This window comes from Petaurus breviceps, unplaced genomic scaffold (assembly GCF_028583685.1).
Source record: "Petaurus breviceps papuanus isolate PSGF00001 unplaced genomic scaffold, PetGlider_PUasm1.0 84, whole genome shotgun sequence".
In the NCBI taxonomy this organism is placed as follows: domain Eukaryota; kingdom Metazoa; phylum Chordata; class Mammalia; order Diprotodontia; family Petauridae; genus Petaurus; species Petaurus breviceps.
Genome location: NW_027186645.1, coordinates 3,938,437 through 4,010,525, shown reverse-complemented (window position 1 = coordinate 4,010,525; position 72,089 = coordinate 3,938,437). Strand labels below are relative to the sequence as shown.

Here is a 72,089-nt window from a genome sequence, read left to right as displayed (position 1 = left end):
AAGTTGCAAGCAAAAACAATTTCCTGCTCCTAAATGGAAGATTAAAAGGGAGTGCTTATTAATCAAGGGATAGAGGAACAAATTATGATAGATAGATGAATAGAATATTACTTGTACCATAAAATATGATGAAAGATGTGGTTTCGGAGAATTCTGGGAAGTATGAATTGATGTACAGTATAGTAAGCAGCACTAAAATAATATATATTGTAACAACAAACACTATAAAGAAAAACATATTTTAAAAACTTAAGAACTTATCAAAACAATGACCAGTCACATTTCCAGACCTGTGATGAAGCTTTTTACCTCCTTGCCAGAGATGATGAACTCAAGATGCAGAAAAAAACATACATTTTTGGACATAGCCACTGTATGGGTTTGGTTTGCTGTAGCATCTTTATATGTAACAAAGTTTGGTTTTGGGTTTTTTTTCTGTCATTAATGGGGAGAGGGGGTGTAAGAGAAAGGAAGGAATAAGGAAAAAAAAGCGGATTGGTAGTAGTGATATCATAAAAAGAGAGCCATTGAAATCTTTTTTTTTATAATTCACAGAAGATAAGAGAAGGAAAGATATACAAATAGAAAAGTTTTATTTCATTATATATAGAAATAATATAATATAACTATATTATATATTATAATATAATACATATTATAATATATAATATAACATAAAAATAATATAGTATATATTTATATATAAATTATGCAATCTATTGTATTTTAAAGCAAGCAGTATGAAATGGAGCAGTTTCATATATAATCTGTTTTGTGTGTTCTGCTGTGTATATAGAAATGCTTGGTATTTAAATTCATAATAAAAATCATATTTTAAAAAGACTTTACAGTTATAGTATGACTTTTCTTAAGCTCACCTTAACAACCGTTCACATCTCAAGTGGGTGTTTTCCAGTGTCTATAACACCAACAACTCTTGCACTCTATTAATGCGTAATATTCACAGTCGAAAATATTGGTCATGCCTCTTGTCAGTGTTTTAAGCAAAGCAGCCATAGAGGGTAAGAGGTTGTCAAATTCCATTTTTGACTCTAGTCAAAGTCAGTAGTTGGAGGATGGAAAAAAAGAAGACTTTACTATTATAGGCAAGATTACAGAAAACAACAGCAACTGTTGCAACAAAGGTGATTAAACAATTTAGAAGATAAAAGCCTCTGGGGCCTGAATCTGTCATCTCAATGGAAAAGACATTTGTCCAAAAGGAAATTGGGGAATGTGGGGTGTAGTGTACAAAATGCTGGATTTGGAGTCAGAAAGACCTGGATTCAAATCTCACCTCTGACACTTACTTAGCGGTGCAACCTGGGCTCATAATTTAACTTTTCTGAACCTCCAATTCCTAATCTGCAAAATACAAATCTTCTAGGCCTGTCAGGAGACTCAAAAAAGATAATACAAGCAGAGCATTTTTGCAAATCCTGAAACGCTGCACAAATACAAGCTTTTGTGATTATTATTAGAAACTGAAGTATAAGAAGTGGCTGCATATCATGTTACAGCTGCAAGAAGCATGGTTAGCAATACTATGATGTAACTGTGTGGGGAACAACAGAGGTAGAAAGACTCTGTGTGTGTGTGTGTGTGTATGTGGTAATAGTTCAGCCAGTAAACCAGGAAGCATGTCAACAGAAGAACAAGCACTGGGTTTAGGGACAAAAAATCATGGGTTAGAATTCTAGCTGTTACTTGGCTTTCTTTGTAGCTTTGAACAAATCATTTAATCTGCCCCTTACCTGTAAAAATGAAAGGGTTGGACTATGTGGTTCTAAGGTCCCATCCAACTATATATCAATGTTTCTATAATCTAGGGACATTTTCAACATTCTGTTTAAAAACAGGCCTGCATGAGTCAGAAACAGACCTCTTATTAGCTCGTGATCTTGTGGATGATGATATTTGTTCTTTAAAAATAAATAAATAAAGACTAAGCACATTACCATACTGTAATGGAACTATGACAATTCCTGAATTTTCAGGTTTGGGTTTCCATTCCTGTTAATTTTTTCACGTTAAGTGGAATAATTTTCCAATTCCCTTCAGTGAGATTTGGAGGTAACAGGTGCTTAAAATAATGAGGCAGAGTCTCAAAATAAACAGAAATAGACAAAACTTTCTCTGAATGTTCTGGTCACAGGTTCAAACTTTACAGAAACACTGAACCCTTTACCATATGGGGAATAGCACTTCCAAAAAGACACTAGATACACATACTCTCTCCTGAGAGCTTTCCTATAAGTTTAGTGAACTGTGGAAGAGACACAAAGACATACCCACGTTAGGGTAACTGTTTCCTCAGGAAACCTGAAAAATACTGCCTCACCCTTCCTACGTCACAGAAGCTGAGCCAGTTCTTACTTTTACTCTGTGGTCAGTTCCAGTTGTCTAAAGATGCCAAATTCATTAAACCTATTTATTTATCCTTAAATATTCCTGGTGATGCTAACAACACACATTGTCTTAAAGGTATTAGCAGTGGAAAATGCTGAGTCAACCAACTACTCAACTTTTGTCATAATTGTTGGCTATGATGCTGACCACTTCTATGATAACAGTGTGATAACACTAGGGAGTTAAGACTTTTCATCTGCATTTTGGGAGAGATACCTGGTTGCGGACTTGTTGGTCTTACTGGTCTATGTACATTCAGCACAAGCTAGGAGTATGACCTAGCTTCTTCTGTCCAAACAGGAATCAGCTTGTGATGAGATCTGGCCTCAGGCTATGCTTACTGAGTGAATGCCTTAGCTAGTAGGATCATTTTGAGATTTTCTCCTTACCAGAGAAAATAAGTCATTGATATCTAATCAGAATTGTCTTTTAAGTTTTGACCTTTTTCTACAAAGTTTCTCCATTTTTGGAATGTCATTTTTAATTATTTAAAAATCAGAAAAGAATCGCCTTTTTGTAAAATTACAACAGTACTATATTACATCATAACAGTATAAGACAGCTCTCTGGTATAGTGAAATAAGCACTAATTCTAGCTTAGAGTCAGAGGACCTCCACATCCCACTTCTTTTTTTTTTTAAAGCAATCGGGGTTAAGTAACTTGCTCAAGGTTACACGGCCAGTTATTTCTGGGTGTGGTGCTAAATATCTGAGTCTGGATTTGATCCCGAGGTCATCCTGACACTGGAGCCGGTGCTCACATCCCACTTCTGATGATTACTACCTGTGTGGCATTGGGCAAGTCACTTATCCTCTCTGGGCCTCATTTTATTCAACTATAAAATGAGGTTAGACTAGAATGTTCTCTGATCCCTTCTAGCTCTGCCTCTGTGAAGAAACTAGAGTTCAAGACTTTGACCAATGCTTTGATATATCTTTGGTCTCTTGATGTGGGTTGGAATCAGGAACATCAAATATTGAAACATCTTCTAAACTCTTACACCTCTCCCTTTTTCATATTCTATTCTCACAGGAAGAATCACTACAATAAGGATAGGGTTTTTAATTGGATCCCCAGTCAAGACTTTTATATATGTATTTTGGGGTGTTTGTGAAAGTAAAGTAGAGAAGAATAAAAGATCATGAATGAATGCTCTGAAGGATTCCCATTGACCAACAAATTCACACCTTCACCCAGAATGCAGTTGAGATATAGGAATAGATAGGTAGGCAGGTAGACAGACAGACAGATAGAGAGATAGATGAAACATTTATTAAGTACTTACTATGTGCCAGATACTATGCCAAGCATTGGATATAGGGAACCATTTAACTCTCAAAAGAGATGCACAAATTCTCCTTTCAAATGATGATGAGAAACTAGGTCTCTAACCTACTTGTTAAAGAATCCTACTTATTATTATAGCACCTCACATTTGCATAGTACTTTATCAGTTTACAAAGTGTTTTTTTTTTTCAAAAAACATAACCCTGTGAGGGGCAGCTAGGTGGCACAGTGAATAGAGCACTGGCCCTGGAGTCAGGAGGACCTGAGTTCAAATCCGGACTCAGACACTTAATGCAAAAACTAGCCATGTGACCTTGGGCAAGTCACTTAACTCCAACTACCCTCCAAAAAGCAAAAATAAATAAATAACCCTGTGAGGAAAACAGAAAAAATATAATTATTCTTGACTTGCAATTAATGAAACTGAGGCTTCAAAATATTAAGTGACACTCCCAAGGTCACATAGCTAGTAAGTCATACAGCCACAGCTCAAATACAGGACTTCAGATTCTAAATCCAGTGCTTTCTCTACTACATTATGCTAGTTATCAATGTTGCTTAAATATTAATACAGATAATTAGAGGCTGAGCAGTAGCTAATACAATTAACTTAAAATTAAGGTTATCTCAGATTATATTATGTAAAACATCTTCAAAATGTAATAATTATATATTACTTTTAAATCGTTACCTATGCATATTTAGTTGTAACTAAGTAGATATTATAGAATGTCAGTAGAGAATTTTATTAATGGTTTATATTTAATACAAGCAATGATTCATGAGTATATTAAAGTGATTATTATTAACATGAAGATATGCTGAAAATAAAGAATTAAATGGCAAAATTAAGTAGTTGAAAGTGGTTGCAATACTAATTCAAACTGATAATTTTATTCAGTGAAAATTATATATTGCTAATGGAGCAGCAGTTGAGATTCTCCCTAGTCATTGACAGCTCACTCAGGAATTATGTGTGGCATTCCTTTTTTTGCAACCCATTTTAACATGTCCCTATTAGCACTTCTCCCTCCCTTCTTGCCCAACTTTTCCTTTCTTTATACTCAATGGAAGACAGCAAAGAAAATGAGCCATTTATTTCAGAATAGTTTTTGAGGATTTGAAAGAACCTTAGCTCACTTAATTCCTGCTCAAGTACCACCTTATCCATAGGATTATAGGAACATAAATACAAAGATGAAAAGACTCCAGAGGCCATGTAACCCAACTCTTATCTTTTTACAGATGAAAAAACTAAAGTCCAATGAGGTTAAAGCCTTGTTTAAGATCACACATTTAATAAGCATCAGAGATGAAATTTAAACCTAGGTCCTCTGACTTCAGAGCCCAAGCTTTTGTAGATCCCCTAGATCAGGGGTTCTTAACCTTTTTTGATGACATGAATTCCTTTGACAATTTGGCAAAGCCTATGAACCCTCCTCAGATTGATGTTTTTAAATACACAAAATAAAATACATAGACTTGCAAAGGAAATCAATTATATTTAAATATTATTATCAAAATATTTTTAAAACAAGTTCATAGACCCCAGGTTAAGAACTCCTTTTGTTGCTGTTGTTCAGTTCTGTTTGACTCTTCATGACCCCATTTGGGGTTTTCTTGACAAAATACTAGAGCAGTTTGCCATTTCTTTCTCCAACTCATTTTATAGATAAGGAAACGGAGGCAAACAGGGTTAAGTGACTTGCCCAGGGTGGCATAGATAGTGTCTGAAATACTTCTGCTATCCTATGGTATTTTTTAAACCTACATGACAAGTGTATAATGAAATCTTTTTCACTTGGTAAGATGAGGCAGGAGAAGTATTGTAGAGCAAGGACCCAGTTTAGATCAGAGCCAGCACAGTTTGAGTTAACTGCCTCACTCTTCCCCAGGTGAACTGACCTGGATACCAAGAGCTTTCCTTAGGATGAGCACCACGTAAGGATTATCTGTTCTGTGTATTTTGGCCTTCTTTGGTAGAATTTCTCTCTAGAAAGATTTACCTGGTCATTACCCAACACATCCCAGAAAGAAGTTGGGTTCATTTTTACTTCTGCTTAGTGAATTAATTGTTTACCAAAGGTGCCCATTGTACTAGAAAAGGACAAACAAGGGGCGGCCAGGTAGCACAGCGAGTAAGAGCACCAGCTCCAGTGTTGGGATGACCTGGGGATCAAATCCTGGCTCAGACACTTAGCACCCATCCAGAAACACCTGGCCATGTAACATTGAGCAAGTTACTTAACCCCAATTGCTTAGGGGTGACCAGGTGACTCAGCGAGTAAGAGCACCGGCTCCAGTGTCGGGATGACCTGGGGATCAAATCCAGACTCATATACTTAGCACCACACCCAGAAATAACTGGCCGTGTAACCTTGAGCAAGTTACTTAACCCTGATTGCTTTAAAAAGAAAAAAAAAAGAAAAAGAAAAGGACAAACATTACCAACCCCCCCACATACACACACACCCTAAAACCCTTACTAATTTTTGATGTGTGATCCAATAGTCTCTACCAAAAAAAAAGAAGGGAGGAAAGGTTTCATAACTAAATGGCACTCGAGATCAAAGTTGTCTAAAATAACTAGGATTTTTTCTGACAGTCATGTATAGAATTCAAATAGTAAAAGTATAAAGAAAACATTATTTTCATTTTATATAATAATAATAGCTAGCACTTAAAGCATACCATTGGCAAAGTGTTTTATAAATATCTCATTTGAGGAAAGTAATAAATGAATACACTTATATGTTTCATAATAACTTAATGAATTGGAAGAGTTCATACAGTACTTAAGTGCCTAACTCGATACTAGGAAATGAAGGAAGCAATGGGAGACTAGAGTTTGCGGCATGAATTGAACTAAGAATAAAGATTTTAAACTCTTTATAGTTAGAAACAAATCCGTTTTAGTCAACTAATATAGGAGGTAAGATAGAAGGGAGAACTAAAAAGTAAAGGCAGGGATGGAGAAAGAACAGAAAGAAGGAAGGAGGAAAAAGAGAAACAGATGAATTAATGAATGAATTAGAAAGCATTTGTTAAGTGCTTACTACATGCAAAACACTGGGCTAAGTGCTAGGGATGCAAATTGAAATGCAGGACAGTTCCTGCTCTCAAGGAGCTCATATTCTAATGCAAGAGACAACATAACATAGGAGGTTTCAGCTGAAAGTCAGATGGAAAGGTACCATGATCCTCAGGGTGCTGCAGCTAATGCATCTTCTTTAATGTGATTTTTTAATGTTTAATGATTCAAATAAATAACTGATTTTTTAAATTGTCCATTTCTAATACTGAACCATCTGACAGTGCCAAATACTTTGGTGGCAAAACAAACCAAAAACAAAACCACTCTGGCTCTCCAAGAGCTCTGGTTGCTGAGAAGGGCAGAGAAATCAGGAAGGACAGGTCTTCACAGGAGGGTTTCCTAAGATGATAGCTTTGGAGGCTGGTCTGGGGGCACTGTTATTCCCAAGATTCTAGGGTTCAGGGTTGCTGGCCATTTCCATCCTCTCTGAGGGAAAGTGATGGCTGAGCTGCTGATGCTGGTTTAACTTGCCTGGCACACACCACCTCCTATTTCTCCCTCATAATGCCTTGCTGTTTAAGCTAAGCTGGCTTGCCAACCCTGTAGGAGGCAATAGAAATACAAATAGACAGGAGAGAAATATTGCTCTCTCCTTGGCAGGAGACCCTGCATTCAATGGTTACTAACCCCAACCTCTCCAACTAGTATCCTATCTAGTCAACCATCATATTGCTTATATTTGCATCTATAGTAAGTTTAGTAGTCAGAAAACCCGTGTTTTTATTTCATCCCTGACACTTATTAGACATGTGATGTTGAACAATTCACTTGTCCTCTCTGACCCTCAATCTCCTTGTCTGTAGAATGGTAATAATTATATTTATTCAATCTATGCCTCCACTGCCACCATTGTGTAGTTCTTATCCATATCTTCCCACCAATCTGCCACTGGAGATCTTCCCAATAGACTGGAGGTCTTCCCCCAGAACTGCTGATATCACATTGATACCACTAGAACATGCACACTACCTATTGGTTATTCTGTACTACTGGCCAGTCCACCCTCTTGTGGTCATACATTTTTCTAAGTACATCCTTTGTAAGACTTCAACTTGCCTTGTACAATTCCTAGTTGGTAACGTAATGGAGTCTGCTGAAAGCCATGAGTCAGTCAGTCAATACATATTTATTAAGTGACTACTTTGTGCCTGGCACTATGCCAAGTGCTGAGGCTATAAAGAAAGGCAAAAAATAGACCCTGCTCTCAAGAAGTTTATAGTCTAATAAGGGAGATAATATGCAAACAACTATGTACAAGCAAGATATAGACAGGATAAACTAGAGATAATCAACAGAGATAAGGCACTAGAATGACAGGAATAAGGAAAGGCTGCTTGCAAAAATAGGACTAAAGGAAGCCAGAGAAACCAGAAGGGAGAGATGAAGAGGGAGAGAGTTCCAGGATGGAGACAAAGTCAGTGAAAATGCCCAGAGTGAGATGACTTGTCTTGTTCAGGGAACAGCAAAATCAGTGTCATTGAATTGCAGAATATATGGGAGTAAGTAAAATATAAGGCTAGAAAGGTGGAAGAGAGTGAGCAGGCTTTGAATGCCAAAAAAAACAAAACAAAAAAAAAAAAAAACAAATTTTACATTTAATCATGGGGATAATAGCAAGCCACTAAAGCTTTTTGGGTGGAGTTAGTAACATGGTTAGATCTGAATTTTAGGAAGATCATTTTGAAAACTCAGTGGAAGATAGAGTAGAAAGACTTGTGGTAGGAAGACCACTAGCAATAATTCAGACAGAAGGTAATGAGAGCCAATACAGAGATGCAGCCAATACAGATACAGCCAATGCAAAAATGTTAAAAGAAAAAAGATAAAATGAGAGAAGTTACAAAAATAGATTCAACAGGATTTAGCAACAGATTTGATATGAGGAGAGTGAGGAGTCAAGGATGATACCTAAGTTGTGAACCTTACTGACTACAAGGATGGTGCCACCCTCAACAATAACAGGGAAATTAGGGAGTGGAGGGTTTGAAGAAAAAGATAATAAGATCAATTTGGGACAAGTTGAATTTAAGATGTCTACAGGACATACAGTTTGAGATTTATATAAGCAGCTGGAGATGGGAGACTAAAGGTGAAGAAGAAGGGAAGGCCTCGATAAGTAGATCTGAGAAGAAGGTCATTGACAGTATCAGAGGCTGTAAAGATGGCAAGAAGCATGAGGATTGAGAAAAGACCATTAGATTTTCCAATTAAATGATTGATAATAAACTTGAGGTCAGAAGCCAGACTGTTGAGAGTTAAGAAGAGAGTGTGAAATAGAGACACCTATTATAGATAAGCATTCTCAAGGAGTGTAGCCACACACAAAAAAAAGGCAGAAGTGATACAGAAAGATAAGCTAGCAAGAATGGAGGCATCAAGTGAGGGTTTTTTGAGGTTGAGGGAGACATGGGCATGTCTATAGGTGGCACATAAGCAGCTAGTAAATAGGGAGAAATTGAAGATAAGTGAAAGAGGATGATAGGCAGGGCAATTTGCTGGAGAAGATGAGATGGAATGACATCACTCATGAATGCAGAGGCATTTGCCTCGGCAAGCAGAAAAGGCACCTATTTATGTGAGGTATGGATGGAAGCAAAGAAAGTGGTAGAAGTGGTAGAAGGTTATATCTGTGAAATTTGAGGTGGAAAGAAGAGAGAAGAGGAAACTCTCATTGATTGGCCTCAATTTTTTTCAGGGAAATGTGAGACAAGGTTCTCAGCTGAGAATGGGGAAAGGAAGAGCTATAGGAAATCTGAAGATAAATAAAAAGATTTGGAAAAGTTTCTGGGGTGAACTGCTCTGTTGTCTTTTCAGTTACCCTCAAACTCAATTCCATGAATACTGTGTTCTCCCATTTCTTAAAACCACACTGCAATGCCTAAGTAATACTGTCTTTAAAAATATAGGGTTTTGTTTCAGGACAAGTATAGGGTCATTAAAAGCAAAGCCAATCTAGCTTTCACTCTTATACTCAATTCTGGAACTAGTTCATTGTCCATGTGCAATATATTTATCCCATACTGACATGCTGATGGGAGATAAGTCCTAATAAACCTTAAAATTCTGGGGGGGGGGGGGTTAAGAAGTGTTATTATCATTATCATTTTCCCTTCCCCCCACTCACAACCTGGCTTCAGACAGTTGCTAGCTCTAGTGTGACCCTGTTTGCCTCAGTCTCCACAACAGCAAAATGGGAATGATAATAGCACCTACCTTGCCAGGTTGTTGTGAGGATCAAATTCTCATTTGTAAATTTTAATATGTGTAAAGCACTTAATACAGTGCCTGGCATAGTATGCTATACAAATGAATATTCCCTTTCCTTCCTTTTCCTCTTCATGCTCCCCTGGAATCTTAAGAATCTGCAAAGGTTCTGGATTTAGGAAGCAAAAAATCAGAAGACCAAGCTTCCAATATCTGATATAGCATTTATTATTTGTCTGACCGTGGGAAGGTTGCTTAACTTCTCTGGACTTCATCATCCTCATGTATAAAATCAGGTCCCTTCAGTCAAGGGTATATTGGAGACAGCTAGAAACATCTCTCCAGTCACAAATTTTCAGTGTAAGCATTAACACTTTGAAAACTGGCCAACTCGGGGCAGCTAAGTGGCACAGTGACTAGAGCACCAGCCCTGGAGTCAGGAGGACCTGGGTTTGGATCTGGCCTCAGACATTTAAAACACACACACACACACACACACCTAGCTGCTTGACCTTGGGCTAGTCACTTACACAATTGCCCTCCAAAAAGCAAAAAAAAAAAAAAAAAAAAAAAAACAGAAAATTGGCCAACTCTACAAAAACAGGGCTTGATTTACTGTTTTGTTAATTGTCTAGATTTAAGAAAGTGATGGAGGAAATTTTCATAGTGCAGATTAAACTTAAAAGTGTCTCCAGCATACGTTTTTTCCAGAGAGCAAGTTGTTAAACATTTACTAGCACACCCTTGATTCCAGCTCTAAATATGTGGTCCTAGGATTATTATCCACTCTTTCCCAGGAATCCAGACAGAAGACCTATGAAAGGGCGTAGGTTTGAAGTTGTGCAAAATCAGAGGACCTGCATTTTAATCTCAGCTCATGTGACCCTGGGCAAGGTATTTAAACCCTGTGAACATTAGTTTCCCCACTTATAGCAATGCGAGATGAGCTTTCTCATTAAGTCTGCAGAAATCCCTATGAGCCTCCCACTGTCTATGAGAAAATGACTCTTCTGTCAGGAAAGAGGTGTAAAGCCACTTCAACTCCCTCAGGTGCTATGGACCCCACTCCATCTTGATCCCTCTGCTTTAACCTTCATGTAAACTCTGGTACCTGTTTATTCCTAGTTTGACCTTATTTGTATCTTACCCTAATGATCTGAAATTCTCATTCATATGACACATTTTCTGAAAGGATATATCTGATAATGCTACATTATCCCAAGTGTATGAATATAGCAAAAGGCTGATTGCTTCATGATTAATCCTAATTGCTTCTAAACACAGCAGTGAAGAGTTTAATCATCCTCTGCATGGTGTTTAGTTAACCTTTTTAACATCTCCCTTTTGGCCTCAAACTTTAGGCTCTTTTTTCTATTTAATTTTTGAGTCATTTTTTTAACTTTGCTTCTGCTTTCCTTTAAGGTGTATATTCTTATTTGTTTCCATTATGATTATCTAGGGTAGGATGTCTGTTGCCCAATAACCCCACCCCATATAGAATCTATACATACAGATAATGCTACCTTTAGTGGTCTTTTTTCCTGTAAAAAATATAGAGCAGAAAGAAAAATGTTATTTAAGAACCGTTTTGTATTCTTGTTGTTCTCAGAGAAATGTAAACTCTCTTCAGCAAGTGTGTTTCACCAAGCTTAGTTTGTATTTTCAATAAAGATCACTCCCTTGTGACCTGAAGTCAGGAATCAACTTTTAAAAAAAGATCAAATCAAGCTCAATCTGGTGGCAAATTGGTTCCTGGTAAATTCTTTGGAATGATTTATCCACTCACAGTCCTCCATTTTTTCTTTTCTTTTGTTAAATTAGCTACTGAGAAATTGACTATGATTATAATTTATTACCCACTCTAGTCAACATCCTTATGATCCTTTTGTTTCTCAATTATGTCATGAAGGTAAGGAATCAAAAGCCTGTCTTTCCATTATGCGCTCCTTCCAATTATTCTCACGTTGGCTAAAGATGAGGAGCCACACTGTGTTTTTGCATGCTGTGTCACTAATAACTTCAGCCATGACTCAAAGTCTCCACAGGAGTGATATTCCCATTACAGCAAGCCCCTGCTATTGAGGCAGAGTCCTAGGGTATATGTTAGGACTGCTGAGTAATTTATTCTGAAACTTTATTTCACATTGGTTGATGGGAATGTAACTTATTAACAAAAACTCCTAACTTGGAGAGTGAGGGGGTACCTTTTGTCCAATGATCTCTCACATTTATTTCCTCTCCAGTATTTCTTGGCTGCCAGCATCCCCTAATTGTGCTCTCTGCTTCTGCATTCCTCTACATAAGCTGCTAAATTAATATTCCCAAAGCCTAGGTCTGACCATCTCATTTTCTGGCTCTAGAATTTTCAGTGGTTCTCCATTGTCCTGAGTCAAAAAATAAACTCCTTTTGACATTTAGTTGTCCTTGGTTCTCAGAGAGGACTAAAATGACATCATTATGTTGGGGTCAAAGTGCAGTGTGTCCAACTGTGGCTGATCAGACCAATACTACCTCAGAAAACTCTACCACAGGTCAGGCACAAATAATCCATATGAACATTTGGAGTGGTGAGGCATCTAAATTTGCATACTTTGCATTTCTTCTGCACTATTATTCTGCTTTGTTCATAGAGGACAGAACCTTCTTTGATAAGGATATGCTCATGCCCACAGAACCTGTGCAAACATGCCATCATGGAATTGGCACACAATACTGATGAAGTTCTCTGGGCAACCAAGTTTTGCTATGATTTTCCACAAGTTCTGATGGCTGACAGTATCAAAGGCCTTGATCTATGAACATTGTGTGCAGACCTCTGTTCTTTACAATCTCTCTCTTTTTCAAGTGTCTCCCATGTCTCACAATCAATTCCAAAGTTCTTCAGAAAGACCTTAAGAGTGTCCTTGTGTCACTTCCCATCTCCATGTGAACACCTGCTTTTTCATAAGTTCACCATAAAATAGTCTTTTAGGCAAATATACATTTGAAATTCAATCAATGTGGCTAGCTCATTGGAGGTATACTCTCTACAATACAGTTTGAATGCTTGGCAGTTCTGTTCAAGAAAGGATCTCAGTGTCTAGTACCACATCTTGCCAAGTGAACTTCAAATTTTCCTAAGACAATCTAAATGGAAATGATTCAGTTTCTTGACATAGCACTGTTATAAATGTCTAGTTGCCTAGGTGTACAATATGAGATCAGCACAAAGGCTCTGTAACCTTCAATTTGGTAGGTAGTCTAATACCTCTTTTCTTCCACACTTTCCTTTGGAGTCTCCCAAACACTGAGCTAATTGGCAATGTGTGTGTCAACCTCATCATCTATGTGGACACCTCTGGAAAGTATACTATCAAGGAAAATGAACTTATTCACAGTATTCAAAATTTCTCCATTTGCTGTAACTGACAGTTCCATGTATGGATGATGTGGTGCTGGCTGGTGGAGAACCTCTGTTTTCTTGGTATTAGTTGTTAGGTCAAAATTAGCACAAGCAGCTAAGAATGGATCCATACTTTGTTGCATCTCAGCCTCAGAGGCTACACTGAGTGCACAATCATATGCTAACACAAAGTTACACACCAACTATCCCTCTACTTTAGTCTTGGCTTGTAGCCATTTCAAGTCAAATAACTTACCAACAGTACAGTAGGTGACCTTGATATAGTTTCCATCAACATTGAAGGTATCTGACAACATTGCTAAAAACATCATGCTAATAAGTATGGAAGCAAGCACAGAGCCCTGCTTCACTCCATTGGTGACTGGGAAAGAACAAGAGCATTATCCATTACACAGAACCCGTGCAAACATGCCATCATGGAATTGGCATAAAATACTGATGAACTTCTCTGGGCAACCAAGTTTTGCTATGATTTTCCACCAGCTCTGATGACTGACAGTATCAAAGGCCTTGATCAAATCAATGAACATTGTGTACAGATCTCTGTTCTTTACAATCTCTCTCCAACATATATTTCAAGTGATTTCATATTGTTCCCTATCATGAACTCTCCATTCTAGCCCAATTGGCCTACTTTGTTCCCCGAACACAAAATGTCATTTCTTACCTCTGAGACTTTGCACAGAGACTCTAGCATCTTTGCCTGGAATGCCCTTCCTCCTCACTTCTACTTTTGAAGAAGTCCCTACCTCCCTTTATGTCTCCACTTAAGGGTCACTCTTTGCATGTATTACTTTGTATATGTTTTATGTTTATTTACCAGGATTCATATTATCTCCTCCCCTAGAAGAATATAATATCTTTGAGGGTAAGGAATTTTTGTATCCCTAACTCCAAGCATGGTGTCTGATACAAGTATTGATACAAATGTCAATACAAGTGCTTGCATTCAATTCAATTGATCTCAAGGCACTTTGGAAATCTTAGTTCATTTGAATCACCCCAAACTAACGTGAATTGAACTTTTTTGACATTTCATAAGTGAACCTATTGAAAAACAGCAAAGTTATTTGTTTATAATTTACATTTCTCACAATAGAATCATAGAAAGTGAGATCTCAAAAGATCCATAGAGATCATCTGATCCAACACCTATGGTACAATGGACAGAGTGCTAAATTTAGGCTTGGAAGATCTAAGTTCAAATCCCAGTATCACCTACATAACCTTGGGCAAGGCATTTAACTTCTCTGTGTCTGTTTCTTTATCATTAAGAATGAAGGAATTAGACTAGATTACCTCTAAAATCTCCTATGGATCTAAATCCATGACTGTTATTATTTTTATTTATTTTATAGATGAAAAGTTGAAGTCAAGAGAAGATATAATTATTCTAAGATCTAATTATTTAGCAGCAGTGGTAAATCTTAAAAATGTCTGCCAATAATGTCTAGCATTTGAATTACTACAATATGCTACATCTAAAAGTTATAGAAATTTAGTTTTTAAAAAGTCCAAACATGTACCAAAAACTTTTAGGTGTTTGTATAGTTTTTATCAACAGGATGACTAATTGTTTGGTATCACTACTAAGAACTAAAGCAAGAAGTATCATAAATTTAGAGCTGTAAGGAAACTTTGAAGCCATTGAATCAAATCCCAACATTTTTCAGATTAGGAAACTGAGACACAGGGAGAGGCAAGGTGGCTTGTCTGGGGTCACATAACTAGTAAGTGTCTGGGTCAGGGTTTGAACAAAGCCCAGAGTCATATTCCCTATGCCAAAAGTAAATGTAGCAAATAATATTTTCCTGGTGACGAGTTCAACCTTGAAATCAGGAAGACCTGCCATGACCATAGGCAAACTACTTAACTTTTCAATGTCTCCAGATTCTAAGTTGTAAACTCTCCAGTCTCTAAGACTCTAAATTGTAGAAAAGTTGCTAATCTGCTGTAGTGGAGAGATTTTCTATAGTTCAACTCCCTAGACTGATGAAATCAAAACATATCTTCCAGTGATTCTATATGGTCGAAGGTCATATAATTATGTGAAGAATTAGAGTTGAAGATCATCTAAAGGGTAATGTATGGTAAACATGAGTAAGGTTCAATATATTACTGAGAACTGTATATAAGAATTAGCATACAATATGTTATCAGAGAGATATGTAACTGGAAAAGAAGGTAAGGTTTTCAGGAGAGTGAAAGTTAATCAACAAGAAAGTTGTATATTCCATTCACATCCACAAAATTTCAAGAGAAGTAGAGGAAAGTTATCAGCAATGTTAGGTGGATGAACATGAACAAAAGTTGTCCAGAATAAGAGGTTGCAGAAGAGTTATGATCTGCATGGCTGAAAGAACACCAATTAGATTACAGATGCATTGAAGTATAGAAGCAGAAGCATAGTTATCTGCTCTATACAAGGTCATCAGGGAATTAAGTGTTCCACATTCAGGGATTTTTCAAATAACTGAATTTTCCCCCATTTCAAGATACAAAACTTTAGGTAGTTTTTATCTAGTTCTTTCAAAAATATTATGTACTGGGAAGAGACAGGATTAGGGGCAGTTACCCAACTGAACTCTCCCAACATTCTCCTACAAACAACTTTAAAATAATGCTTCAAATCAAATTTTGGAGGAGAGTATCCAACAAAAGGCCAGATTGAGACATCTTTCCAGTCTAAGAAAACTTTATGAGGTCACCAGAAGGAGTCTGCAGCATGGGAGTGGCAGCCTCCCCAGAGCCCACACATGTAGCCATAGCAAGAGCAGCTGCAGTAGAAGCTGCAGAAGCTCTTAGCCCAGAGATGGTAAGGGGGTCAGACAACTGGTTAGAGAAAGATTACAGGGGATCCTCTGCTGGTACTAGGTACTGTTGGTGCTTATTGGCAACTCTATTACCCATAAGCAGTTCTGGATCACAGTTCTAGCACAGAGGAGAGAGCTTGTAATCAGTCACAAGGGAACAGGTGACATGCCCTAAGTACAGTTTCCTGGTAAATACCAGGAAAGCAATGACCATACCTCTCCAAGAATCACACAAACTTGAAAGCACCAAAAACTTGCAGACCCCCAGAACTAGATCTGAAAGTAGAAGCACAAAATGTCTAAAGTTTAGTACAATGATTCCCCAGTGAGCAAAGCCCAACGTTAACATAAAGTTCAAAATCAATAAATAGACTGAAAAATTAGCAAGCAACAACAAAAGAATTTGACTATAAAAAGTTTCTACTGTGGCAGGGCAGACCAGAATATAATCTCAGAGGAAGACAATAATGTGAAGAAAACTACCAAAGAAAAGCCTCAAATTAAAAAATGCTATACCACTTCTAACCCAAAGAGATCACAAAAATGGAAAAACAATCCACATGTACAAAAATATTTATTTATAGCAGTTCTTTTTGTGGTGGCAAAGAACTGGAAATTAAGGGGATGCCCATCAATTGGGGAATGGCTTAAGTTGTGGTATAAGAATACCACATGAATATGAATACTATTGTGCTATAAGAAATGATGGGCAGGAGAACTTCAGAAAAACTTGGAAACTGAAAGACTTAAATAAACTGATGCTGAGTGAAATGAACAGAACCAGGAGAACATCATACACAGTAACAGCCACATTGTGCAGTGACTGACTTTGATAGGCTTGGCTCTTCTCAGCAATACAAGGATCTAAGACAATTCCAAAAGACTCAGGATGGAAAATACTATCCACATCCAGAGAAAGAACTTTGGCGTCTGAATACAGATGGAAGCATACTATTTGCTCTCCTTTTCTTTTGTAGTTTGTTTTGTTTCTTCTTTCTTGTGGTTCCTCCCATTAGTTCCAACTCTTCTTTACATCATGACTAATGTGAAAATATGTTCAAAATGAATGTACAAGTAGAGCCTATATCAGATTGCACACTATCTTGAGGAGGAGGGAAGAGAAGAAAAGTAGGGGGGGATTTAAAACTAAAAATTTTAAGAAAGTGAATATTAAAAACTAAAAGTAAATAAATTACTTTTTAGAAAAACAGGTTGCAAAACATCCGGAAGACAGTTATGCTAACATGTAATCTTAAATAATTAAGTCCAGAAGTCAGAGAGAAGAGAAGGCAAGTGAAAAAGACTGCTTCTTTCCAACCAATAGCCAAGAAAGTGAACAGCAAAAGCTACAGTGGGAATCTGGTTTTTAATGTAATGTAACTTTTAAAAATTAAAATATGCAAATTCATATTAAGATTTTAAAAAACCAACTCTGAGGTGCCACCTCACACCCATCAGAAATGACAAATGTTGGAGGAGATGAGGGAAAAATAAGTATACTGATGAACTACTGGTGGAATAGCGAACAGGTCCAACCATTCTGGAGACAATTTGGAAGTATACCCAAACAGTTATAAAACTGTGCACATCCTTTGACCTTCCTCCCAGGCAGCTAGGTGGCACATTGGATAAAACGCCAGGCCCAGACTCAAAGAAAACCTAAATTCAAGTCTGGCCTCAGACTAGCTGTGCAACCATGGACAAGTCACTTAACCCTATTTGCCTCAGTTTTCTCATCTGTAAAATGAACTGAAGAAGTAAATGGCAAACCACTCTAGTATCTTTGCCAAGAAAACCCTAACTGGGGTCACAGAGAACCAGATAGGACTGAGACGACTCAACAACAACAACAACAACAAACAACTCTTGGACTCAGCAACAATACCACTGCTAGGTCTGTATCCCAAAGAGATTTTTAAAAAAGGAAAAGGACCTATAGGCACAAAAGTATTTATAGCAGCTCTTTTTTGGTAGCAAAGAATTAGAAATTGAAGGGATGGTCATCAACTAAATGATAGAATAAGTTGTGGCATATGATTGTGATGGAGTACTATTGTACTATAAGAAATTATGAGGGGTGTTGTTTCAGAAAAAAAAAATGACAAGACCTATACAGACTAATGCAAAGTAAAATGAGAAGAACCAAGAAATCATTGCGCATAGTAACATTAATGTTGTAATGGTGATCAATTATGAAAGATTTGATTGTTCTCATCAATACAACAATCCAAGACAATTTCAAAGTACTCATACAGAAAAAAATACTATCCGCCTCCAGAGAGATATAAACTGAGTGAAAACTGAAGTTGAATTTTCTTTATTTTTCTTTCCTTTTTTTTAAATACAGCTAGCATGAAAATATATCTTACATGATTTCACATGTATAATTGATATCATATTGCTTGTTTTCTCAGTTGGCATAGGAGGGGGTGGTAGGGAGAGAGAGAATTTGAAATTCAAAAATTTTTAATATTAAAATAATTTTTAAATGAAATAAAATATGTACTTCGATACCTTCTCATATTGAGAATAATAAAAGTGGTTAAACTTTTTTATTACTTAGGGTAATTATGAATATCCATTATTGGTCTTTGATGCAATGGTGACCTCTGGAACCATTAAGGTATACATAGGGCTGCTGTATTTTATCAGTTCTTTGTTTTTGTTTCCTCCACTAATTGTCGCTTCTTGCTGCAGACAGTGTATCTTCCTCTAGCAATATTCTGCCTCCACCCCATGTCTAATTTATTATTTATTCACTATGGTCTGGGAAACTAGTTAACCAGGTTTGTGAGAAATACATGTTAAATACTTTTAGGCGCTCAAGGAAGTACTTTGCTAAAGAGTAAAATATATACATTGTTTTAGCCATTCAAAAAACTTTTTAAAAACTATTTTCAAGTTCTTAGCTATAGTTTAGGGATTTAAAGTTGCTGGAATTCTATGGTTAACAAGGTTGCTACCTTTCTAAGACTTGAAGATATGTGCATACATACATACATACATACATGTGTGTATGAAGGTTTAACATGACATAATAGTTCTTTAACATAAAGTTTTTGAAAAATTTAAATAGTATGATATTGATATGAGTTTCATGACAATATCTGGCCTATAATTCTGGAGGAAAATGTTAGATTATACAAGTACTCTAGTAATGAATAGTTCTTTATGAATTAAAGTTTCGCTTTAACAATTGAGAAGTCACAGTGATGGAATCCTAATAAAGCTGCCCCCAGCCCCAATATTCTAATTTCATTATGGGCCCCACCAAACAGCAGGCCCACTGTACCTACCTAGACCCCTCACCAATGTCCTAACTTCATATATGCCTCACTGCTCACTAGCACAACACATGTGTCCATGTACTCTTAGTTCCCACAGAAAAAGCAGGTATGTCCATATGATGAAATCCCAGCCCCCAGACCCATTTCCACAGAAACAGGTGTGTTTTTGTACTAAACCACAATCACATCATCCATTTATCCCAAGACATGACCACAATAGCTAGCCAATTAGAGGGCAGCATGACCAGAATGTTTAACCCCTAAACCACAGATGCAGCCCCTCCTCCATTACCTAATCCCTTAACAAACCCCTCCTGCTTTTTTAATATTAATCATATTCCTATATTCTGTGTAAATTTTGATTGTGTATATATTCTGTGTAAATTTGGATTGTGTAATCAGCATCTTCACCCTATAAAAATCCATTTTGCTCTCTCTGAAGTTGCTGATTCCTTTTGGAACTTAGCCTGCTTCATGAGAGGCATCAATCTCAATAAATGCCTACACTTGGATTAGAGATTGTCTGTCTGAATTCTTTGAGACCGTTCCGCCACAACACATCATGAAACCCCAACAGTTATTGACATGGGCAGAGCCCCCACCACAACAACAAGATTACTGGAATGAATAAATATCCATCTATATTGATTTTAAAAATTTTGATACTGCTTACTATGTGATTTTATTAGGTTACTTTAGTAAGAAGAAAATTTTGTTAAAATACAATATTTTCATTAACTAGGAAGAAAGCAAAAGGTGCCATTGTCCAATCATTCATAGGCATGTTTTTCCATGGTATCAATTCAAATTTGAAAGTAAGTACTTACATACCACTTTAGAAGGCCATATTGTTTGGAATTTGCAAAGTACAGCTATATATGAAGAGATTAAACAAAATGTTTTATTCTAAAATAAATGCTTAAGTAGGTAGTATAAAATTTGCTATGCTTAAGGAGCTTTGTCCCATCTTGAAGTAACAAAATTGTAATTTTCTTGTATTTTCAATTGAAAAAGTGAATTAACACAATGAGATGAATGCTTTGATAGCATGCTTATTTAGACTCCTTTCCATCTGAGTTTAGAAGGCCTAAAGATGATAAAGGAGACTTTTTTTCCACTATGGTAGGACAAGAAGATTGAGGCAAGGATAAAGGTACGGTAGAAATCAGAAAATTAGAATGACAACAAAGAGAAGACAGAACTATTCAGTTTCTATTCACTTCTTTTTTTGCTAATGATCTTTAGGCTAGAGATGATAAAACAGAAAAGATGAACGTTGTACTAAAAACACAAGATAAGTAAGGAGAAAGAGTAAGAGAGAGCACATAGTTGTTCTTAAGTTACCTGACCTCCCAGGAAACTATATTCTAGAAAGTTGAAAAGACTTGTGAATGAGATTACTGTCAATGAAGATTAAGGAAACATTGCAAATGGAAACCTCTAGACTAAGTATGGGCAAATACTGTTCCAATTTTCAAAAAGGGTAAGAAAGTAGATACTTCAGATTATGGGCCAGTAAGTCTCCACCTCTCTGCTTCCCATTCACACAAAATCAATCATCCTGATACCAATAGGTCTTAAACATAAAACATTTACTTAACAGTAAGGCAAAAAATTATTTATAACATCAGCTACTAAATATAAAGCAAATAAAAATAATATATTATAGTCCATATATTAGCCTGGATTACATTACCACCATTATTAACTGTGTCCATGGAGGAGAGAGGGTACACATGTCTAGAAAATTAGTTGGAGAAAAACATGAGTGAGGAAAATTCATGTGAATTTTTTAAATTCACAACTCTGAATTGTAAAGATTAATGTCTTTGGTCTCTTCAGAAACAATCTGTCCCATATAAAGCCACTTCTCTCCTAATTGCTTCCCTCCTTGTCCTTCCTGTTTTCCTGCTAGGTAAATCTCTACTTCTGCTCTTGAACTAATGAAAAAGTAACAAATTCTTTTAACTAAAAATCACCATTCAGCTGAGAAAGTGTTATTGTATCATAGTATATATGTACATATAGTATATATTTCCTTAAGCTAGGTGTAAAGCCATGCATGAGCAGCTTTCCAGAGGACTGCTGCTGTGAACAGCTTTCAAGGTTCTGATTACATAGTATAGCAAACTCACTATTTATTCAATAACAAATCAGAGGAAATCATTGACAGAAAATTAAAATATAGCATTCACAATGTTACAACTTATCACAGAAAATAAAAATACAGCATTCACCATGTCACAACTCAACAACTTATCACTAAAATGGCCACATAGTTTTCACCGAAGTGGTCACATAGTTTTAAACAAAGTATACTCATTTAGTCAATCACAAAATCCTTAATTCAATCACAAAGTACAAAAGTCAAAGTTCTCCACCCCTAGGTCACAGTAAATCATAACCTTCTCAGTCAGTACACAGTATCCAAGTAAAGTCTTCTTTCAGCTTGACTCTAGGCTGGCTTCTTCCATGGCCCTGGCTCCAAATGTCACCTGGGTTCAAATGCAGGCAGCTCCCAGTTCCTTATCCAGCTCCTTGTCCAGTTCTTTGTCCAGTTCCCGTTCCAATTCCTGTGAATTGAAGTTCACAGTGTCCAGTCCACCTCAAGTCCTTCACAGTTCCTGTTTCTGGCAAGGCAAAGCTTGACAGAGCCACAATAATATTCATACATATTGCCAGCACCATTATCAATTCACTATCTGCCTGTGAAATCAACATAGACCCACCAACATGGTCCAAGAGGTCAGCACAAATTATCAGTAAAGTCCCAGGACCTCTAAAACCCTTCTCCAGGACTTCTGTAAGCAGACAACCAGAAAATCCTCTTTCAGGGCTTCCAGTAAGGTTCCAGGACTTCTGTACAAAGTATCACAAACAAACATCAACACAGACAGAGCAGACAAACAGAATGCCTGGATACCACAAGTTTTCTCCTTCTTGACTGCCACCACAACAGTGCTATTCTCAGTTCTGCTGTCTCTACCCTGGGCCTCTCCTTATATATGGTCATTAGCTCCTCTCCTTCCTGTTGCAGGAGTTCATGAGTTTGAGGGTTCACAAGTTGTGGGGTTCACATGTTCTGTTTCTTAACAGACTTGATAAAAGGCTCAAAAGAAACCTGAAATGAAATAAGGTGTTAATTCAATAGCTTATACAAGGTGTGAACTACTTCAGTGCTTGCCATTACACCAGAGAATTCAAAATTCCTCAGGTTGGTGCTCTGGTTAAGACAGACAAGCCCACTCAGCTGTCACGATTGCCTATAATCACACAGCAGCCATCAGATGTGTGATACAAGATCTGAACACAGATATTCTGTCTCCAACTCTAACCCATTCTCCTCTATAATACTGTGAAATGAACTGCCCTCAGGAGATAGTAAGTTCACTTTCACTGGGTTTTTAGAAGCTAAATTACCACTTAGAATTACAGAGAGAATTTCTATTCAAGCATGAATTAGGATTGTTAATATTTGAGTGTGCATCCAATTCTGATGCTGTCATCATTTCCATACAGTGCTTTTTAAGTTATGCTCCTTATAAACTCCTTGAGAATAGGTACTATTTACATTACATTTGTTACATTTGTATCCTCAGCATCTAGCGCAATTCCTGGCAAATAGGTGCTTAACAAATAGTTAATCACTAATTGGCCAACCTCCTGATGATCTTCCAATTTAGCTGGTCTTTGAATAACAAACAGCCTGTTGCTGATTCTATATTGTAAATCTTTCCAACATGGTACAACCTGTGGAGTTTATGCTCTGTTTTGCAATGAGACAATGTTGTATAAATTTAAGGAGGGATTTAAGTGGATGGCACTGATAGGTTAGAATGATTCATTGACAATCATAGCCAGGCACAGGATAGGGGACAAATACATCCATAGCACAGTTGATGTGGCCTCCCTTTTCCTGACTGTCCCATGGGGCAACATCCTGAGCAGTGAGCTGGACAAATAGTTGGATGTGTTCTCCTGTTGAAGCCCAGAGCCACTAGGGCTCAGGGTTCACTTAGGGTTTTCAGACAAGGGATCTGCCATGCAACCTCCCAGGTGAGGCAAAAAGAATCAGGGAGTGTGGACCAGTAGCAAAAGAATGATTTCTAAAAATTAATCAGGAGGGACACTAAGGATGAGGAAGGTGTAAATAACTATGCTTCTTCAGCAAACATGCTGGAGAGCTTCAGAAGTCAATGATAATCAGACATGGATATAGTTTAAAGCTTACATGTAACAGAATTGCATAACATGAGACAGTCCTAGAAAAGTGAAGCCATAGATTCTTTTGGTTATTCAGGTACCAAGTAGGAACTCAGTGGAAAAATCTTCCCAATAACAAAGATTCTTTTGTACAAGCCACAACAGATTCCATACCCCCAGCTATATAGCAATCACAGCTATGGTTAGTATATATGAAATCTTTTTCAAAGTGAATTCTAAAGTTTGTTTTTTTCTTTTTGCTGAAGCAGTGCTATTCAAAGTGCCTTCTGTGGCTCCTTCAAGGGCCCTAATTTATGTGTTATAAGAGTATAACAAACTACATTCTGCAGTGCATAAAATAGTTATAAGGCTCTTCATTAGTGGTGATTGTAAGTTGGATAATAAGCACTGGTCTGAAACTATTTTGCATGCAGTTTTTGAGTGCCTGTTTACAGGTTCCATTTGGCTGAGATGCTAGTTGCTTGGACAAAGATTAAAGTTGCCCCAGGGTATTACAGCAGAAAGTCTTTAATAATTTCCTGATGTGGTTATAGTTTACATTATTTTGAGAACTTATGAAAGACAGACTATTTGTTCTGCTTTTACTAGGACAAAAATGGGCACAGGACTAGGGCGTTGTGACATAATGAAGGAGATAAGGCCAGAAGTGAATTATACTCTCTTGTACCACAAAATTTTCTTTTCCACTCAGCATATCTTTTAAGAAACTATGTTTTAGGTGTTTTATTAGTATGTAGAAGTCAAATGTACTTTCTTCAATTTTTGTAAGCCAGCCTTCTACATGGTTATACTAAATACTATTGTGTACTTACCCCTGTTGTGTACATAATGTGTCTGAGAGTATATTCCCCTGGATTTTTTTCTGCATATCTAAAAACATACTCATTGTTAAAGGCTTAAATCATGAATATTCACTGGTAATGTGGCTTAAGTGGGCACATTCCCATAGGAAGATAAATATCTGATAAATAACTATTTTAGATGCTGTAATCAACAGACCTAGGTATAAAAATTGAAAAAGGGAAGAGAATTTTATAATTGAACATCATGCTTAGAAAAGGAGTCACCTCTAAATTCAATATGTACTGCATCTGAAGGAAATTACTTTAGTAGAAATCAAATTCTGTGATAAGAGAAATGTATGAAGTAAACCCAAAATACCTGAATTGTGCCTAAAAAGTTGAGCAATAGCCAGCAAAAGTAGACCTTGTATAATAACTTCTGAATTTGAATGACCCTGGTTTTTAGCTATAATTTGAACATATTCTTAAAAGTTACTACTAATGTGTTGTGATGATCCAATTTAGAGAAAATGTTTAATGAAAGCAATGAAATCTATATCTGAAAGGATAGATTATACAGCTATCCCTTCCACACTGCAACTTTACCCATGATGGTTCTGATATATCACAGGTTGGCATAAGAAATTAAATGAGAATTTTTCAGGAGTTTTGCAGAAGCTGTAGATGACATGCAAAGGCCAGAGGATGACAGAGAGCCTATGACCAAATACTTAACCCACATTTTACAGTAAGGTACTTTAAACACCCCATAGAAGAAAAAGAAATAAATCATATTTCTTCTCTGGTACAAAGAGAGGACCAAAAATTTTACACAGATTTTCCAGATCACAGGGGTATCACACTCCTAACCCCTGTGATGTGGAAAGGATAACTGTACAACCTCTATTTTAAAGGCAGGTACTTGTTCAAAGTGCAACATATCTGAATTTGGACCCTAATAAAAATAGCTCACATTTATATCATTCTTCTCAACCTGCTTAATAAGAAAGAACTGTTTGCCAAAGGAACCTTGACAGAATGTAATCCTATCCCATGGAGTTCATTGTTGAGGAATGGAAAGCTAGGTGCAATGTGGTACATAGCCTAGATTTTAGGAGAGAGCAGATTTCAAAGAGTTCAAACAAAGGAGAGGTATATCACATCTGAAGAGAAAGTGAGTCCCAGAAGTATAGGAGGCCTGTGTCCCAAAGGGATTAAAAAACAAAAATGGGGGTGGCTAGGTGTCACAGTGAATAGAGCACTGGCCCTGGAGTCAGGAGGACCTCAGTTCAAATCTAGCCTCAGACACTTAACACTTGCTAGCCATGTGACCTTGGGCAAGTCACTTAACCCCAATTGCCCTGCCTTCCCCCCTCCAAAAAAAAAGCAAAAAGAAATGAAAAAGACCTACATGTACAAAACTATTAATAGCAGTTCTTTCAGTGGTGGAAAAGAATTGGAAATTGAGGGGATGCCAATCAATTGGGGAATGACTAAACAAGCTGTGGTATGTGACTATGATAGAATACCATTGTATTGTCAGAAATGATAAGCAGTATGCTCTCAAGACAAACCTGAAAAAGACACATGGACATATTTACTTTAAATTCCTATTGAAAACACAAATCTGTAGAATAATCTCAAAGACTTTTTAAAAAATTACTTGGCACTCAGCAAGTAAGAGCACCGGCTCCAGCGTTGGGATGACCTAGGGATCGAATCCGGGCTCCAACACTTAGCACCACACCCAGAAATAACTGGCCATGTAACCTTGAGCAAGTTACTTAAACCCCAATAGCTCCAAAAAAAAAAAAAGGTACTTGGCAGTTCTTCTGTAATCACATCACAGTAGGCCATTCAGTACCCTGATGATAAACTTTTTCCAGGCCTGTTGACTTGAATTCATCCCCTCATTTAACTTGAGTTTCGGTCCTATACTGAACATTTTTGTTTCATATATATATTTTGAGAAGATTATTTTTTAGAGTTAAAAGAAGCAAAGTATGATTTGAATGGCCCTGACTTCTCTCTATTATTTGTGATCTTGTTCTATCTACCCCATCCATACATCCTTTCTTTGACCTATTATTTACAATATCTAGTTATTGTTTTTTAAAGCACCTTTTGTGGTCCTTAGTTCATTCTAAGTTATAGTATTTCTCACATTTGGAAATGGCTATGCCCTCCTTTTATATTTATTCTCAATTATCTACTCTTCCTTCTGTTCTTTTCTTTTAAAATCTAAATTGTTTCATAGGATTATGGATTTCAAGTTGGAAGAGAATTCATTCTCTGATTTCAAATACAGTATTCCTTTATCTGTTCTATATGGCTTCTCCATTTGATCAATATAAATTACACAAGAGAAAAGTCATTATTGAAATGCACTTAGGAATACAAATTGGACAACATTGCTTTAAAAAAAGATAGCTGTTACATTTCTACTTCTTTTTATAAGGCAGAATCAGATATATAATGTTTCCTAGCTTGTTCACAATAATTATAACCAGAAATTTTGAGTTCATTAAAAAGGAGACTCATAAACAGGTTATAATCACTCATCTTATGCTGCTCTCAAAGATATATTTTCATAGATATAGTAGCATTAATCATTATTTCATATATATATATATATACATAAACACACATGTGTGCATGTATGTGTACAAATAAAATTTATATATTAAATTTATAGTCCACTAGAACTTTCAGGTTTCCTTAGTGAATTTTCTTCTTAAATTTTCTATTTTAACTTTATAAACATCAGCAAATATGAATGCTTCAATATTAAAGGCAAAACAATAAAGATAATACTGATATATGAAACTGGGAACTTCTGTGATACATACATTGTCTTTACACTACATATAGCTTTTTTGCGATTCAAATTTAACCTGGTAGATAGTGCCCTGCCTGTTTGTGTCCACTTTGGAACTTCCTTCTGTTCTCTTATATTTGATGTTCTTAAAGATTCAGTGATTTTTTTCTTTATTTCCTTTTTTTAAAGCATCACTATCACATCCTTGACTTGAGCACCAAATCCCCACCCCCAAAAAAGTCCTCTGTTGTAATAAATAAGCACAGTCATGTAAAAAACAAATTTGATGACAAAAAAGGAAAATGACAGATGCTAGAGTAGCCATGGGAAAACAGGTGCACTAATGCATTGTTGGTGGAGCTGTAAACTAATTCAATCATTCTGGAAAGCAATTTAGAACTATGCCACAAAAGCTATTAAACTGTCTATAGCCCTTGACTCAGCAATACTACTACTAGGTCTATAACCCCTAGATCAAAGAAAGAGAAAAAGGGCCCATATATACAAAAATATTTATAGCAGTTCTTTTTGTGGTAACAAAGGACTGGAAACTGAGGAGATATTCATCTACTAGGGAATGGCTAAACAAGTTATGGTATATGAAAGTGAAGGAATGCTATTGTGCTATATGAAATGATGAAAGAGATAGTTTCAGAAAAATCTGGGAAGATTTGTATGTTGTGTGATGCAAACTGAAGTGAACAGAATCAGAAGAGCAATTTATACAACAGCAGCAATATTGTAAAGATACTCAACTTTAAAAGACATTTTAACTGATCAAAACAATAACCAACTGCTCTTCCAAAGGACTTAGGATGAAACATGCTATCCATCTCCAGATAGAGAGCTAATGGACTCAGAATGCAAATTGAAACATTGTTTTTCTTTTCTTGCTTTTTTGGACATTGCTAATGCAGGAATTTGTTTCCTATGACTATATATATTTGTATTTTTTTTCCTGACCTTTTCAATGAGTAGGGAAGAGAAGGGAAAGGACTTAGAACTGAAAATAAAATAAAATTGAATTTTTAAAAACACACAAATTAACCAATGCCTGTATCTGAAAATATATGTCTTATTCTGCACCTTTAGTCCATAACCTCTATCCAAGTGGGGATGTCTCCTATAGTCATAATTGGTCATTGTGTTGATCACTGTTTTTAAATTTTTCACAATTGCTTTTTTTCTTTAAAATGTTGTAGTCAATGTACAATTCTATTTTAATTGTTTCTACTTCCTTGACTCCACATTAATCTATACAAGTCCTTCCAGGTTTCTTTAAGATTATCCCTTTCACATCTCTGACAATACAATAGTATTCCATTACATTCACATACAAGAACTTATTTAGACATTTCCCAAATGATGGGCACTAGCTTTGTCTCTGCTTCTTTATTATAATAAAAATGAAGCTATTGATATTTTGATGCCTACGAGTCTTTTCCCTCTCTCTTTGATTTCCAGTGGTAGTAACATAGGAGTAGTACTTTTGGGCAAAGGGTTATGCACAGTTAGATTTTTGTATATAGTACCTCTGCATATTTTGAATTTACCTGCAATATAATAAATTCTATGATAATCTTTTAATTTAAATCTATATTGCTTTATGTTTCAGGTATTTTTCTGGTAAACAATATACTATTTGGTTCTTTTTGTAATCCATTCTTATATCCTCTCCAGTCTTATGGGTAAGTTCATCCCATTCAAGTTCATGATGATTGCTAATTTTTCTCCATTGTAACCTTTTCTAGTTTTCTTCCCTTTGTCTCTCTGTCCTCTTTTTACAAGGAAGAGAGTGGTGAAAGAGTATTATGAGTAATGTTAATGATCTACATTTGAACTGGAATGGAAGTACATTCCACTGTTCCTCTTCTCTTCCCCTCACTCATATCCCAATCACTGGTTCTTACCCATTTTTCTTTTCCCTTTTAATTCACCTTCAAGATCCACTCTCTGAACATGGTGTGTTTTGCTTGTGACTATTCAGAAATACTACCCTCCCTCTCGCCTTTATGTCCCATATGTTTGCATTTCAAAGTGTTTACCCCTTTTCCATTACAGGTCTATGCCTTCCTTATAACATTATACTCAGTTTCGTGGGCTAAGTTATTCTTAGTTGTAAGCTTTTTATCTTTTGCCTTTTTTAATATCTTATCCCAAGATCTTTTTTGTTTTATAGCAGTAGCTTCCAGTTCTTTCATGATTCTAACTGTGGTACCTGAGGTTTTTTAATTCTTTCTTTCTGGTTGCTTGCAGTATTTTTTTCTTTGACTTGGGCCTCTCCATTTTGATTCCTGGAAGTTTTAATTTGGGGTTTATTTCAAGATCTGATCAGTTGTGGGATCTATTTTCATTTTTCCTTTGATTCTAATAGATTTAGGCTATTTTCATTTATGATTTATTGAATTAGGGTAAGCAGCTCTTTTTCTGTAATGGTTTTCAGGTAGTCTAATTAATTTTACATTTTCCATCCTTTATCTGTTTTCTAGGTCAGTTGTTTTTGATAGTAGATAATTTATATTTTCTATGTTTTCAATCGTTTGTTTTTGTGCTAATATTTCATGTTTTCCCATGGAATTATTATATCCTGTTTGGCCCATTCTAATTCTCAGAAAGTCTATCTCTTTGGTGAGTTATATCTGTTATAAGTAATTAATTGTCTTTCCAATTCTTTCCTCCATATTTCACATTCCATTTATAATTTTGTGCTTCATTTTTTGCAGAGTGCTTGAAGTCAATGCCGTTTTCTTCTTGAGGCTCTGCTTGTGGAAGTTGTAGAGTTATTCTCTTTTGGGTTTTCTGAGAGTATGATTCTTGACCTATAACATTTCTTCATGGCATTTGATGTCTTTTTCTGTTTGCTCATATCTCCAGCCTTGGTTCTTGACTTGAGACATGCCAAAGTCAGGCTCTGCCCTGTCCCATACTCATGGTAGGAGTGGTCAGGCCCTGTTTGATCCTGACCTTGCTTCCCTGAAGTCCTGCTGCTGGCTTCCACTTACAGTGCTCCCTGGTTACAGAGCTCTGCAGTTGGCTATACTAAGTAGTCTTCTGTTTTTCCTGAGGCTGTCCTTTGTCAGGGTTCTGGGTAGTCTTCCATTCCCCCTTAGTATTTCCTCAGTCTGGACACTGCAGCTTCTATTAGCCCCACCCTACCCCCCCTTCCCCTATTATTATGCTAATTAGTTTCCTGTTCCCTGTTCAAAGTTTCCACCAATGAGTCATATATCCCTTCACATGCAACACATAACAGTGATGCACTACCATCTGCTTTGCTGCTATCATAAACACAAAAGGGCCTTTACATCTGATTTATTGTTGAAACATCCCACATATGTTGCTTCTTCCTCCATTAGGCCATGAGTTCCTTGAGAACAAGAAGTGTCTTATTTTTCTATTTATATCCCCAACACCTAACAAAGTGCTTTAGATATAGGGCTTTCTCATTCATTCATTCATTCATTCATTCATTCATGGTGTTGTGGACATATCTGATGCTGGCTTTTCATAGACTAAATCACTGAAATGCAAGCTCCAGCATGTTTTGCCATGCTGTAAAGGTTTCAAATGTGTCCCCATAACATATGTGTCTGCAACTCAAGAACCAGGTTTTCATTATCAGTAGGTAATACTTTTAAAGAGTATTTGTTGGGGAAGCCAGACAGCACAGTGAATAGAACACTGGCCCTGAAGTCAGGAGGACCTGAGTTCAAATACGGCCTCAGATACCTGATACACTTACTAGCTGTGTGACTTTGGGCAAGTCACTTAACCCCAACTGACCTCCAAAAAAAAGAGTATTTGAGTATTTGTTAATGACATTGCATATATCACTTACTATTTTTTAGCACTGTCTTCATTTACATCATAATAGTCATTGTGTACATTTTTCTTTTGGCTTTGTTCTCCTTCCTTATACATTACCTCCTGCAAGTCTCCCCAAGTTCCTCTGAATTCTTTATATTTGTTGTTATTTACAGCAACAACAACAACAAAAAAACTATTACCTTCATATAGTGCTACCATTTATTTAGTCATTCAATCAATCAAAAAGCTTTTACTGAGCACTTGCAATTACTGGAGACACAAAGATTAGGAGATTTCTAATTGGGGAGACAAGATATATGCATATATAGAGAGAGAATACAGACAAAACAAATACATAGTTATTTTAGGAAGAACATGGGGCAGCTGGGGGGGGGGATTTTAAAAAGCTCCATGTAGAACGTGGCACTTAAGTTGAGTTTTGAAGGAAATTAGGGATTCTAGGAACAAAGCTGAGGAAGGAATGCATTCCAAGGATGGAAGATAGCCAAAGGCACAGGAGAAAGATAATGAAGTATCATATTTTTGCAGACTAGCAAAAAGGCCAATGTAGCTTGAACATAACATGAATAGAGTGAAATGATGTGTAAAAGACTGGAAAGGTAAGAAGGGTCTGATGGAATCCTAATATAGCTGATCCCAGCCTCAATAGTCTAACTTCATTATAGGCCTGGCACCACTGAACAGCAGGCCCACTGTACCTACCTAACCCTCCTGCCAATGCCCTAACTTCTCCATATGTGCCTCATTGCTCACTGGAACAACAGGTATATCCCTGAACTCTTAGTTCCCACAGAAACAGCAGGTGTGTCCATGTGATGGGAACCCAGCTACTGCCTCTACCTGGTCACTGCCACCCAGATCCATTCCCACAGAAACAGGTGTGTTCTTGTATTCAATCACAATCACATCATCCATCTAGTCCAAGACAGGACCACAATACCTAACTATCTATCTTAATCAGATAGGATCACAATAGCTAGGCAGTTGGAGGGCAGAATGACCAGAATGTTTAACCACTGAAACACAGATGGGACCCCTCCTCCATTACCCAATCCCTTAAGAAACTCCTTCTGCCTTCTCAATATTAATGATATTCCTCTTTTCTATGTAAATTTCTGTTATGTGATTGCATCTTTACCCTATAAAAATCCATCTTGCTTTCTCTAAAATTGATGGTTCCTGTTGGAACTTAGCCCACTTCATGAGAGGCATCAATCTAAATAAATGCCTATACTTGGATTAGAGGTAGTCTGACTCTGAATTCTTTGAGACAGTTCTACCACAACACATCATGAAACCACAACAGTTTGGGGGTGGGCAGACATCCCACCTCTACAGTTTTTGGCCTCCCTGGGTTTAAACTATAACAGGTCCAAATTGTAAAGAGATTTAAATGTCAAACAATGGAATTTCTATTTGATTCTGGAGATAAAAAAAAATCACTGGAGTTTATTGAGGGAGGATAGGCCATGGTCAGATGTGTTCCTTGGGAAAATCATCATGGCAGCTGTGTGGATAGGTTGGAATGGGGAGAAATCTTAGATAGGGACCAAATAGTAAGCTATTTGCAATGGTCCAGGAAAAGGGTGATGAGAATATGATCTAGAGTTGTGACTGTGTGAAAAGAACATATCCAAGAGATGTAGTAGAAGCAGAAATAAGATTTGGCAAAGGACTGGATATCTGGAGTGAATAAGTGAAGAATCTAGGAACCTAGAAGACTACAAAGGACTGTGCTACCCTTCAAAGTAATAGGAAAGTGTAGAAAGAGAGGGTTTTATGGGGAAAGATAATGAGTCATGTTAATTTTGAGATGCTTTCAAAGAATCTAGTTTGAAATGTTTACCAATAGTCAATTGATGGTGAAGTAATAGAGCTCCAGAGAGTAGGACTGGATATATCAATCTGGGAACCATCTACACAGAAGAGGATGGGAGATGAGATCACCAAGTGAAAATAGAGAGAAAAGCTCAAGACAGAGCTTTGGGATTTTCCCATACTTAATGGGCAATTAACATGGATTTTTTTTAATCCTGCAAAGAAGACTGAGACAAGAAAAACTAGAACCAGGAGGGAGCAGTGTCATAAAAACCTAGAGGGGAGAGTATCAAAGAGGGGAGTGTGGTCAATAATGTAAAATGTGGCAAAGAGGTCAAGGATGAAGACTAAATGCATTAGGTTTGGCAATTAAAAGATCATTGGTAGCTTTAGAAATCAAATTCAGTCAAAGAAATCAAAAGAGATATTAGGAATGGGCTTAGAGGAGGGAGAAGAGAGGAAGTGGAGGCCCCCACAAAGCTTCCTCAAGAAGCTTAGGCACAAAGTTGAGGATAAATATAGGACAATAGGAATTAACCTGGTAGATAGAGTGCCTGAAGAACTATGAACAGAGGTTCACAATATTGTAGGAGGAAACCAAAAAAAAAAATCATTCCAAAGAAAAAGAAGAACAAGAAAGCAAAATGGCTGTCTGATATGGTTTTTGCTGAGGAAAGAAGGAAAACAATAGGGAAAGGATAAATGGAAAGTATGCCCAACTGAAAGCAGAATTCCATAAAAGAGCAAAAAGAGATAAGGTTGGGGGGCAGAGCCAAGATGCCAGTGTAGAAGTAGGAAAACTCCATGCATTCCCTCCATAACTACCTAAAATACTTATAAACTATGACTCTAAACAAACTTTAGGACTATAGAACCCACAAAGTAACAGAGAAAAACAAATCTCCCTCTGAAGGCAGCCTGGAGGGCAGACAGAAAGGGTCCATTGCAACACACTGGGAGCAGAGCCCAGTCCTGTGAGCCCATGGTTTTAGTCTCAGGGGTCCACAACCAGCTGCTGGCTGGAGGAACTTAGGGAGAGTGGATCACCAGCAGCTGTGGTGGTTTGCAGAATTATCAACCCATAAATGCAAAAGACAAAGTGAGAGGTCAGTGTGGACTCTGTGGGAACAGGGGGTCTGGGAGTGCAGTCTGGCCTCTGCCCCCGAGAGGGAGAGGCAGCTGAGGCGCAGCAGCTGCCACCATATGGCTGCTTCAGAGCTCCTGGCTGCAAATTGTAGGGGGACCAAGCAACCAGTCTGAGGGGTAATTGCTCTTGCTTTAACCTGCTTGGATCTGGATTGCTATCTAGGGTGGAGGTCCTGGGGTGTGTGGCCAGGTGCCAGTGTGGAGCCTTCAGATAGAGCACCCAACTAATAGCTCCAGCAGCTGCAAAAACCCCAGCAATTTGGGACAAAGCTCTCCTCTCTGGAAGCAGAGTTCTGTTGTGGCAAAAAGCTCAAAAGTCAAGTAATTGAGTGGCAACATGAGCAAGCAAAGGAAGCAAAGCAAGCACAACAATCCAACTTTAGATTCTTTTTGGGAGGACAAAAAGGATCAAAGCATGGAATGGCAGGAAGACAATGAAGTCAGAACTCTTGCACCAAAAGCTTCCAAGAAAAATATGAACTGATTAGAGGCCATGGAGGAGCTCAAGAGGGATTTTGAAAATCAAGTAAACAAAGTGGAGGAAAAATTGGGAAGAGAAATGAGAATGATGCAAGAAAATCATGAAAAGAGAATGACTGAAGAAAATAACACCTTAAAAAATAGACTAACTCAAAGGCAAAAGAGGCTCAAAAAGCCAATGAGGAGAATAATGTCTTAAAAAGCCGAATTTGCCAGATGGAAAAAGAATCTCAAAAGCTCACTGAAGAGAATCATTCCTTCAGAATTAGATTGGAGCAAATGGAAGCTAATGACTTTATGAGAAATCAAGATACAATTAAACAGATCCAAACAAATGAAAAAATAGAAAGCAATGTGAAATATCTCATGGGAAAAACCACTGACCTGGAAAATAGATCCAGGAGAGATAATTCAAAAATTATTGGACTACAAGAAAGCCATGATCAACAAAAGGACCTAGAAATCATCCTTCAAGAAATTCTCAAGGAAAATTGTCCTGATTTTTTAGAACCAAAGGACAATATAGAGGTGGAAAGAATCCACCAATCATCTCTTGAAAAAGATCCCAAAAAGAAAACTCCTAGGAATATTATAGCCAGGTTCCAGAGTTCCCAGATCAAGGAGAAAATATTACAAGCAGACAAGAAGAAACAATTTGAATATTGTGGAAACACAATCAGGATAACACAGGATCTGGCAGTTCTATATTGAGGGACTGAAGGGCTTAGAATATGATATTCCGGGGGTTAAAGGAGCTGGGATTAAAACCAAGAATCACCTACCCAGTAAAATGGAGTATCATGTTTCAGGGGAAAATGTTGTCATTCAATGAAATAGAGGACTTTCAAGCATTCTTGATGAAAAAAAAAAAACAGAGTTGAATAGAAAATTTGACATTTGGATACAAGAAGCAAGAGAAACATGAGAAGGTAAACAAGGTAAAGAAATCATAAGGAACTTATCAAAGTTGAACTGTTTACATTCCTACATGGAAAAACGATAATTGTAACTTATGAAACTTTTCTCAGTGTGAGAATAGTTGAAGGGAATAGAAATGTATATACATATATATGTCTATATAGGAGGGTATATGGGCATATGAATATGTGAGTGTGTGTATATATGTGTATAGGTATACATAGACAGAGGGCACAGGACCAATTGAATAGGAAGGGATGATACTTCAAAGGTGAAATTGAGAGATGAGAGGAATATAATGAGAGGAGATGGTGAGAGACAGAATGGGGTAAATTATCTCATTTAGAAGAGGTAAGGGAAAACTGTTACAATGGAGGGGAAGAACAGGAAGGCAAAAGGGAATGGGTCAACCTTACTCTCATTGAATTTGGCTTAGGGGGGGAATGACATACACACTAAATAGGGTATTTTGCCCTACAGGAGAGTAGGGAGGAAGGGGATGAGAGGGGAGATGATGGAGGGGAGGGAAGTTTGGGAGGAAGGGTAGTTGGAAGCACACACTTTTGAAAATGGACAGGGTCAAAGTAGAGAATAGAACAAGGAGGGGTGGGATAGGATGGAGGGAAATATAGTCAGTCTCTCACAAGATATCCACTATGGAAATGTTTTTCGTAGCTACACATGTACAACCTATATTGAATTGCTTATCTTCCCAGTAAGAGTGGGTGACAAGGGAGTAAGGGAAAGAATCTGGAATTCAAAGTTTTAAAATCAAATGTTAAAAATAATATATTATTTTTTATATGCAACTGGGAAATAAGACATACAGGCACTGGGGTGTAGAGATCCATCTTCCCCTACTGGAAAGTTGGAGGGGGCATGGGGAAGGATATAGGAGAGAGCAGATTGGGGGAGGGGGTATATAGTGGAATCACTGTTTTGGGGTGGTGAGTAGAGGAAAGATGAGGAGAAAATTTGTAACTCAAAATCTTGTGGAAATGAATGATGTAAACTAAAAATAAACATAAAATTTAATTTTAAATAAAAACTAAAGCTGAAAAAAAAAGAGATAAGCTTTTCTTAAATGACCAATGCAAAGAAACAGAAGATAACAATAAAATTGGGAAAGACAAGAGATCACTTCAAGAAAATTAGAGCTATTAAGGGAGTTTTATGCAAAAATGGGCATGATAAAAGACAAAAATGTTAGGGATTTAACTGAAGCAGAAAAGATTAAGAGGTAGCAAGAATACACAAAAGAACTAAAGATGTTACCCAGTCAGGAGGGTTTTTTACTGATTTATCTAGAGCCAGACATCCTGGAGACTAAAGTCAACTGGGCCTTAGGAAACATTGTTAACAATAAGACTAATGGAGATGATTGAACTCCAGCTAAGCTTTTAAAAAACCTTTTTAAAGTTTTTTAAACTTAAAAAAAAAAAGATGATGCTATTAAAATGTTGCATTCAATATGTCAAGAAATTTGGAAAATACAACAATGGCCACTGGATTGGAAAAGATCAATTTATGTCTCATTCTAAAGAAAGGCAATACTGAAAAATGTCTGAATTACCAAACAATTGTACTCATATCACATGCCAGCAATGTTATGCTTAAGATTCTGAAAGCTAGGCTTCAGCAATATGTGAACCAGGAACTACTAGAACAGACTGTTTTTTAAAGAAATAGAAGAACCAGAGACCAAACTGCCAGCATTTGCTGGATTATGGAGAAAGCAAGGGAGTTCCAGAAAAACATCTACTTCTGCTTCATTGATTACACTAAAACTTCTGATTGTGTGGATCACAATAAAATGTGGCAAATCCTCAAAGTGATGCCAGTACTAGATCATCTTACCTGTCTCCTGAGGAACCTGTATGTGGGCTAAGAAGCAACAGTTCAAACCAAACATGGAGCAACTGATTGGTTTAAGATTGGAAATTAAGTATGACGGCTATATATTGTCACCTTATTTAACTTATATGCACAGTATATCAAGTGAAAGGTCAAGCTGATGAATCAAAAGATGGAATTAAGACTGCCAGAAGAAATATAAACAATCTGAGATATGCAAATGATACCACTCTGATGTAGAAAGTGAAGAGGAATTAAGAAATCTCTTGAAGGTGAAAGCGTAAAAGTTGGATTGAAGCTTAACATAAAAAAACCCTAAGATCTTGGCAACTCATCTAGTAAATAGAGGGAGAAAAAATGGATGCACTGTCAGATTTTATATCCTTGGTCTCAAAAATTACTGCAGACATTGACTGCAGCCATGAAATTAAAGACAATTGCTCCTTGGAAGGAAAGCTATGGCTTATCTGTACAGCATACTAAAAAGCAGAGACATCACCTTGCTGACAAAGGTCTATAGAGTCAAAGCTATGTTTTTTCCAGTAGTAGTTGTATGTATGGCTTGTGAGAGTTGGATTATAAGGAAAGCTAAGCACTGCAAAATTAATGCTTTGGAATTATGGTGCTGGAGAAGACTTTTGAGAGTCCCTTGGACAGAAAGATCAGTTAAGTCAATACTTTAAAAACACTAATTGAAAGATCAGTTAAGTCAATACTTTAAAAACACTAATTTCAGGCTATTCGTTGGAAAGTCAAATAACTGAAGCTGAATCTTAAATATTTTGGTCACATAATGAGAAGATAGGACTCACTGGAAAAGACCCTGACATTGAGAAAGATTGATGGCAAAAGGAAAAGGGAATGGCAGAGGATGAAATGGATAAATATTATCATGTAAACAATGAACTTGGACAGACTTTGAAATACAGTGGAGGACAGAGTGCCTGGTGGTGTGCCATGGTTCATGGGGCTAATAACAGGATTTATTGTGAATTTTTTAAGGATGAGGGAGTCTATAGAAGCAGAGAAGGAATCAGTAGTTAGAAAAAGATTGAAGATGGGGGAGGGGGTAATAATAGTGGAGGCAATCTGCTGGTTAAAGGAAATGAGAGCAAGAGTACATGAAGAGGGGTTATAGTGAGAAAGTCCATCTCCTCATCAGAGACCAGATTAAAATATTTAACATTGTCTCAGAAGTTCATGCTGTATCAACTGATACTGCAATTTTTGAAATCCGTAAAGCCAAAAAAATAAATATGATAAAATTATTTCAAAACTGAATTGAGAGCTACGTGTTATTTTTAAAATAAATTTGTAGATAGGAGAAATTAAAATTTTAATTGCATTAACTGATAAGCTTGATCCTTTAATTAACATGCTAGGCCCTTTTAGTATTAAAGGAAGAAATATTAGGGAATGACAAGGGGATGTGAGAATTGTGAGATGAAAGGTAGAAGAGTGACCTAACTAGTAACAGCTTTGATTTTCTAGGTAAAATAAGAGCAGTAAGGGTATCATCTTGAGGTTTGGAAAAGCCTTTGTGATTAATAAGATGAAGAACAAATTTGGGAGGTGTGAAAGGATTATTTTGCTGTGGTTTAGCCATGTTAAGAGTAGATAATATCAATTTGCAGTGAAGCCACTTAGCATCACTGGGAACTATTGTCCTACTCGGAACAGATGAAGTAGATGTGCCAGAAATAAAATGTTAGTTAAGTCCATAATATTTTATGGTGATTTGATTCATGTAAACCCTATCTGTACATGAATTTAGTAGTAGGATCATTCTTTAAATACTGGAGTCATAATCACTGCATATCTCTCCCATTATTTAAGCCTTATTTTATAACTTTGTTTCTATGAAAATTTAATTGCAGTTGTATATTTACTGAAGTGCTTCCTCAGTCTTGGTAGGTTAACCCCCAGATACTTAAGGCTCTCTAAATATTTCTCTTCCTCTTCCTAGTTTTTGTAACTTAAGATATGCTAATATTTGTGAATTTACCTTGCACTCTGCTACTTTGATTAAGCTATTGTCTCCACCTCTTTTCATTTTCTAAGAAAATCATCACCAAAGCTAGTTTTGTCTTTTCTTTGCCAATGGATATTTATCTTTTTGTGTGTGCTGCCAGTTTATATTTCCCTACAACTGCCATTCTTATCTTAATGTTCAGTCCCTGACCTTGCTCCCATGCTCTATGAGGTCTTCTACATTCTTCTGGATGAAGCTGCCTCACACCTCAGCCTCTGGCTCAGTGGATGAGTGGTTGCTGGAAATCAACATAGCAAGATACAGAGAAAACATCAAGAGTTACTTGCTCCATTAATATTATCAAGCAAAAATTCTATCATTTCTCCTTGTCTTCAATACAGCTAATATTGAATAGTAAGTTCTTTAAAGCAGTCCCATGGCTGTAAAGTCAATTTTTTCCCCATTCCCAACTACTGGTTTGGATTATAATGCAGGCCTGGCCTTAGTCTAAAGTAGACTAGTATCTAGTATCTTACTCACACAATAAAAAGACACAATGTCCTGCAATTTGTTTATTTAACTGCAAAACTGAGTGCATACTTCACCTTCCTCATATTACATAAGTTATTGAGAATGGCTATAAAGTACAACATTGCAGACTCTCCACTCTTCCCCAGTAAACCAAAATCATCAATTGGGGGGAAAAATCTTGTGGCACTTAGCCCAAAGTAAAATAACAATTAAATAAAACCTTCTAGTGACCAGATATTTGGTAGGCAGATATGTGGAACCACAAGAAAGGGAACAGAACTAGAGTTTAAGAGAAAAAGCAAAACAAGGTCATATTCAGGATTAACAAAAGAACCTTTGATCACACAGTCTAGTCTAATCAGCAGACATTCAGCCCAACCTTTTCTAAATTCTACAGTACTATAAAACAATACAAGTTGATATTCACAATTACATTTAGGCATTACAATATCCTAAATGAAAAATGAAATCACATCCCACATCAGTACTCCTAAGGGCAGAAAAGTATATTAACACAGTTTAGACTTTCATCCCTACAGGTTCAAATAAACTGTGATATAACAGAGAGTACTAGAGATTAAGAAGATCTAGCTTCCAGTACTGATTTGACTGCCTGCAATTAGATGTGTGCCCTTAGACAGTTCTTTAGTCTTTGTGGACTGCATTATCTCTATTGCCTCTCCCTTCTCTTAAAAACCATTTGTTGAAAAGGAGTTTATCTGACTCTCAGTTAACCAGCATACCCAATTTCCTAAGCATCTCAGTTGAAATTTTACTATAGTTTAAAAACTGCACACTTATACAGAAGTACTGGTAATATTTAATATTCAGCCATACTCTCAAAACTGAGCTGCTAGGGACAGTAGCAAGGAAAGTAAAATAACAGAGCAAATTATGCTAAATGTAATAAGGAAATTCTCATTTTCAATAATCTTAGTCTCAAAACAAAGTAATCTATAAATTAAATCAGTTAAAGGCTATTTTTCAGGTATTTAAAAATATTTGATTAGTTCCCCCAAAAAGTAAAATACTGATAACTGCTGAAGCTCACTTGTCTTGAATTTTGGACAAATGATTTTGTAGCTTTCATTACATTAAAATAAACACTTCACACTAGTAACCAAGAATAAACAGAACATTCAACTTGCAAATATTGTATTTGTTTCACTCACATATAACTGTGTTATGATAGGTGCTAGTTTTGTCAGCATATATGATTAATGCTCATACAAAGTATGACATATAAAAGTACAGAACTGAATTCTTCAAAAACTACACAATTACACAAAGAAATTAAGTCTGTGCAAAAAAACCCAAAAATACATTTCTCACTATTTAAAAATATTGCACATTATGATATGGGTATACACATTGGCTGTTTTTAAAGACTGAGGTATTAGTTAATTACCAAATGATGGATGCAAAGAAAAAAGGAAAAATATTTGACATAATGAGGACATTCATAAAAATAAGTAGATGGTCAAAAATTCATGAAATATGAATGGCACTGAAAAGCAGGTAAGAGTTCCATTACACATAGAGTAGCTCAGCAAACATGAAACAATCTCTTGGCAACCCATCATCGTTTATATCTGTCAAAATAATCAGTCTAAATATATGTGAACAAAGTAATTCCTTTCACTAATACATATTCCATGTTTAAAAAAGTGTTTTCATGGAAAGCACTAGTAGTAAACTATCCCATGACTCTTTTCTCCTTTGAAATAAATTCAATAGAAAAATAGAATTGCAAAATTCCTAAATTTCATGAGTGAAATTTTATCTCTGGTAAGCCTAATGAAATCCGAGTTCTACTTAAGTAGCTCTCTCCATAACAAAAGTCCATGTTTTAGGTATATTTATCAAGAAAATTAGTACAGAGCATGCAAATTTAAGTTACTAAAGATTTCACTGCAAGAGTCTATTCAGTTTTAATATACAATTTAAGTCAAGTAAATATCCAAAGTTTAGTCATTAAACTCATGAATCCTTCCTTGGTTTTAACAAATCTAACCAAAGGAAAGAATTTGTGGGCAGATAAACGAAATTTTAATTAATTAAGATTTTTTTTTCATGTCCTAATTGAGGAAATTTTAATTAGCTCATTTTCATCAAGTCACCTGGTGAAGTTGTCAAGATTGTTTTACATATACCTTCTTTATATTTATTAAGTATTTTAAAAGATGAATGCATGCATTTGTCAAAATAGTTCACAGAAATGTTTGTTTCTATTTGTATCCATAAGAAATGGTCAGCTGGCTTTATAAGGGTGGCACAGAATTACTGTCCTGAACAGTCAGTGTATGTAGTAACCATATTTCCTCTACGTTGAGTAACAGTCCTACAATGCTTCCCAGGTCCATGGAATCTCTTTTCAGTTTGCACTGTGTGTCGGTTTGCATTGTCAAAACTATTGAATGAAAACATTTTTTCCATATCTTCAAACATGTCATCAAACAGTCCACCTCCAAAAGAGAATTCCTGAAAATGATGCCTCTGCCTGCTGGAACCATCCTGGCGTGTTCTGAAGTGAGTTTCAAAATGTTTTTTGGTGTGAGTGTTTTTATCAGGACCAAAAAAATCAAAGTCTTTAAAAAGATCATCAAAGTTGAAGTTGAATGACTGATGAAAGTTATTTCCACCACTACTAGTAAAGGTACTATGTCCAAGTGAATCATACTCTTTCCGCCTATTAGCATCAGAAAGTGTTTCATAAGCTGAAAGGGATAAAAACATTTTTTTAAACTGAAGGCAAAGAAACATTAGATTTTACACAATAAAACCTTTAAATAAGGCAAATCTTTAACCTCAATGACTCTTAAGAGATTATGGATATTTTATAAAACATTTGTTTTGGGTGGTAGTGATTCAAGAGCTGAAATTTATGTGTAATTTAAGATATACATACATATACATACACACATACATGTATACACACAGATATATACAAAAATAGATATATTTGTGTATATGTATGTGTCTCTGTGTGTGTATATGTATGTATACATCCAGAAGTTGGAGACTATCTGAATTTGCTGTTTTGAATTATTAACATCACTGCTTCCTTTCATTCATATAAATAGATGACTAGTCATATAACCAAATGTGTAATGTAAATGATGTAAAAGAACCATAATGTCAAAAAATTTTACAAGTCCCTTACACAAAATGGGCAGAATTCTAGAATCTTTCTCAATTGCTAATATCACACATTTGTATCACGGACCATGGTTCACAACGTTTTTCTTACAATCAATATTGTGAAGCATGCAGTGCAAATATTAGCACATTCATTTTACATATGAGGAAACTAAGGCTTAGAAAACTTAAAGGTATTTCAAGATGAGTGCTCTTTTGTTCACTCTACCATGTTATTAAGTCAGCAACACTCGTGAAATGATAACTTAGCACCAAAGCAGAATTTATGAAGTTTAAGTAACACTTATGTTTAACAGTTCTATTTAAGTAGAGAGAATCTTTTTAAGTAGGAATCATCACACTAAAGTATACACAGTGACTGTTCTAAACATTCTCATCTCTCAAGTTTTCTATGGTACTCTTCCCCACACCCTTGCAGCTGAAGAGGACCTCTCCATTTTACAACATTCAGCCACCTTCCTCTATTTCCTTCATTCCCATCTCATATAAAAAAGGTACCCCTTCATATGCACCCTTGATGCCATACTCTCCTGAACTCTAAAGCAAATTGCTCTCACTCTCATCCCTACATTTTCTTTTCTTCAGTCTCCCCCTATCTACAGTAGCCTTATCTACTGTCTACAAACACACTCATGTCTTCTAATCTTAAAAAATATCCTTATTTGATCCCATTAGCTATTCTATATCTCTCCTCCCCTTCTCAGCTACACTTCTTGAAAAAGCCATCTCCATTTGATGCCTCCACTTCTACTCCTCTGTATCCTCTAAATCTTCTTCAACCTGGCTTCCAAACTCATCATTCAAGTGAAAATGTGCCCTCAAAATTACCAATGATTTCTTAGTTGCAAAGCTTAATGGGCTTTTCTCAGTCCTATCAATCTTGAACTCTTTGGATGTGACACAGTTAATCACCTTCCACTCCTGATACCTCTTTTCTCTAGTTTTTCCTCTTCCTGGTTCTTCTCAGTCCCTTTGTTGGCTCTTTACATATGGGGAATTCCCATAGTTGGTGAGCATGTACTGAGCCTTCTTTTTCTGTTTCTAAACTACTACACTTGTTGATTGCAACAGCTTCCAAGATTTCAATTACACTGTTAGGCTCCTGGTCCCCAGATCTATATATCCTGCCCTACTCTAAGTTAGTCATGCATCGCCAAATGCCTTTAGGACATCTCAAATCAACATGTCCAAAACAGAATTCATCTTTCTTCTCCAAAGTCTCCTTCTTTTAAACATTTCTCTTACTGTAGAAAATGCCACTATCCTCCAATTAGCCAAGTTCACAACTTCAGTGTCATCCTAGACTCCTTATTTTCTTAGCCCCCATATTCAATCTGTTAACAAATTCTGACATTTCTACCTTCACAACATCTCTGGTATACACGTCCTTCTCTTTATTCACAAAGGAACTCTAGTTTGTTTTTTTAAAACAAATATTACATCATTTGATCCTTACAACAATGCTTCGATGTAGATGTTATTATTATCCCCATTTCACAGGTGAAGAAAGTGAGGCAAACAGAGGTTAAGTTACTTGCCCAAGATCACACAGATAATAAGTGTCTAAGGTTGGATTTGAACTCAAGTCTTCCTTTCTCCAGGGCCAGCATCATTGGCTACCTCTAAATCCACTCTCCAGGTTTGTCTAAGGATTTATAATCTAAGCTTTTAAGGAAAATGAAAAGAAATGGAAGTGATAGATCATTTACAACTCAAGCATGGATAACAGAAATAAAGCTTCATTTTAGACTTAGTAACTAAATGTTTAACATCTTAAGGACACTACTTTCACTGATGGAAATGAGATTAAATACACAGAATGCACAGAAATTACAGAATGTGCATCCACTAGTATGTAACTTTAGGTCCTATCCATATATGAACCTAAAACATAGGTTTATATATGTTCTTAAAACACAGTATTCAAAAAACAATTTTTTGAGTACTGAATCATTAAGTGTACCGAAGAGCTCTTCATTTAAAGGGAACCTATCACTATTTAAAATGAACTTTACTATTTGGTAACAGCAAAGAATAATATAGGGAAGCTTGGTGGTACCGTGGATAAAGTGGCCTGAAGCCAGGGATACTTATCTTCCTGAAGAGTTCAAATATAGCCTCAGATACTTACTAGCTGTGTGGCTCTTGGCAAGTCACTTAACCCTGTTTGCCTCAGATTCCCCATCTGTAAAATGAGATGGAGAAGGAAATGGCAAACCACTCCAGTATCTTTGCCAAGAAAATCCCAAATGGGGTCAGGAGCTGTACATAACTGAAAATGACTGAACAACAACAAAAATGCCACATACATAGGCACTTAACATAAAATGGTTGTAAAAAGAGAATGACTATTCTCAATTTATGTTTTACTGATATTTTTATATATCACATCTTCCTACAGTATACCATCTACATTCTAATATATTCCCAAATACTATGCTTTTTTCATAAACCTCTTACTTTAAGGTTTCATCACAACACAGACAGGGTCCTAAATTTTCTAAGGCTATGCCAATAGAGTTCAGGCTCATACAGGTCCTACACAAATCTTAAAAGGTTTAGATTGTAGACCTAGAGAGAAGATGCCAAGTGGAGTCTGTACTAGCTACATTTGAAGAGTCACTAGAACATTGACCAACAGGTTTTTGATCACATTCAATTCACAAAAGGGGATAAAAGATTGAGTTCTATATCAGCAGGAATATACATGAGGTACTTCATTTTGGTTCTTCTGAAAAAGAAGTTAATGAGTCCCATTTTAAAAAGTTATTATATACAACATTCCCATAGCTTTCACTGAAAGAATCTAGTTTCCTGTAAACCATATAATAGGAGCAGCAATAGCTAACATTTATATAGCATTTATTATGTGTCAAGCACTATGCTAAGTATTTTACAATTATTATCTCATTTAATCCTCACAACTTTGGGAGGTAAGTATTATCCCCTCCATTTTACGGATGAGGAAACTGAGGCAAACAGAAGTTAAGCAACAGGGTCACACAACTAGTGTCTAAAGTTGCATTTGAACTCCTGTCTTCTTGACTCCAAGTTCTATTCCATTCACTGTGCCACCTATCTAGCCCTTATATGAGATATGCTATTCAAGAAGAATTTCATTGCATTAGATAAGGTGTATTTTTAATGCATGACTGAACAATCTCCTTCTATGGTATTTAATACAAGTTGTATTTTACATACAGCTAGGTTCTGATTTGGATGAGTAATAAATCCCCTGAAGCAGCTGAATTATTTAAATTCACATTGCATATTTCCATTGTGCAGGAAACAATTACTATATTTTATATGATTATAACTTTGAATAGTCCTGATTCCAAAAAATTCAACCACTTCGTGGGATTCATTATTCACATTAACCAGGACCTAGAAGGTAAATATTCACAGAACTTACTAATTAATGAGGCCAGTTATCTATATTATTGGAAAGGTAACAAACAGGAAACTTTTTTTTTTTAAAGCAATCAGGGTTAAGTTACTTGCTCAAGGTTACATGGCCAGTTATTTCTGGGCATGGTGCTAAGTATCTGAGCCCAGATTTGATCCCCAGGTCATCCCAACACTGGAGCCGGTGCTCTTACTCGCTGTGCTCCCTGGCTGCCCCAATCAGGAAACTCTTAACTCCATACTTTGTAAAATCAAAAATACTAAATGAATTCTAAAAGTAATCTTTTTATTTTCAGATAATCAGGTATTTTCAATGCTGACAATTTTTTAGTTTTCTTTCCCAAAACAGAGCATGAACTTAGGGAACAAAGAAATACCACTTTATGTTCCTTGTACAGTCTACTTTGAGCTATTTTAATATTTATCAGTACCAAAGGAAACAGGAAGAGAAAAAGAAAATTCACATAAAGATATTTTTAAATAATTAATACAGTAAAATAGACATCTACAGTTTCTTATTTAGATATGTGACTCTCAGAAATTCACTTAACCTCTGTGAGATTCAGATTCCTCATCTATAAAATAAGGACAGTAATATTTCTACTACCATCTATCTTACATGACTGAAATGTTTTCTAAATCTTAGATGGCTATATAAAATGTAAATTATTACCAGATACTTTCTATAACAATACTCAAATTCTATAGAGAATATCCATGACTCTTAAATATTCTCTGGATACTTATAAATCCCACAAAATTGAGAAAACCCATTATAATATAAGCTATTTCAGGGAGGCTAGGTGGCACCGGTCTTAGAGTCAGGAGGACCTGAGTTCAAATCTGGCCTCAGACACTTGACACAATTATTAGCTGTGTGGCTTTGGGCAAGTCACTTAACTCCAACTGCCCTCCAAAAAGCAAAAAAAAAAAAAATAGCTATTTCTACATATTAATTACCTTCTGCAATCTCTCTAAATTTAGTTTCAGCATCAGGGCTCTTATTTTTGTCAGGATGGTATTTCATGGCCAACTTGTGAAAGGCCTTCTTGATTTGGCGTTCTGATGCAGATTTTGGAACTCCTAAGACATCGTAGTAATTTTCTGTAGCTAGAATTAATTCTGTAATCATTAAAATGCAGATTGCAAAGGTGAAAACTGCCTGTGGAGTAGCCATTTTCATGACCCTGGAAAAGAAGAAAATAATTACATTAGATAGTTATTGGTTATCATAAGTGCTCTTAAAATTGAGAAGCAGCCTGGCACAAAGAATAACAAACTGGATTTGGAAACAGGAAGACCTGGGTTAGAATCCTGCCTCAAGCACTTGCTAGCTGTGTTACCACGGGTAAGTCACTTTATCTCTCTATGACTGTTTCTTCATATGTAACATGAGAGGAATGGATTCTGTGGACCTCTAAGGTTCACTCCAGGTACAAATCTATTATCTTGTGAATTTTTTAACAAAGACAGTATTCAAAGCACCTTCAACCACAAAAAGTATACTGATAGCATTTTTTAAAAAGAGCTATTTTTTAAATGTTACTTACTGCATCTATGCCAACTGTGACATGCTACTTTGTAAGTGTTAGAAAGTTTCTTAGCTGTGCTATGGTATGGTGGAAAAATATGAATTCAAAACCCATGTCTAACATTTTCTAGTCATGTAATCATCAATTATCCACTTCTCAGGGTCTCAATTTCCTCATCCTTAATATCAGAACAATTCCATAGGTGGAATTATCAATTCCATTATTATTAAATAGAATTAACAATTCCATCTAGCCTTACTTTACAAGGCCATGTGAGGATCAAATGTGGCCAAGTATGTATACAAACTTCAAAAGCAATATATATGCATTATTTCATTGTATATGTCTAGCCTCAAATTTTAAATTCTTGGATGGAATGTTCCCCGCCCCCCCCCAAAAAAAAAACCTCTAATAGCATCAGGATAGTACTCTGCATAAGATAGGTACTCAATAAATGCTGAATAACTAATTTTCCTTAATTAACACTATATGAAGACCAATATGTAAAGCTTTTGTAGAAATGGACAAAAAGTTTATGCCATAAATACTACTCCTAAATGACAAAGTGTTCATTTAAACCAGGAGATGGTATTCATTCTCAGGTAAAAGAAATGTCTCTCCTCCATCAGTAGCTGGGATTTCCTATAACCCTCTTACAGAATCTCTCCTTCCTGGGAATTCACTAGCTTCAACTTTCAATTCAGTTATCATTTGTTAATCGGTTACTATTTGTAAAACAGTTCTAAGCCTAAAGGGAAAAAAAAGATGATTAAAATGCCCCTGCCAGCAAATGGGTAATTCTTTACTTAATCAATCATACAGATGAAAGAACAAAAATTTTACATTTCCAAAAACTGTTCAAGTACCCAAGCTACATAAGAACAGATTAGTCAGCTACTCTTGCCACAAGTTGATATATAAAAACAAACAGGTCAGAGAGCCACTTTTGTTTTAACTTAAATTTCAAATATCACACATTAATGGTGTCTTCATCAAAATCTGTAAGTTTTGTTCATTTAGGGCTAGCTGGAACAAAATCGTAGTTGGTGATTTAGATATGAACATATTCATGAAACAAAGTTTTAAAAATGTTGAGAATGTCAATATCTCAACTATTCCTCCTAATTAAAAAAGCTTGCCAAGAATTCATTCATGTTTTATATATATATGTATAATACATATGTATTATACAGATATATGTATGTATACACATTAGAACCTTTAAGCTGAAAAATTCACAGATAAAAACCCGGTCTCTTGAGCAATGCATCGCACCTGAGCGCTTAATAAATACCCTAAGGTGATATAACCACAAAGATGATGATGAAAAACACTATGGATTATTGAAATTGACAATTTAACTACCGGGTGGAAAATCCTCCTCCCCCCCCCCCCCCCCCCAATTACTCAGAGTCACGAGTACTCAGGCTTAAAGTACACCTTCCCGCATTAAAAGAAATATAAACGTAGTAACTTTGTTCCAACTGGGTTGTAGATGGTTTATGGGACACTGTGAGGGCTTAAAACACCAGAAAAGCCCTGGATGCCAGGCCGACTAGACAGGAAAAGTATGCCTGTCCAAAACTGCGTCCAAAACAAAAGGATGTGTGACTAGACTCCCCTTTCGCAGTTTTAATGGTCTCTGGGGTCTGGGAGAGATCCGCGGGCCAGCCCGGGGCCTCCTACCAGTTGTTGACAGACGAGCCCTTTAACCTGCCAAAGTAGACCCTGAGCCAACATCCCTGCATGAGACCCGAGCGTTGGCTCCTGGGCTGGGGCCCTTTCCCGAAGTGATGTTTCCCAGTCAAAAATAAGGCAAGGGACCGTCAAGTCCGAGAAAACCTGCCCTCCGCCCAGGCTCTCTACTTGAGCTCCCCTAACCTCATCCCCCATCCCCCACCCGCCTTAGTCAGTGCCCGGCAAGCTCAGCTGACGACGCACTGACCCATCAAGTAATTGTTTGGCCACGGCCCACCGCCCTCCACCCATGCCAAGCAAAGGCATTACACACCCCAAATCCCCCGCCTCCGCCAACTCCAGGCCGGGCTCCTTATAGCCCCCCTCCTTTACCTCAACTCCAAGTTCATTCCCTCACACACACACACACACACACACACACACACACACACACCCCGCCCAGAGCTCCTTTCCTCACCCGGCCACAGTCCGGGCCGCCGCCTTCCTCACCCTAGCCTTCAGCCGCTCCGTCCCTCCTCAGGAGGCGAAGACGAAGCAGCGGCCCCCTCGTCCTCCAGACCTCGGGGGACCCCTCCTCGGCTCCAGACTACCCGCTTTTCACCGGGACCTCCTCCCAGACGCGCAGCTGCGCCGCCGCACGTCGGACTCGCTACAACTCCAGGTCCCAGAGCCGCCGCTCCCCAGTAACCCCGGCCAACACCAAGCCCCCACCAGGCAGAGTCCTACACGAAACGCTTTCCCATTGGCTGCAACCACCCCACCTGACTCCCGGCGCCTTTAGCGCACGTGGAAGACTGTTGTTACCTCTTTTCTCTCAGAGTCACTTCCGGTCTGGCGCGGGGGAGGGCGAGGTAAAGGCGGGATCTCAGATCCGACGGAAGGCGGAAATGGGTGTGCGGCGGTGGTGACAGCTCTTGGGCCTCCCTCCTTCCCCTCCCTCTCCCATCAGCCTCCGAGCAGGCGCAGTAGGTCTCTGGGTCGCGCCAAGGATGGTCTCGCAGCCCTGAGGCGGCCCCGGTCACCCTCACGGCTTAGCGCTCGGCCTCGGCCTGCCCGTCGCTCCTAGCGGCGCTGTTGTCTTGCGTCTCTTGTATTCGTCTTCCCCTTTAGCCCCTGCGCGGCTCGACGGGAGCAATGCCCCGTTATTGCGCCGCGTTTAGCTGTAAGAACCGCCGAGGAAGAAACAATAAAGACCGGAAACTGAGTTTCTACCCGTAAGTTGTCCCCCTGACAGAAACGCCTTCCAGCCTCCTCCGTCGTCCTGGGGGAGGGCGCCGGCGCCTGGGGCTGACCCTCCAAATGGAGCTGGTGTCAGCGTTCGCTCTCTCGTGCGCTTACTCTTCTCTCTCTGTCCCCTTCTCTCCTTCCCCTTTGGTACCTGATGAAACTCGGTGGCTTTATTGCGCTTTGGTCCCCAGCCGAAGGAGAGACTGACAGCAGCCTCGAGGGGCTGCTGCAACCGGGCTGTAAGAGGCTTTTGAGGAGTGTCACTTTGAAGCTGCCCCCTCCCCAAGCCCCTCCCTGCCTGAAGAACGCTCTTCTTTGCTCCCAGACTGGCCTTCCCGAGCCTAGGGTAACCCCCTCCCCCCACCCCGCGAGAAAGGTCTCCAGTCAAATATGTCCCAGCGCATCAGGGTTTACCTAGCGCTTTGACGTATCTCATTTCATCCACACGGTTTAATACCTGTGAAGCAAGCAGGGCAGGAACTGTAGGAGGCTCCTCCTAACGTAGATGAGGAAACTGAGGCACGGGATAGAAGCCATGTAAAGGCCACAAACCGTGCAAACCGATGGAGAATGGACTAGAACGAACGACTTGGGGCTCGCAGTCCATTGCTTTTTCCAGTCCATTCCATGTTGAGCCTGCTGGAACACCGTCAAACTAAAAACTTTCGACTTGGAGCAAATAACAAAGTGGTGTAGCCTTCATCTTTACTAGGAGTGTCCATCGTGTTACACCTGGTGTGGCTCCCAGGGCTACTTTTGATGTAAACAAATTGTGCTTTGGGAGCCCAGTGAAGCCACAGAGCAAATTGGCCTGCCGGATACTGTAGCTAGTTGCCTTAATTTGTTTTAAGTAGCTGTTTGCAGCTTGATTATGGAATATAATAGAAACTAGTAGCAGTATGTCATGTTAAATATCAACAGTGTGGATTCGTGATCCAAATTCTACTGAGGACATCTGCTAAGCAAATCAGGTTAATATTCTGATAGGTCTTACAACCGTAAAGTTTTCAAAGACTTTGCCATACAGATTATTTCTACATTTTTACATGTAATTTTGAGCCCAGGAACAGCGTTAAGAGGCTTCAGAGAAAGAAATGTAAAAAGTAAATGTAAAGGGCTCGTCCATACTTTCTTTGCATTGAAACAAAAGGAAATGGTGTCATCAGATCTGTTGTAATTCTGACTTCTTGTCTTTAACTTTGATCTCACTATCATACCCTTATTTAATCCAGTACTGCTTTAAAGAATTATACACAAATTATTTTACCATTAATCTTAAATAAGCTATCAGAATTTAGTATGCATCGTTTAAAATGTCCATGCTAATTATTGATAGTGTTTGGCCTCAATTCAGAGTACATTTACTGTGAGAAAAAATTAGAACATTGAAGAGATACATAATTTATTCTTCAATGAAGTTTTTAGTTGATTATTTAACCTCCGTTACTTGTAGACTTTGGTTACTAGTTTCTTTGTATTCTGGGGATACAATGAAATAAAATTATAGGATGAAAGACACAATTTAGTATACTAGTCAGTCAATTAATATTTATTAAGCAGCTACTGTGTGCCAGGCACTGTACTAAGCACCGGGCATAAAGAGAAAGGTAAAAAGACAGTCCCTGCTCTCTAGGATCTTACGGTCTAATGGGGAAGACAACATGCAAATAAGTTTGTATAAGCAAGCTTTATACAGGATAAAGTTGAAATAATCAACAGAGGAAAGACCCTAGAGTTAAGGGAAATCTGGGGGGAAAAAATAGGAAAAAATCCTATAGAAAGTGGGATTTTAGTTAGGATTTAAAGGAAGCGAGGAAGAAGAGTATGACAGGCAAGGGAGAAAACGTGTGAAAATGCCTGGAATCTGCAGATGGAATGTCTTGAAAAGCAAGGAGGCCAGTGTCTCTAGAGCACTTGGAAGATGGGGATGCTGGTGATAAGAGTATAAGGTGAAAAAAGATTGGAAAGGTAGATAGTAGGGTCAGATTATTAATGCCAAAGGGATTTTAATCCTAGAGGTGATAGGGAGCACTGAAGTTAATTTAGTAAGAGGGTGACATGGTCAGATCAGCACATAGCCTGGTGAATGGAGCATTGGCCTTGGAGTCAGAAGTAATAGGGTTCAGTTCCTGCCTCAGGCATTTTCTAGCTTTGTTACTTTATCAAGTCAACCTCTCAGGTCTTCAACTTCCTTATTTGTAAAATGGGGAAAAAACAATTGTAGAATTTATCTCATAATGTTCATGTAAGCATCAAATGAGATATAATTGCTATACAGTGCTTTGCAAACCCTAAAACAATATATAAATGTTAATGATTGTAGACATTTTGATTCCTAATCATATCACCATCACCACTTCATTACATTTTAGTTTTTATGTGTTGGTAAATTAGGGATCAATATTACTCCTTTCTTTAGATGTGCTTGCACATAAATATCAATATTTGCAAATCATTTAGGTGCTTGAAAGACAGGTGCACCTTTTTTGTTTATTGTTATAGTATAATTTTTATGATATGTATAATGTATAGTAATTGTTGCAAGAGAATTATTCTAGAGCGGTGATTCCCCAGTCTCTGTTATCTTGAGAGAACTTAGAAAGTTCTTCCCATCTTCCCCTCAAACCCAAAACATGCCAAAGGAAATCATTCAAGTTCATTTTGTTTTAAAGTTAAATATATTTTATATAACTTTTAGGAACAATGAAGCCATTAAATCACATGGAAATAAGCTATCAGTTGTCCTAAAAGATTAGGAATCACTGATTGGGAAACTGTACTTGGGAATATATTATGTACATGTTAGGTTACTCATATCTGCTATATTTCAAGATGATGCAGCTAGGTGGCACAATAGATAGAGTGCTGGGTCTGGTAGCTTATCCTCCTGAGGTCAGATCCAGCTTCAGCCATTTACTAGCAGTTTGATCTTGGGCAAGTCACTTAACCCTGTTTGCCTCAGTTTCCTCATTTATAAAATGAACTGGAGAAAGAAATGGCAAACCACACCAGTATCTTTGCCAAGAAAACCCTAATGAGGTCATAAAAAGTCAGACACAACAGAATCACATATTTCAAGATGTATTTTTCTTTAGTGTTTTATATATAATCCAGGGTGGGTCACCTTAGCTCCTAGCATCATAGGACATACCTGGATAATTGTAAACACACTGTGGAAATTGCATGAATTCATTGCTGCGGTTGTATAGTAAAGAAGGGGTAAGCCCTGGTTCTTTCTAAACTTCAGCTTTGAAAGCCCAGAATCTCTATGTTCAGTTTATTTAATTCTGCAAGCATTAAGTGACCATCCAGGGAATTAGATCCTAGGAAAACTGGATTACATTGCTCTAAACTGGACATAGGACAGACTTATCAGGATGTCAGTTTATTAATTTAGTGTATCAATTATGTCTGTCACAAAAGACCAGAAAATATGCATTGGTCAGGTCAAGCTCATTCAAAGTATCATATCTGGAAATCTAATCAGTGAACTGGTTAGTAAACATTGGAATAATGGAGCAAAATCTTAAAGGTATATTTTCACTAAACTATTAACCTAAGTCAGCCTTCTCAGTTCTAGGAATGTGACTATCACTCATCTCCATTAGTCATGACATGCTTTCCCCATAAGAGTTCTAGAAACAAATGACTATATCCAGTATTCCCAGTGATTCTCACTCCTGGTTTGTTAAAGAACATTAACTTTTTATTTTCATTTTTTTGACTTTTTGGAGGGGGGAAGGTAGGACAGTTGGGGTTAAGTGACTTGGCCAAGGTCACATGGCTAGTACGGTAAGTGTTAAATGTCTGAGGCCAGATTTGAACTCAGGTCCTTCTGAGTCCAACGCTGGTACTCTATTCACTGTGCTACCTAGCCACCCCTTAATATATTTTTTTCAAGAATAAAAACACTATAGGGATCCCAATTTTTTTTCCTTTAGTAATTCCTTAAATGGTCAAAAGGTGCTGGTTAAAGGCACTGTGCAACAGAGGAAAGAACAGTGAATTAGTATTAGCAAGTCACTTACTCTTATTTGCTTAATTTGTAAAATGAGGGAGTTGGACTAAATAAGACTTTGAGGTCCATTCAAACTCCTATCTATGAACCATATGCTACCAGCAAGGTCTTTGGTAACCCAGGAAGAAGAGTTGCAAATAAGTGAAAGTTTGTCTTTTCATTTAGGATGACTTTTAAGTTTCAGTTATTGAATTTAAGCACATATTTCAAAGAAACTCTAGGCCCACCTCACTGCTATCTCTCTTGTAAGACTAGAGTTGATTTGAGGGACTCTGCAATGCAACAGCTCCATCTTAATTCAATTAATCATCTATTATGTGCTGAGCATGGTGCAAGGCAGCTAGGATTAGAGAGAAGGGAAGAAATACAAACATTAAATTAGGGATGACCTGTATGAGATTGGTTCAAAGCATGGCCCATGGAAAAAAATGTCATTTCTGACTGGGAGTGAGTTGAAGAAAAACCAGGGAATTGGAGGTTCCTTGGAAGAGGTAAAATTTGAACAGGATCTTGAAAATTAGCTAAGATTTCCAAAGGCAAACATGGTAGGAAATATATTCCAAGCATGAGGAAGGTATAGGCAAAGGTATAGAGGTGAGGAAAGACACCTAGGCCAATGCCCTCATTTTACAAATTAATACTGAGGCCCAGAGTGGTTAAGTGATTTACCCAAGGCCTCACAGGCATAGTAAATGGGAAAGTGGTGATTTGAATTCTGTTCCTTTGAGTTCAAATCCAGTGCTCTTTCCTCTGCACCATGCATAAAGAATTTGGATTATATGGTATTCAGGTAGTAACCAGCATGACATTTTGAGCCCTTAAGAAACATGATCAAATCTATTTGGCATCAGTATGATGTGTGTATTGGCAGGAGACCAGTAAGAAAGATAATGTAGTAAGGTAGTGGGCAATAAAGTCTTGTATCCACTTCTGGTGGCAGTGGAAATAGAAAGGAGGATATCTAAGAAATTTCAGAGTTGGAATAAAAACTTCTTTGCAACTGGTTGCCCATGACAGGTGTGGGAAGAGAAAAAAGTTTCAAGCATTCATAACTTGGTAAATAATGGTGCCATTGACCGAATCAGGAAGCCAAGAGGATGAGGCCATTAACCACAAGGAAAGAAATAGCAGGAAGGCAGTTATATAGAGATGGACATGCATTCTGACCACGTACTCTTCCCCCATCCATCCAAACAATGACAAACAGCTGTTTTCTGTAATTTAACCCTCCTCTACTAGCATCATAGTTCCTGTTACAAAGCAGAGAATAAAAGTAGGAGTTAGTTTGGGAATGGATTATTCAGTGCACGTTTTCCCAGTTTTCTGTGCAAAATCTGCATCTAGGCAAATTCTCAAATAGTTGTCTCAGGTTAAGATGGCCAAAATGTGGCTATCAGTTTAGCAACAGCAACTTCACTTCCTACAGTTTGGTGCCAATAGTAAAATAAACACAATTCTCATCATCTAATTTTATGTGCCTATATGTATACTATATATACATTCATACTACTCATAAAACTTAGTAGTAAAGACTTTTTTTTTTTGCTTCTAATAGTCTCTTATTTGGCATAGTGATTCATTAAGTTTACATTTGTTGCTCTTTTAGGAGTGATCTGAGGCAAATGGTCCAGTTTAATAAGATAAGCCATTACTTAATTTGATCCAACCCAGGAATTTAGAGAAATGCCTTTATTCAATAAATATTTATTAAGTATATGCATTTTACAAGAAATCTTTGGAAAATGTCTCATACATACTAGCTAAAGTTATATTAAGTTTCCTAAAAGGGTCTTCACAAAATCCTTATTCACTTTTAAAATATTATAATAACTGATAACACAGTTTTGCCATGGAAATAGTGTTATGTGAGGAGGGGGTTAGGTTCCAGGGCCAAGCTAGTGTCAAGAGCTCTCAGTCCTATGAGCCTGAGTTTCAGTAGGCCTGCATTTATGGGAAAGGGTGCTCTGATGATAAGGTAGGCCTTCCAGAGACTTTGTTGAGTGGAGAAAGGATGAGAGTTTGAGCTAGAATGGGAATGAAAACTCATAGCTTGTCCAGCTGAAGGTGGAAAGCCAAGGTAAAGCAGAGAAAGAGAGTACTAGGTGAGGAAAGCTATATAGATAGCATTACCCCCAAAAGGTTAGGTTCTTTCAGAAAATCATTCCTTCCTAGCAGCAGCAGTTAGAGCTACCTTGCAAGATTTCTTCTTAAAGGTGTGGTAGCAGAAGATCATTTTGTGAATGTTCATAATACACCTCTATATTTGTCTTAGGGGCTCCATATTTTATGAAAGTTATCACAATAGTAAGAATTTAGGATGTCATAAAAAGTATATTTAGCAGTTGTTAAAATTTGAAATTTTAACACTGGTAATAATATGTTTTCTGTCAGAATTTATCACAAGCCAAACAGCTGATGAAACAAAAGCATTTTAATAACAAGTACCACATGTTCAGGAGCTATCTCTTTAAAAGTATTTTCTAAATAATTTACTTCACTTTTATACCAAAAAGTATCAAAAACTGGCGCCAAATGTTTCCTCTTCTAAAATAAATTTTTACAGGACGGCTAGGTGGTGCAGTGAATAGAGTACTGGCCCTAGAGTCAGGAAGACCTGAGTTCAAATCCTGCCTCTGACAATTAACACTTTACTATGTAACCTTAAGCAAGTCACTTAATCCCAATTGCCCTGCCTTCCCCCCTCCAAAAAAAAAAATCATAAAATAAAATTAATCTTTACCTATGTCGAACTAATCTCCTTTAAAACTTGGATGTGTGTGTACGTGCATGTGTGTGATATATATGTACCTGCTTTTACATATGTTCATATATACGTTTATGCACGTGTATATGTGTGCATATATTTATGCGTGTAGATATGTATGCATATGTATATGTGTGTGTGTGTGTATATATATATACATATATATATATATATATAACAACTTGGGTGAGCATTTTCAAAAGGTTAATTGAAATCTGAAGTTATAATGAATAAGTCAAAAAAAGATCTATGGTTTTTCATAGTCAATCCTAGCTTGTAGGGAAAGTAAAGCTTCATTTTCCATCCATGGATTTTTTTGTGAGCACATAGAATGTGGCAAAACTGGTGAATTGTAGTTTTTCCTATTGCTTATGAAAGGATCATAGTAGCTCCCTCATTTTGTAGATGAGTAATCTGAGGCCCAAGAAAGTTAAATGACTTGCCCAAGGTTGCATACACAGTATGAGTCAGAAGTAGGATTTGAACCCAGATCATCTGAGTTTAGAATCAGTGCTTTTTCTTTTCAATTCCAGGTTTCCTCTCCATGACAAAGAGAGACTTGAAAAATGGTTACGGAATATGAAACGTGATACATGGGTTCCCAGTAAATACCAGTTCCTGTGCAGTGACCATTTTACTCCTGACTCTCTTGACATCAGATGGGGCATTCGATATTTAAAACAAACTGCTGTACCAACTATTTTTTCTTTACCTGAGGATAGTCAGGTAATATTTTCTCTTTCTTTGGGGGGAATTGTAAGGTGACTGAGGTTGTGAGAGAAGGAGGAGTAAGATTATCATTTACTTACTTTTTAGGAAATCACACGTGTCTTGTGACTAAGTGTGGAGAAAAATTCATAAAGGAAAATTACTATATTTTGCAAAATAATTACCTCACCTAAGAAATGTGGGGATAATGTATTTGGGTTTTTTTTAATTTAATTATAATATCTGTCAATTAAATTATGGCATGAAGCTTGGTATTAAGAAAAATATATTTCAAAGGAATATCATGTCTAAAAAAGGATGAAGTTTCTAAAACCTGTACATATGTGTAGGAAACATTTTTTTCCCTTTATGATAACAAGAATTTTTTTTAATTCATACGGAAATTCAACAGCTCAAATAATTTAAGGAGATTTAACCTTTTATACATGTAGGATAACACTAAAAGTGAATAGGATTCCATTATTAACTACTTGTTTGGTGACTCGTGATGTTTGCCTAAGTTAACTGGTGAATATTCCAAAGACAATCAAAGGATTTTAAAGTAATATTTAACTTGTGATTCTAAATTTAAGTTGTTTACTGTATTTGTCTGTTCTTTTCCATACATGAAAAATTTTAAAAACATCTTGAACATTTTGAATATTTACTAAATCACAAGATATTTAGTAGAATGTTTTTAAGTGTTGATAAATTTAACTCTGACAATATACCATTTAATGTTACTTTTCATAAAACAATAAATATTTATTTTGTAAATAAATATTTATTCAATAAGCTTTGAAAAATGAACTTGCTGAGTTTGAAAATATTCTTTTCTAGGAAAAAGACCATGCAAAAGATAAGCCTCAGAAAAAAAAAGCAGAAGATGGGAGAGAAATATGCCTAATGATAAAGTCAGAAGAGTTATCTGCACAGATGGAACCAAAGAAAAATATAGTAAGCACAGAAAATTTTGATGGAAGTACAAATTTACTTTATTCATCCTCTTTGAGTGAACCACTACAAAAGGATAAGCCACCAGTTTCCAGTATGGAAAATCCACATAATGGCACATTAACTATTAATTCTGCAATTCCACAACATATTGAAAAACCAAAACCTGTTTTAGAAACAGCAGTTGTCCAGGATATAGAAGTTAGTAGCTTTCATACATCTCTTGAGAACCTCTTAAATACTACAGCTGCTACTTTGAATGTCTCAAATCCAGAGCATGTGCATCTCTCTGTGGAACCCAGTGATGTAGTTGAAACAGCTATAGATCATCTCTCTAATCCAGATATCACTGATATTTCTGTGTCAACACAGGAAAATACTGTCTTACTGAGTACAATTACTCAGACAATTGAAGAGCTACACACAGACGAAGAATCAGTTATTACCATTCTAGTGCCTACTGAAAGCTCTAAGCCATCAACCAGTTCATTCATGCCAGCAGAACAAGACAGCATAGATATGGAAGATGTAGATATTGAAGATTCTTTATATGATGACACAGACTATGGAATTGAAGTACTACAAACTGAGCATTCTTATTGCAGGCAAGATATTAACAGGGAACTTCTTTGGCAAAAAGTTACTAAACTACATTCAAAGATAACCCTTCTTGAACTACAGGAGCAACAAACTCTAGGAAGACTCAAATCTCTAGAGACTCTTATAGGACAACTAAAACAAGAAAACTTGCTATCTGAAGAAAAACTCAAGATTGTAGAAAACTGTTTCACAACATTTGAAGTTACTATGATAGAATAAAAATTTTTTAGAAGCCACAATTTTATATAAGATCATTACAAACTCTTTGATTATCTTTGAGTTATTTACAAGGTGACCTATTTTCCAGCATGAATCTTATATTCTTAATGACATTTATGAACATACAGTGTCATAAAAGGCTCTTGTTTTCCTAAAATCCAAAATTAGGAAATTGCCCTTTAAAGTGATTAGCTAAGAAGCATAATGAGTGAAAGTGGAATATAAATAAATGTATTTTAGCCCAAGGAAGCATTTGTGACAAATTCTGTTATTTGATTCTAATACTCCATATTGATGTTAACATTGTGGAGGGGCAACATCTTAATGGTAATTATGTAATAAAGAACTCATTGTAAAATATGGCAGAATCCTAAAGATTGAGCTCCTGTTCTGTAAAGTGAGAAGAACAATAAGATGGGAGTCAGTAAGCCTGTGATGTCACAAGCTTTCTATTGGCTAGCTGTGTAAATTTGGGAAAATCACACCTGTTATTTCAGGTGTCTCATCTGTAAAATAAAGGAATTAGATCAGGGGATCTTATCAGCTCTAAAATTCTATTTCTATGAGACCTTTCCTTGCTTAAGAGCATTATAAACAGAGTTTTGCTTCAAAGATATTTTACAATGTGTCTTGATCATAGTTATGGCTTATGTTGTCTGAATAGCCTAAGTATTAACTTTCATAAGAATTCCTGTGTGGTTTGACCTTTCAGCTGCAATTCATTTCTATAATAAAGTGTGCCCCAGGATTTTGTTTTCATTTGAACTAAACTGTAAACTAGGCACCACCTTTATGTAGTGCCCAATTGTGTTCTTAGGATAAGATTTTCTTAAATCTTAAGGATTACTTCTTGAGTTATAAATATACCATGTGTGGTTGGCCATTGTCTTTTAGGAACTTTATAAAAGAATACCAACTGTATCCTTTTATTTCATAAATACAAGGGATAAATTAATAAATTGAAAAAAATTTAAAACAATTTTCATAATGCTCATTCCACAGTATTCATTCCTTAATAAGTATTATTGGCTTTTTTTTTAATTGCTTGTGTCTTGGGCATTCCAAAAAATGTTTTTGTTTTTTGGGATATCGATATAATAATGAATATCATTCCCACTCATCTTCATTTTTATTTGTTGTGTTTAATTTGTAATCAAGAAATTTAAGAAAATTGATAAAATACATTGGAAAAAGAATTTGAAAGAAAAGAATCAAAATCATAAAAATTGCTTTTAGATAGCTTGAGAAAATTAGCAGAAAAAACTAAGGAACATAATGACTTGAAGGAAATAACTAAAAGCTTGAAAAATAGTTAATGTACTCTGAAATTAATAGTTACCTTGATTGATAAATGTTAGTGAAGGAATATCCATAACAGTAGGAAGTATAGTATATTTTATTTTAGAAGGGAAATAATTACTTTTGTCCCTTCTAGCCCCATAAATCTTATGATTATTTTCCAATAGATAATTCCTTAGTTATCTTTTTCTTAGGTTGATGTTAAAATTTTACTTTCTTAAATATTTATCAATTGACAGTAGATGAAGATGGCCTGGAATTGTGTGGAGTGATACAGAGAAAGCTAACCTGAGTTTAAAAATAAAATTGTAGATTGAGAATGTCAATAACTAAAAAAAGAATTTTTTAAAATGTATATTAATGTTCCCTTTTATTTAAAACTTAGTGGAATGTGAAACATCTTACTGTGTTGGAGGAAAATGAGAGCATGACTTTTTTTTCCCCACAATCACACCAAAGTAATGTTACAAGGTTAGCAAGTCTAAATTTTAGCCAAGGTAGACTATACTTAATTGTTTATGCAAAGGCATAGTTTATATTTTTGTTTTTTCAGAATTAAGTTTGGTTAGATAGAAATATTATCTGAAAAGAATTTAGGGCTATTAGGTATTGTCCTTGGCCGTTGGTTTTCCTTTTGTGTGTTTGTCTTAGTAGTACAGAAAATCCTCATCTTGCAAGCAGAGTGTGTTCTAAAAGTTGATTTATAAGTTGGTTTTTTGAATATTATTAGAAGTCATTTTCAAAAGAAAGTGTTACAGGGAATGGTTAGGTTCCAAGTCTTGTTGATAAAACCTTATTTAAACAGAAATACAGGACTTTACATTTGTACTAAAGAAAAAAATAAAAATTCTAGTCATTAAAACAAAAAATGATAAACTAATTTTTATTTATCTTGAGTTCTCATGCTTGAAGAAAAAACAAATTTAAGTAGGAAAAGTGAAGGAATTAGAGTCTATAGAATGTATTACAAGGTTTATACAATTTGGTGGCAATGATTATAACAATTAATTTTTCTCATGCTCATCAGCTACAATTGGGATCATTCTTGACTTACAAAGGGAGATAAATAAATTTTTCCAGAGGTAAAAAAAAAAAAAGGTAAGGCACAGAAATGAAAAAGTATCTACATTTGGAATAAAATTTGTCTGAGGTCAAATTGTTTGTGGCAAAAGCCAGATGGGAAGAAATATAACATGTGTATAAGAGGTCTTCCTGAGTTGGGGGAAGGGAAGTCAGACAATTCCCCATGACTACTACTAAGTACCACTGTTGGCCTTTGACAGCCTTGTTGGCTATGATTCTTGGGAGAGAAGGGAGACAGCATACAATCTGCCATATATATGTTAGGTTCACAGATCAAAGTTTTGTAACTCATGTAAAACTTATGATATCTTTCTTATTGAATTTAAAATATGGATTTTTATAAAGGATTGTTTTTCAGTCAAAATGTTAAATATTAGGAAATACAAATGTAATAGCTCTAATACATTTTCGATAGAAAAATAAATTTTGTAAAGCAGTTCTGAAAATTGTAATGCATCTTGGATTCTTAAAAGCTACATTAGGTAGAACTTTATTATAGAGTAAAAAACAACATTCTTTATCTTCCCCCAAAAAAGTTTTCTGGATTTTTTTATTGTGATCCCCTTTATAAGTTAGTGGTAATTATTATACAACAAAGTATGCATGCGACACAACTATGAATATTATCTTTTATCTCAAGAGTTGGAATTTTAAACATAAAATGAACCTAGTATTGAAATGTTGGTATTCCTTTTCCTCCTGCATCCTTTTCCACACATCTCAAGTGATTAAGAGAACAAAATTCTAATCATTTGTCCACTAGTTTTTACTTAACAGTATCTTCCCTAAGGCATTGATTACCTTCCTGCCATAGTAAATCAAGCTAGACTGACAAAAAGAAAATTCTTTTACTCATATTTCTGAGTCATTATCCTAGAAGAGTAAACCAAATCAGCTCCCCAATTATGCACTCTGATTTTTCTAGCTTTCAGAGCCAACACACCTTGTATCATTTTTCTATTTCCCTGGCTAACCTCAATTTTTTTTTCTAATCCTTTTTTTCTTTACTTTTTTTGTCTGAAACATTGTTCTGTTTTCCCTCTTTCCTTCCAGATGTCCTATTTCCAATCATGTGATGTCTCCAAAGAAAAATGAGGATGGCTACCACTCACACCTCCCCTAGCTTGAAGTATTGTTATATCTGTTTCACGTGTGTTTATACATATTATATATTTACCTTTTTGAAAAAAATCATACAGCCTATTTTGCATTTCTGTGGACATTTTATTAACTTCTCAATTGGCATTCTGGGCATTTATCTTTCAACAAAAGTATGAAGCTTGTCACATGTCCAGAGGATATAGAATATCCTCTGTTGTCTGTTGTCCCATGTTCATTCTCAGGATTTTTTGAGTTCCAAATTCTTTCCTGCCTTCTCTCTCATCCCTGCCTCCTCTCTCCTTCTCTGCCCCCCAACATTGAAAAGGCAATCCAGGGGCGGCCAGGTAGCACAGTGAGTAAGAGCACCGGCCCCAGAGTCAGGATGACCTGGGATCGAATCCGGGTTCAGACACTTAGCACCCACCCAGAAACACCTGGCCGTGTAACCTTGAGCAAGTTACTTAACCCCAATTGCTTAGGGGCGGCCAGGTGGCTCAGCGAGTAAGAGCACCGGCTCCAGTGTTGGGATGACCTGGGGATCAAATCCAGGCTCAGATTTCCACCCAGAAACACCTGGCCATGTAACCTTGAGCAAGTTACTTAACCCCAGTTGCTTAAAAAAAAAAAAAGAAAAGAAAAGGCAATCCAATATAGGCTATACGTAAGCATTCATGCAAAACATTTCCATATTAGTTGTGTTGTGAAAGAAAAATAAAGAAAAAGTATGCTTCGATCAGCAATCAGCATACAGACTCCCATCAATCTTTTCTCTGGAAATGGATAGCATTTTTCATCATTAATCCTTCAGAATTATCTTGGATTATTATATTGCTAAGAATAGCTAAGTCGTTCACAGTTGATCATCATACAATATTGCTGTTACTGTATAAAATGCTCTCCTTCTAAAATGCTCATTTCACTTTACATCAGATCATGTAATCTTCCCAGATATTTCTGAGAGCATCTTATTTATCATTTCTTATAGAACAACAGTATTCCATCACAATCATATACAACTTGTTCAACCATTCCCTAATTGATGGGCATCCTCTTGATTTCCAATTCTTTGTTACCAGAAAAAGAGCTGTTATAAATATTTTTGTATGTATGAGTCCTTTTTCTTTGATCTCTGGGATATAGACCTAGTAGTGGTATTGCCGGGTCAAAGGGTTTTATAGTTTTATAGCCCTTTGGGCATTATTTCAAATTGCTCTACAAAATGGGTGCATCAGCATACAGCTTCACCAATAGTGCATTAATGTCTCAATTATCCCACCTCCTCTCCAAAATTTGTCGTTTTCCTTTTCTGTCGTAATATTAGCTAATCTGATAGTTGTGGGGTAGTAGCTCAGGGTTACTTTAATTTTCATTTCTCTAATCAATAGTAATTTAGAGAATTTTATATGACTATAGCTTTGATTACTTCATCTGAAAACTACCTGTTCATATCTTTTTGACCACTTATCAATTGAGGAATGGCTCTTATTTCTATAAATTTGACTCAGTTCTCTATATATTTGAGAAATGAGGTCTTTATCAGAAAAACTTGCTGTAAATTTTCTTCACAGTTACAATTACTATGTATTTTCCTCCATCCTATTTCCCCATTTATCCTACTTTCTCTTTTACCCTGTTCAAAAGTGTTTTGCTTCCTACTTTTACCTCCCCCAATTCACACCGCCTTCTATCAGTGCCCCTCCTTTTCTTATTCCCTTTCCCTCCTTTCCTGTATGATAAAATAGATTTCTATATCCAACTGAGTATATAGGTTTTCCCTCTTTGAATCAATTCCAATAAGAATAAGGTTCACAGACTTCTCCCCCCCTCCCAACTCTTCCATCTTCCCCTCCACTGTAAAATTTCTTTGGGTCTTTTATGTCAGATAATTTACCCCATTCTACCTCTCTTTCCCCTTCTCCCAGTGCATTACTCTTTCTCATCCCTTAATTTTAGACATTCAGCTCATATCTGTGCTCTCTATTTGGAAGCCTTTTAACTGCCCTAATAATGAGAATGTTCTTAGGAGTTACAAGTATCATTTTTCTATGTAGAAATGTAAACCATATAACCTTATCAAATCCCTTAAGATTTCTCTTTCCTATTGACATTTTTATGTTTCTCTTAGGTCTCATATTTGAAAGTCAAATTTTCTCTTCAGTTCTGGTCTTTTTTATCAGGAATGCTTGAAAGTTCTCTATTTCATTGCATGTCCATTTTTCCCCTGAAGGATCATACTGTTTTGCTGAGTAGGTGTAATTTGTAATTTGAAGATCTTCCCTGCCTCTTAATAAGCCTAAGGGAATGAAGACCTTCCGGGCTTTGAAAATAAACTCTGCCCCCTAATATGCTGAATGTAATTACATGGAACCTGTGGTGGCAGGAGTTTGCTGAAGGGTAGAGCAGAGCCCACAGGAACTGGGATTCAGCGCTAGATTGGAGGATTGGGAGGAGAGCAGGCTTCCAAGGGAGACAGACAGGCTTGCGAGTAAAAGTTGTGTTTTTGCCACCTACTGTAACTGCTAGGCTTGCGTTGGTTTGTGGGAAGGCTAAAGGATGGTGTGGCTCTCTGCTACATTGTGGTGCATTAACTTCTGTGTTGCTGTGATGGATTTGGTTTTCTGTTGTCTGAATAAATGGTTTTTTTGGAGGGGAGAAGGCAAGGCAGTTGGGATTAAGTGACTTGCCCAAGGTCACACAGCTGGTTAAGTGTCCAAGTGTCTGAGACTGGATTTGAACTCAGGGCCTTCCGACTCCAGGACATGTGCTCTATTCACTGTGCCACCCAGCTGCCCCTAAATAAATATTTTGCTTCTGTCTTCAATATGGAGAATCTATTATATTTTTCAATTGAGCACCATGCAGCTATATTTATAGTGACCATGGGCACTGTGAATATTGCATTGGCACTACAGTAGGGGATTCTTGGTTGTAATCCTAGCTCTTTAGCCTGAATCACTGAATGGGCATTGCCTCAGTCAAACTAAGACCCATTAAAGATCTTAGCTTAAAAAGTCCAAGGCCCTGCATCCAGGGCTATCTGTAATCATCCTGATCTTCATCTTGCCCGGATGACTTTAGAGGGGAAAGTAAGACTGGTGACTTTGCATAGCCCTCCCTCACATCTAATTCATTTGTATGTCATGGCATCACCTCCTTGATATCATGGTTCTCTTCAAGAATGAAGGACAAACAGCAGCTTCTCTGAGTAATAGTAGGAGCTGCTCCACTGGGGGACCCAACTGGAACTGTCTAGTTGGACAACACAACTCCCTTCCTCTCTCCCTTCCTTCCTTTTTTCTTTTTGGCCAGAAACCCTGAAGGTCTTCCCCCACCCCATTGATTTTTTTTTTTTACTGGGTAAAAGAGACCATTTTTGGCTTCATTTCTCACCTTGGTTTTTTTTGCTTTTTGGAGGGGGGAAGGGTGGGTAATTGGGGTTCAGTGACTTGCCCAAGGTCACACAGCTAGTAAATGTTAAGTGTCAGAGGCCAGATTTGAACTCAGGTCCTCCTGACTCCAGGGCTGGTGATCTATTCACTGCGCCATCTAGCCACCCTTCTCACCTACTGTTAATTACTGAATGGGCAGTGCCTCAGTCAGGCTGAAACTTGTTAAAGATCTTAGCTGAAAAAAGTACAAGGTTTCCTACTGCATCCAGGTTCCTATCTAGTCATCCTGATCTGTATCTTGTCACTGGAACCAAATAGCTCTGGAGGAAAAAGTGAGGCTGGTAACTTTGCACAGCCCTCCCTTACTTAAATCCAATTCACTTGAATGTTATGGCATCACCTTCCTGATGTCATGATCCTCTTCAATAACGAAGGACAAACAACAAGAGGTCTTTTACCCTCCAGAATATCATATTCCAAGTCTTCTGTTCCTTTAATGTAGAAACTTCTAGATCTTGTGTTATCCTCACTATGGCTCCACAATGTTTAAATTGTTTCTTTTTGGTTGCTTGTAATATTTTCTCCTTGACCTCTGGAATTTGGCTATAATGTTCCTGGGAGTTCTAATCTTGGAATCTCTTTCAGGAGGTGATTGGTAGATTCCACTGGCCCTGGAGTCAGGAGGACCCGGGTTCGGTTCTGGCCTCAGACACTTAACACCCACACAAAATAACTAGCCGTGTAACCTTGAGCAAGTTACTTAACCCCAATTGCCCTTCAAAAAGCAAAAAAGAAAAAAATACTGTCTAGACTCTTCTTTTTATCATGGCTTTCAGGTACTCCAGTAATTCTTAAGTTATCTCTCCTGGATCTATATTCCATATCAGTTGTTTTTCCAATGAGATATTTCACATTTTCTTCTATTTTTTCATTCTTTTGATTTTGTTTTATTGTTTCTTGGTGACTCATAGTCGTTAGCTTCCACTTACCCAATTCTAATTTTTAAGGAGTTATTTGAGTGGGCTTTTGTATCTCCTTTTCCATTTGACCAATTCTGTTTTTTAAGGAGGACTTCTCTTCAGCGAATTTTTGTATATCTTTTTCTATTTGGCCAGTTCTGCTTTTTAAAATTTTTTTCTTGCTTTTTGCTTTTTGGAGGGGAGGAAGGTAGGGCAATCGGGGTTAAGAGACTTGCCCAAGGTCACATGGCTAGTTTTTTGTGTTAAGTGTCTGAGACTGGATTTTAACTCAGGTCCTCCAGACTCCAGGGCCGGTGCTCTATTTACTGTGCCACCTAGCCACCCTCCAAGAGTCCTGCTTTTCAAAGCATTCTCTTCATTAAATTTTTGTACATCTTTTACTGTTTGATCTATTCTGTTTTTAAGGTGTCATTTTCTTCAGTATATTTTGTGCCTCCCTTATCAAGATGTTGACTCTTTTTTTCATTATTTTCTTGCATCACTCTCATTTTTCTTCCCAATTTTTCCTCTGCCTCTCTCATTTTTAAAATCCTTTTTGAGTTCTTCCATGGCCTAAGACCAATTCATGTTTTTCTTTGAGGCTTTGGAGTTTTGACTTTGTTGTCTTCTGAGTTTGTGTTTTGATCTTCCCCATCACCATATTAACTTTCTATAGTCAGGATCTTTTTCTGCTGTTTGCTCATTTTCCCAGCCTATTTCATGACTTTTAACTCTATGTGAAAGTGGGGCTCTGCTTCCAGAGTGAAAGGAGCACTGCCCCAGGCTTCATATTTTTTTGTACAGCTGTTTTCAGAGATAATTCTGGGGATCTGTAAAGTTTTTGATTCTTTGAAAGTGGTATAATCTAGGAAAAGGTGTGTTTACCACTCTCCTGGCCTATGCTCTGGTCTGTGAGTGACCATAATCACTTTTCCACTCTGCCCTGTGACCACAAGCTCTAGTGTAATTGTGCTTTTCCTCTCCCTGGGACTAAGATCCAGGACTGCAACCCAGATGCTGGTATGGGCATTGCAATGAAGTCCTGCCCCCTGTGCCACCAAAGGGACCCCTGTTCTCTCCTTCCAATGAATTATCTGACCCCCTTATTGTCTTTGGGCTGAGAGGTTCAAAAACCTGCCACTGATTCATCTGCTCCAAAGACCTACTGAACTCCTCTCTTACCTGGCACGTCAGACCTTTCCTACTAATCTTCTAAGTTGTTTTGTGCTAGAAAATTGTTTCACCCCATCCTTTTGTGGATTCTACTGCTCCAGAATTAGTTTTGAAACATTATTTGCATTATTTAAAGTTGTTTGGAGGGATTTTGGGGAGAAGGTAGGTGAGTACCCACATTTTCTCCACTATCTTGTCAAGAATTGGAAATTGAGGGGATGCCCATCAATTGGGGAATGGCTGAACAAGTTGTAGTATATGAATGGAATGGAATGCTAATGTTCCATTAAAAATGGTGAGCAGGTGGACTTCAGAAAAACTGAGAGAGATTTGCAGGAATTGGTGCTGAGTGAAGTGGACAGAACCAGGAGAATGCTGTACACAGTAACAGCAACATTGTACAATGACAAGCTTTGATAGAATTAGCTCTTCTTAGCAATACAGTGATCCAAGATAATTTCAAAAGACTCATGATGGAAAATGCTATCCACATCCAGAGAAAGAACTATGGAGTCTGAATGAAGATTGAAGCATACTATTTTCTTTCTTTTGTGGTTTTTTGTTTTTTATTCTCATGGTTTTTCCCTTTTGTCCTAATTCTTATTTCACAACATAACTAATGTGGAAATATGTTTAACATGATCATACATGTATAGCTCATATCAGACTATATGTCATGTTCAAGAGGGAAGAATTTAGAACTCAAAAATCTTTAAAAAGTGACTGTTGAAAACTAAATTAAATTTTTTAAATCTCATCTTCTGCCAGAAGCCTTTCCCAGTCCCCCATAATGCTATTACCATCCTCTGAGATTAACTCCTGTTTTTCTTGTATGTAACTTCTTTGTACATGTTTTCAAATTATCTGCTTCATTATATTTTGAACTTCTTGATAGCAGATACTGTTTCTGCATTTCTTTATATCTCCATCTTGTTAACTTAAACAGAAGTTTCATAGAAATGTTTAATCTTATTGTTCAATGATTTTATTTTTCTAAAACATAAGCTTTAATTTTATTTATAAAGTACATAATGTGCTTTAAAAATTATAAAACTACATCTGCTTAGGACTGTGGCAAACCAGAGAAAAGTATGAACCTAAAAGTGTTTAGATTTGCTTAGGATTGGAACGTAGAGTAACATGCAATTCAAGGCACAACATTATTATTCTAAGCACTAAACTACTAATGAGAATTGGTACTAATATCAATTTAAAGCTAATAATGTAATAACTCCTTTACAGAACATGAACTTAGGCAAATTTCCTGACTAGTATAAGAATTTAAGAATAGTTTAAGAACATGGAAAGTATTTGTTCTGATGTTTTGGGGTTGGTTTGTTGTTATTGTTGGTCTGAGAGCCATCATGTCTAAAGTCATCCTTGTTTTCTTATAGTGATTACAAAGCTAAGTAATAAAAAGTGATGTAAGTTATATTATTTAGTAGTAGATCTAGAAATTAATTAAGCCTAGCAGAAAGACAAGTGTATTCTCTCAGTGAGACTCTAATATTCAAGGCCAATGTTTTTCTATAGATTTATCTTACCCAATTAATTTTGTGACCATCTCTTTAACTGTGTCACAATTATGAGTTTGCATATTAGAGACTCTTAACTTCAATACAGTACTGTTTCAGAACACCGTAAAACTAATACTAAACGATTGAAGATGTAGAACCGGGGCAGCTAGATGGCGAAGTGATCCTCCTGGAGTCAGGAGGACCTGAGTTCAAATGTGGCCTCAGACACTTACCAGTTACTAGCTGTGTGACCTTGGGCAAGTCATTTAACCCCAATTGCCTTGCCTTCCCCCCTCCAAAAAAATAAAAATAAATAAATAATAAAAGATGTAGAACCCTGGGGAACCTTTTTTTGTAATGAGTTATGGCTAGGTGAACAAGTAAATTATAAGAACAATAACAGATGATATAAATGATTATAGCAAAACATATATGAGATACAGCCAAAGCTATACTCAGTGGCAAATTTGAAACCCTGAATGCCTATATCAATGAGAGAGGGGAAATTAATTAATATAGTTTAAAACTAAAAATCCCCCTCCAATAAAGCAACAAAATGAGAGAAAACAGAAGAGAAATAACCAAGATCAAAGCAAAGATCAATACAACTAAAATGAAACAAGTGATAAATTTCAGATTAGATTGTGCAACACAGGTCTGTACAATCACATTTTATTATGACATGCAAGGTGTGGAAGCCTACTGCCTCTGAACAGAAGATGAGAATACCTCTTTAAGGTGTGCAAAGCACTTTACAGATATTATCTATTTTGTCCTCACCAGGACCTGAGGGAGGTGGGTGTTCTTATCCTCATTTTACACTTAAGGAAATTGAGGCAGAGATTAAGTGACTTGCCCTGGGTCACACAGCTCATTAAATGTGTAAGGGTGCATTTGAACTCAGATCTTCCTGATTCTTGTCCAGGGCTCTATCCACTGCACCACTCAGCTTCCTCTCATCCTTTCCTAGAGTACACACATTTCCCAGCCTTTCCACTCCATGCAGATTCCACTCAGATCATATGTCCGCGTACTCCCCAAAGGAACCTTGGACTCTATTCCTGGTAATACCCTGGCTTCTGATAGGTTCTTTGAAAGTCTGATTGTGCCCCGTTCTAGGCCTCTGCAACAACTGTGCAACAATTCTGCAGGTAACTGATGAAGTGCCAAATTATGAGTACCAAAGGTGATGTAGTCTTTGTAATAAGTTGTAATAAGTTTCCTAGAGATGAGCTTTTCCTTGGATGGGGGTGGGGGGGTGAGAGGGGATGGTGAAATTGAATCCATGGAGTAAAGCTGGTGTGAAATAAAGAGTTGGGGGGTGGCTAGGTGGAGCTGTGAATAGAGCACTGACCCTGGAGTCAGGAGGACCTGAGTTCAAATATGACCTCAGACACTTAACATTTACTAGCCAT

General features: G+C 36.8%; 2 protein-coding genes across 5 annotated transcripts; one reads left to right on the top strand and one right to left on the bottom strand.

Moving 5' to 3' along the window:
- Positions 1–39,897: 39,897 nt before the first annotated feature.
- DNAJB9 (DnaJ heat shock protein family (Hsp40) member B9) lies at positions 39,898–50,589 on the bottom strand. 3 transcript variants are annotated; one of them, XM_069107027.1, is made up of 3 exons: positions 50,468–50,589; positions 47,394–47,620; positions 39,898–42,586 (listed from the first exon to the last, which is right to left on the bottom strand). In XM_069107027.1, exons 2-3 carry the CDS (start codon positions 47,614–47,616, stop codon positions 42,150–42,152), a joined length of 660 nt encoding a protein of 219 aa, XP_068963128.1. In that variant the 5' UTR covers positions 47,617–47,620; positions 50,468–50,589; the 3' UTR covers positions 39,898–42,149. The 3 variants fall into 3 exon arrangements, with proteins under 3 accessions (XP_068963128.1, XP_068963126.1, XP_068963127.1); XM_069107025.1 differs by lacking the exon at positions 50,468–50,589 and adding an exon at positions 50,121–50,402; XM_069107026.1 differs by lacking the exon at positions 50,468–50,589 and adding an exon at positions 50,153–50,401.
- Positions 50,590–50,607: 18 nt separating this feature from the next.
- Positions 50,608–62,981, top strand: THAP5 (THAP domain containing 5). 2 transcript variants are annotated; one of them, XM_069107023.1, is made up of 3 exons: positions 50,612–50,877; positions 58,206–58,398; positions 59,221–62,981. In XM_069107023.1, exons 1-3 carry the CDS (start codon positions 50,798–50,800, stop codon positions 60,151–60,153), a joined length of 1,206 nt encoding a protein of 401 aa, XP_068963124.1. In that variant the 5' UTR covers positions 50,612–50,797; the 3' UTR covers positions 60,154–62,981. The 2 variants fall into 2 exon arrangements, with proteins under 2 accessions (XP_068963125.1, XP_068963124.1); XM_069107024.1 differs by lacking the exon at positions 58,206–58,398 and having other exon boundaries at positions 50,608–50,877.
- The last annotated feature ends 9,108 nt before the right edge of the window (positions 62,982–72,089 follow it).

What these genes read in the sequence shown, in the direction of transcription:
- DNAJB9 (XM_069107027.1), bottom strand. Translation starts at nt 47,616, where the DNA reads ATGAAAATGGCTACTCCACAGGCAGTTTTCACCTTTGCAATCTGCATT. An exon ending in ATTTAGAGAGATTGCAGAAG is followed by an intron (nt 42,587 to 47,393) that starts GTAATTAATATG and finishes TATCCCTTTCAG; the next exon opens with CTTATGAAACACTTTCTGAT.
- THAP5 (XM_069107023.1), top strand. Translation starts at nt 50,798, where the DNA reads ATGCCCCGTTATTGCGCCGCGTTTAGCTGTAAGAACCGCCGAGGAAGA. An exon ending in CGGAAACTGAGTTTCTACCC is followed by an intron (nt 50,878 to 58,205) that starts GTAAGTTGTCCC and finishes TTTCAATTCCAG; the next exon opens with GTTTCCTCTCCATGACAAAG. An exon ending in CTTTACCTGAGGATAGTCAG is followed by an intron (nt 58,399 to 59,220) that starts GTAATATTTTCT and finishes ATTCTTTTCTAG; the next exon opens with GAAAAAGACCATGCAAAAGA.